Source organism: Amblyomma mixtum, chromosome 3 (assembly GCF_055824585.1).
Source record: "Amblyomma mixtum isolate Tamu chromosome 3, ASM5582458v1, whole genome shotgun sequence".
Lineage (NCBI taxonomy): Eukaryota > Metazoa > Arthropoda > Arachnida > Ixodida > Ixodidae > Amblyomma > Amblyomma mixtum.
The window spans coordinates 361552819-361624588 of record NC_143014.1 but is presented as its reverse complement, the minus strand read 5'-3'; the positions used below and the strand labels follow the sequence as shown (position 1 = coordinate 361624588).

At 47.4% G+C, this 71770-nt stretch overlaps 3 pseudogenes; 2 read left to right on the top strand and 1 right to left on the bottom strand.

Moving 5' to 3' along the window:
- Positions 1 to 24252: 24252 nt before the first annotated feature.
- LOC149356557 (aurora kinase A-A-like) lies at positions 24253 to 42037 on the bottom strand (annotated as a pseudogene).
- Positions 42038 to 48943: 6906 nt separating this feature from the next.
- On the top strand, positions 48944 to 52591 carry LOC149356556 (uncharacterized; annotated as a pseudogene).
- Positions 52592 to 52644: 53 nt separating this feature from the next.
- Positions 52645 to 53451, top strand: LOC149356555 (uncharacterized; annotated as a pseudogene).
- The last annotated feature ends 18319 nt before the right edge of the window (positions 53452 to 71770 follow it).

The following is a 71770-nucleotide window of genomic DNA, read 5'->3' as shown; positions in this document are numbered from 1 at the left end:
GATCCACATATACTAATGTCTAACCCATCATTTGAAAGAAAAAAACAAGCAGGCAAAAGTCATACTTGGGCAAGTCAGTATCAGTGATCCGTGGCATGAGGGGTAGCATAACCAAGACTATGGACAGTGAATGGATACGCATACCACAGCTGTTAACACGAGTTTCAAAGGATGAGGCTTCGAGTGGGAAAGGATGTCAACACCATTGCAGTTGCACCAACTGGAATCCCCTTTACTGGCTAGGTGAGATACACATTGCGCACAGGAGAGCAGTTCATGTGAAGACCTCCAAGTCTCCCTTGCAATCCTGGGACACAGGGCCAAAACATGCACGACGTTCTGTGGAAGCGTGACACCTTCAGAGATGTATACTTTGTTGTCTTTTCTGGATCTCTTAAACGGTCAGAGCGAGCAAAGTTTCTTGAGCGGGGAATGCCAGAGGATTTCAGTTGTTTGGACGGCCAGTAGAAGATTCTCTCGAAGTTGACACTTTGCAGCATTAGGTTACAGAGCACAGCGAAAAGGTTTTTCAGGCGGCGTGTGTAACAATGCCATTCAGACTTTAAATTTTCTATACCTTTCGGTAGTGGCCTGTGTGGGTTGTAGCTAATGAAAAGTTGTCAGACGCCCTGAGGTATGATACTGAAGAGATACAGAAGACAATAGAGTGTGCTGTGTGGTGACAGCAGTGAGGGACGCGGTCACGCACAGGTCTTAGGAAACATGAGAAAAAGACACCCGAAGAACTAGAAATATAAATGACACAAGGGTGGAAATCCGGGCGAGTCTTTATCAGTGATCCATGGCACGAGGGCTAGGGCAAACCAATACGACAAGAAAGAAAGAACGCATACGCACACCACAGGTGCTAACATGGACTTTTGAAGGACGAGGCTTACAGTGGGAAAGAACGTCGATGCCTGCAGAGGTGACATCAACGTTTTTATGCCACCTCTGATAGCATAATAGAGCACGTTCTATTGCCTTCCGTATCCGTTTCAGTATCCTACCTCAGGGCGTCCGACAATTTTCATCAGTTACAACCCTTACACAGGCCACTACCGAAAGGTATGCAAAATCGTAAATTCTAAATGACATCATTACGCACGCACGCCTCCTGAGAAATCTTTTAGCCGTACCCTGTAACAACTGAAATCCTCTGGCATTTCCAGCTCAAGGAACTTTGCTCCCTCTGGCCGTTTAAGTGGTCCAAAAAAGACAGCAAAGTATACATCTCTGAAGGTGTCACGCTTCCACAGAACGTCGTGCATGTTTTAGCCCTGTGTCCCGGGTTTGCAAGGGAGACTTGGAGGTCTTCGCATGAACTGCTCTCCTGCGTGCAACGTGTATCTAGCCTTGCCGGTAAAGAGAATTCCAGTCGGTGCAGCTGCGATGGCGTAGATGTCCTTTCCCAATCTAAGCTTCATCCTTCAAAACACCGTTAGCGCCTATGGTATGTGTTCCTGTTCTTTGCTCGTTGTCTTGGTTTGCACTTCCCCTTATGCAATGGGTCATCAAAAATTGGGTCGCCGTCTCATGCTCCAAAAATAATATTTGCACTATACCGAATATAAGACTCTACAGCTCGAGGGCTAAGAATGCTCAAGCATAAAACCAGTACACCGCAATAAGCTACTCTTTAGCACTTGCTTAAATCAAGTGAGATCTCTGAAAGATTCTAATAGACTGAGTGCATCATTACAGCCATGGCAGCTGTCGGGGAACTATAGTCAGGTCCAACTGAAGAACGCGGTGGAAAATTCTCCTGAAAGGAGTCCGTCCGGCCAAGAGCACTGACGATTTCTCATGACATAGCGATTAATCTCCTAGTGTGACACTCCAATGTCTGGCAGGTAGCTCTATAACATTTTATTTACTGCAACGTCTTGACAATCACTCGACACCATTAACTGGAGGACCGCCTTTGAAGAGTATCTGCCGCTGCATTCGTGAGCTGTATGCGACTATGGGCGCTATTTAAGACGGCGTTCAAAGTGCCAATTGTCGCAGTATGGCACGGTCAAACTACACAATTGTATAGTTAATAGGCATTGCAAGAAGCTGCAGTTACCTCTATCATTGATTCACTGATTGTTAGATGCAGTCTTATTTCCTGCAGACAGAACGAGTCGTTTTCCAGTACCCGTTCATTACTCTAGCTTCAGCAGTAGGATGTCTTGTGTTTTGCGTTTGCACATATCGTGCTTTACACTAGTAGTAATCTTCAAGACAACAGACCGAAATTCTCGAGACCCGTGTACAGTGCGATGTCAGTGCACGTTAAACAAACCCAGGTGGTCGAAATTTCTGGAGCCCTTCAGTACGGCGTCCCTCATAGCCTCAGTTGCTTTGCGACGTTAAAGGGACACTGAGGTCAGGACAATAGACACGACATTCGTCGTGTGCCAGCACTTCCGTTTACTCGGCTATCTCTTCATAAAAAAAGAAATTCTTACTAACCTGAAGAGTAAGGGAGCGCGCTTCACATCCACATTCGTCTGCCGGTGGCACCGTGGCTTTGCCACGCTGCAGTGGGAGTTTGCGCTCTCTATTGACACGTACAAAACAAGCTTACCGCCGCATAAATTTGCTCTGTTATCTTTGCTGGCATTACTAAAAGTACAGCCGACAGCACGCTTAACACGAACGCTCGAGTGCGCGCCCTGCACTGACATTACAGCTGCTGAGCGCTGGGCGCTCCGTTTCGGACCACGCTGCACGGTGTGTTTTGCGGTAGCTGGCGACAGCTGGTGCCCTGTTTCCACCCTAACATAGTCTCAGACCAAGTGGCGGTGGCCTGGAGGCGCTAATGTCAGTGGAAGACAGGCGCTCGAGCGTTCGTGTTGAGCGTGCTGCCGGCGGTACCGTCCGGTTCACGCTTCGAAGACCAGCAACGCTTGCTGCTTTCGCACACCACTCCACACACAATAGTCCTCCTCTACGGTCTGCATCATAGAGGAAGGAAAGAACGTAGCCTGCATGTAAACTTCCGCGCTATCTCGTGCACCCGCGCCGCCCGCGCTGCCCATGTGAACGCGGCGAACGCGGCTGCTGCTGATGATGATATGGCGCCCCTCTCTAACAGGACCTACTGTGCTCTGTAATAGGCAGTCACCTTTCGTCGAAACAAATTTTCATTTTTTCATAGTTCGCATCTCATAGCTAGGGTTTTTAGTTAAAAAAAAGTTAAAAAAGGGGGTGTGGGGGAAGCTGGTGCCTCAACTATCCTGAAGCAGGACCTGTCGCGTTGCTCTTCATTGGTAGCGATGTGCCCTCCCTAGGCGTTGCTTTACGCGTTGCGCTAGTTAAAAGAGTGCAGACACCTAATTTTGGTGGCATATTTTCTTCTATGCTTAATTATATATAATCAAATTATTCTCTCGTGCTGTTTCAGTTTCGGTTTCAACCACTTTGTGACGTCAAAGTTGCGTTTAGGTAACGAGAGGCATGCAAAAATTGCGATGTAATCGCTGCTGCTTGATTCGTTGTCATTCTAGCTGTTGGATCAGGCTGGATTTAGGCTAGCGGGGGTTCTTTAACAAAGCAGCGATTATACCGCAGATTATTTAAGCGTTGCGTGACCCAAACACTTCTTCGACGCTACAGACGGCATTCGGCTGTTGAAACCGAAACAGCATGAGAGAGAGATAAATTTGATTATAAATTATTTATCGATCGTAGGCGAATACCACATGGTACTCCATGTATACTAATGCATTGCGCATCACTGGAGAGAAAAAAGCACGCACCGAAAAGTTAGGTGTCTGTACTCCTTCAATGTTCTCCTGTACTTTCAAAGTTCTTTCCTTCCTCCATGCTTATGACCAAGCGGCCATGCATATTCACTTTATCGACCATGCGGGATGCAGTATAGTACGCTCACTCACCCCGACAGCACCGATATAGCAGTGGTATGAAGCGTGTAATTTGTGGACGGAGCCGCGCTCGATGGTGTCGTGAATGAAAGTGGGCGCTCGCGCAATATTAAAACTAATACCTGCGACCTGGCCGTCTTGCGCGGAAAACAGCGGGCGCACTGTTTCAGCACCCTACTCGCCGGACGGCGTTCTGCGTCAGGTATCTCGCAACTGGAGCCTCTGCATTCCGACGCATGGCTTCGTTTCTGAAATTGGTGACTCTTCGAATCGACCTATGACTAAAAGCGTTTCTACCGGCATACCGATACCGCGAGCCAGCGCGCCTACTGTTTCCAGCACTGAACGCGCGCGCGAGAGAGAGGACTTTATTCACACCGACATGGACCTTGGGTCAGGGGCTCAGCCAGGGGGCGCAACCAAGGCAGATGTTACTTTTGATTTTGCCGCGCACGCCCATTTCAGTGTTTTCCTTATCACAGTAACGACATCATCCAGCGCGGCTACATACCACAACTCCACGTTTCAGAGCACTGCTGTAGTGGCGAACAGCCACGTGCGATTATTTTCTTATTTCGTGGATTCCTTTTTCCACGCGGAAAAAAATATAGCATACATTAAAATGAGCCTATGAATAAGAAGCTTTTTGGAACGTGCTATGATTTGGCCCTGCAATTTTCATCCAAAACACAATAGCTGAAAAGTTTTCTTATTTAATAATTTACTCAATTGAACATCATACAAAGGTTCCTTCAACATAGAGTGCAAAACAACATGGTTGTGGTTGTCTCCACCTATTGTGCCTCGGTATATTGTTAATTTGGCTCTATTTAGCTAGTACAGCTGATATATTTTTGATCATGGACACCTGAGCCATAATTAACAAATGACATTTAGCTTTTCTGTGTGCCCGGTTCTCACCTTATTAGTTTACAGTCAGTCTGTACCTTGGTCTCGAATTTGTCGCAGCGTGAGATCTTCTGCCAGGCATTTCTTTCGCGAAAATGATGCATGTTGCATTTGCACTTTGTTGGTTGGAAATTTCAACCTGCCGTCTGACACAAGTTCTACATGACTGTTTCTGCAGAAAATGACCTGCAAGGGCTGCTCACTGTCACCATGACAAGGCTGAAGGAATCAATTGAGGCAGTCTTAACTGAAGTAAGTGTCTGATCTATTGATTTAGTTTCATGCTAATAATAAAGATATATGGCAACACAATGCGATGCAACAGTGATAGTGTAGTGGCAGCAGCGAGTTCACCGCCAACGTGCCACCTGTTCTGCGTCCACTGCAAACACTCTACTGGCCGTGGTTCTACAAAAGTTACCAGCAGTCGTCTCCGCCCTTTGTGTGTGCTCTGCAAACTAAGACTGACTAGCCAGCCTACCCTTATGGTGATTAGTAGTGCGCAGTGCCTTGCACTGTCAAGACTATGTGGCCATGACACTCTGTGCGGGAGCAATTGTTGCATGTTTCTGGCGTGAAATTTAGTAGCAGTGGATTTAAAAAATGTCACCAGGTTCAGTGCTAGTTGTGCTGCATTTCTAGAATAAGTGGCAAGAATGGAAGCTAAGCTAAGTAAGCTGTTCTCCCGGCTCTTGCATGACAGTTTTGACAACTTGACTAAGCATGAATATTCCAGCCCTAGTGCAATCACCAAATCATGCTATCTACCTGCGTTCTTTTGTCCTCATTAGTGCACCTCTCAAGAATGTCGCTCTTCATATGTACTTGCTGCTTGGTTTCCATCAATAGCTTTCACCCTGAGGCCTTTAGCGCTTAAGAAAAACCAGCCAAAAAGACGGGGACAAAGGAGAGACGAGGCACACACAACGACTGGACTATCAACTGTGCTTTATTGAAAAAACAGCCAGTCTCCAAGAAAACCCAACAGAGCATGCGCAACTCAACGGCACCGCAAAACCAGCACAAAAAACAACAACAGCGATCTCGTAAGATAGTCAAACTGCGGTGTCAACGGGACAAGTAACCTAATTCTTTCTGCATCAGCGTGATAGAAGCCGTGCTAACACAGTTATCTCCATGATTGCTAATGTGAAATGCTTCGAGGATTTCCCGCTCAACCTTACCCTTGCCTCTACCGAGAAAAGTGACATTGGCAAACAACGGGTAGCACCCGCAATCGCGGCAATGGCGAGCCAAGTTTGCTCCGTCAGCCGGAGTCAGAGAGTTATGGTGCTCTCGTAGCCTCTCTGACTCCGGCTGACGGAGCAAACTTGGCTCGCCATTGCCGCGATTGCGGGTGCTACCCGTTGTTTGCCAATGTCACTTTTCTCGGTAGAGGCAAGGGTAAGGTTGAGCGGGAAATCCTCGAAGCATTTCACATTAGCAATCATGGAGATAACTGTGTTAGCACGGCTTCTATCACGCTGATGCAGAAAGAATTAGGTTACTTGTCCCGTTGACACCGCAGTTTGACTATCTTACGAGATCGCTGTTGTTGTTTTTTGTGCTGGTTTTGCGGTGCCGTTGAGTTGCGCATGCTCTGTTGGGTTTTCTTGGAGACTGGCTGTTTTTTCAATAAAGCACAGTTGATAGTCCAGTCGTTGTGTGTGCCTCGTCTCTCCTTTGTCCCCGTCTTTTTGGCTGGTTTTTCTTAAGTATAATGTACCAACTAACCCAGATTTCAACTCTTCTGCCTTTAGCGCAGCATAATTATTTGCTTGCAGCTAATGCTACAAGCAAAACTTTTAACTACGTCTATCTGTATGAAATAGCCTAATTTCTTGCTGCGAATATTGCTTCAAGCCTAAAGGTGTGTAAATGATTATGTGTGGTTTTTATTCAATCTTCATTACAGAAGGAGCCTCCTTTGACTCCATGCCTCACCAGGACTGACGGCAGAATAAGCCTCTATGTTGATAAGCAACACCTTTTTGAGGTGTCATCCCTGCATGCAGGGATGGCATCTCTCTTCGCATCTTTTTGGGTATTCCACATTGAATACCCCCAAAAGGCGCATAGAACGTTAACCTTTATGCAGCACGCCTTAAAGCACACAAAGCCGCGCATCAAGTCATTGAACCTAATAAACATCTATAAGGGTCATGGAGGTGGCTCTCCATAAATGTATCAAGAGTTTGCTGCAAATCCTAATGTTGTAAATAATGTTTCAAATAATGTTGTAAATAGTTTTGTGAATAGTGTCGTGAATAGTGTTGTAAATAGTGTTGTAAACAGTGTTGTAAATAGTGTTGTAAATAGCATTGTAAATAGTATTGTAAATAGTATTGTAAACAGTTCTGTAAGTAATTTAAGATTATTTCATCTCAGTGCCTGCAATTTGATTTAAGCATTCACTCGAGTTCTGTGCCCCCTCAAGGAGAGAAATATGCTCATGTTGCATCATGAATGCCACTTTATAATAGGAAATTTACTCCAAAAAAACCTTGCAGAAACTCCTTCAAAGGAGCGGAAACACTCCTGAAAAGCTCTCTAAAAGGAGAATTTATTACTGCTATTTGGTGCCATTTTAACCCCTATCCTGAGAGAATTAAAAATGTACTCCTCTGGACACCAAACATACCTCTCCATATTTGAGAGTACAGCTGGTATTAAAAGGAGCATTAGTACTCCTTTATGATCTGAACATTTACTCAAAAAGAACACCTGTCCTAAGAGGATTAAAATTTCTACTCCTTTGAACACCACAGATACCTCTCTGCATGTGAGAATAAAGCAGATACTAAAAGGAGCATTAATACTCCTTGATGATCAAGAAATTTACTCCAAAAATAACCCCTCTTTTAAGAGGAGTAAAATTTGTACTCCTTTGAACACCAAAGATACCTCTCCGTACGTAACAGTAAAGCAGGTACTGAAAGGAGTAAATGATCACAACATTTACTCCCAAAAGAACCCCCCTCCTAAGAGGAGGAAAAATTTTACCCCTCAGTGAACACCACAAATACTTCTCCGTACGTAGGAGTATAGCAAATACTTCTTTTTTGAGGAGTAACTGAAACTCCTTTTCGGGCGTGCGCTACGCAATGGGCTATTTACTCATTTCTGGGTATTTTTCCGTTTGCAGTGCAGGTGCGTGTTTGCGGGAGGGAGGTGTAGGAGTGTAGCGGCGAGCGGCGCGGTTTTTTTTATACCTTTCTTTTACGAAGCGCTTGAACAACGTAGCGTCGGCGGGGTCTCTGTTCGTCTTACGCTCCTGGTGCTGGCATCGGATCACAACGGCGCATTTCATCCTAGCTGATCTTTTGCGGCCGATTTGTGTGTCGACATTTTACACTACTGACGTGTGTCACATAATCTGATTAAGTAAAAAGTAACCAATTGCGCCTTTTGGAATGCGAGTATGCTAGTGGCGCGGAAGTTTCGGTTGACAAGGATAAATTTGCTCTCAAGTGCAGGGACTAAAACATATGTAAGCTGCTGATGCACGTGCTAAACACATACACCTTCAAAATGTGCGCTGAGTAGTACAGCTACACCGCAACAGAATATCTTTTGATATGTGTGTCTTTTGCAGCACATTTAAAACAAACGACCGTAATAAAAATATCAGTCAATGACTTTCCAGCTCATCAAGTGAATTTCTTTGCATAAAATCTCTGAGCATTATGTGCACGTGCAACCACTGCAGAACACAGCATTATTCCAAGCCTTGTGTAACAAGGGACGTCTTGGGATAGTGCTGCTGCGCGCACATATGTGCTATTTGATTCATGCGTCTTCATCATATTGTAGCGTGCAACGCCAAAAAGAACACCCGCGCAGAGACGAAAAACCTGCGGCGGTCACCCAGTGGTTCGAGCGCGCGCGAGAGAGCCAACTAACTTCTTCCTCTTCTAGCGCATGCACTACTTCTGTCTCTTCTTCGAATGCATGTATCACTGCCCCCTCTTCTGCAGCATCGACACGATGCGGCTAGGAGAGAAAAGTCAGCGAAAGGGTAGAACACAGCTGCAGTGGACCGCAGTTCAGTCAGGTAGCCGGTCGTGGTAAGGCTTCATGCGAACAACGTGTACGACGTCAGTTCGGTGCGACCGGCGCGATGAACAAGCTGTCGGGGCGGGAGCAACTGCATAAGTCACATCACTGATGCGGCGCACTACTTCGTAAGGGCCGAAGTATCGGCGCAGCAGCTTTTCAGAGAGCCCGCGGCGACGAACAGGTATCCAAATCCACACAAGGTCGCCGGGAGCATAACTGACGAAACGGCGTCCACAGTTGTACTTAGTGGCGTCAGCCTCCTGTTGACGGTGGATGCGCAGGCGGGCCAGTTGACGCGCTTCCTCAGCACGCTGAACGAAGGTATCTACGTCGATGTCAGCGTCAGAGTCGCAGTAAGGGTCGACGGGCAACATAGCATCCAACGGAGTGGTCACCTGGCGACCGAAGACAAGCTGAAAGGGGGTCAGTCGGGTTGTTTCCTGCAGGGCGGTGTTGTACGCAAACGTTACGTACGGCAGAATGGCGTCCCAAGTTCGATGCTCGACGTCAACGTACATTGATAGCATGTCGGCTAGTGTGCGGTTGAGTCGCTCTACCAACCCGTTTGTCTGCGGGTGATACGCCGTAGCACGTCGGTGGCTCGTGTGCGTCAGAGTCATCACGGACTGGGTTAAGCGGGCCGTGAAAGCAGTTCCCCGGTCAGTAACAACAACGGCGGGTGTTCCATGACGCAAGACAATGTTGTGGACGAAGAACTGCGCCACTTCAGCAGCAGTGCCTTTGGCAAGAGACGTGGTCTCAGCGTACCGTGTGAGGTAGTCAGTCGCAACGACTATCCAACGCATTCCAGACGAAGACTTCGGAAATGGACCAAGGAGGTCCATGCCCACTTGATGGAAAGGGGTCTTCGGTGGATCGACGGGGTGAAGAAATCCGGCCGGTTTCAATGGAGGAGTCTTCCGACGTTGGCATTCACGGCATGTTTTGACGTAGGCCCGCACCGATGGGAGTAACCTGGGCCAATAATACTTTTGTCTAATCCGCGCGAGTGTACGGCTGACTCCAAGGTGGCCGGCGGATGGTGCATCATGACAGGCACTCAAGATCTCAGACCGCAGCTGTGATGGTACGACAAGTAGGAACACTTCTTCGCTGTTGGCAAAGTTGCGCTTGTAGAGAACACCAGACCGTAAAGTGAAGGTGTGAAGCCCTCGAAGAAAAACACGCGGAATGGGAGCTTCACTGCCTTCGAGGTAATCGATGAGCGGCGCCAACTCCGTGTCCGCCCTCTGAAGCTGCGCCATTTGGGTGGTACTAACAGAGCCCAGGAAAGGAAAATCATCGGTGGTTTCTTCGGTATTGATTAGGATAGGCGCGCGCGACAGACAATCCGCATCCTGATGCTTGCGGCCAGACTTGTAAACTACTGTTAAGTCGTATTCTTGCAAGCGTAAGCTCCATCTAGCCAAGCGTCCTGAGGGGTCTTTGAGGCTCGCCAGCCAGCATAAGGAGTGGTGGTCGCTTACCACACGGAAGGGTCGTCCGTAGAGGTACGGTCGGAACTTGCAGATGGCCCATATCACTGCAAGACATTCTTTCTCCGTCGTAGAATAATTGGTCTCGGAGCGCGTAAGTGTCCGACTAGCATAACTGATGACCCGTTCTGCACCGTCTTGCCACTGGATCAGTACTGCACCAAGGCCAACATTGCTGGCGTCACTGTGGATGTCCGTGGCAGCATGCTCGTCGAAATGGCCGAGTATCGGAGTGCTTTGCAGACGGCTGCGAAGCTCGACAAATGCAGCCTCTTCGTCGGTCCCCCACAGGAAGGGCGTGTCGTCACGGGTCAGTGCGTTCAGCGGTTCCGCGATTTTCGAGAAATCTTGAATAAAGCGCCTATAATAGGAGCACAGGCCTAAAAACCGGCGAACGGCCTTCTTGTCAGTTGGGCGTGGAAAACCTGAGACGGCAGCAGTCTTGTCAGGGTCCGGGCGAACACCTTGTGCGCTGACAACGTGACCAAGAAAGCGAAGTTCCTCAAAGCCAAAATGGCATTTCTCGGCTTTGATGGTGAGTTGCGCGGATTTGAGCGCTTGTAGCACAATGCGCAACCGCTCCAAGTGTTGGTCAAAGGTGGGCGAAAATATAACGACATCGTCCAGGTACACCAGGCAGGACTGCCATTTCAAGCCGGAGAGGACAGTGTCCATCATGCGTTGGAAAGTGGCCGGTGCTGAGCACAGACCAAATGGGAGCACTTTAAACTCATAGAGGCCGTCAGGCGTCACGAAAGCCGTCTTCTCCCGGTCTCTCTCGTCCACTTCGATTTGCCAGTACCCGCTTTTAAGATCCAATGACGAGAAGTATCTGGCGTTCCGCAATCGGTCGAGCGCGTCATCTATCCTGGGCAGCGGGTAAACGTCCTTTTTGGTCACGCTGTTAAGTTTCCTGTAGTCCACGCAGAAACGCAGAGTATTGTCCTTCTTTTTGACAAGAACCACAGGCGATGCCCACGGACTGGTGGACGGCTGAATGACATCGTCTGCAAGCATCTCGGCAACCTGATTCTGAATGGCTTCTCTCTCCACCGGGGAAACACGATATGGGCGCTGGCAGACGGGTCGCGTAGTTTCGTCAGTGATGATACGATGCTTGGCGAGTGGAGTTCGGCCGACCTTCGAGCACGTAGCGAAACAGTCCGCAAATTCTGCCAAGAGGGCCGACAGAAGATACCTCTGAACCGACGGCAAGGCAGGATTTATTCTGACTGACTGAAGAACGTGATGTGGGCCAGCATACTCCGGAGAGGGTCCTCCCACGGTGCACAAACCTGGAACCTCAGCAACGTCGTGGAGGAAGGCAATAGCCATGCCTTTGGCCAGGGGCTGATATTCGTTGGCAAAGTTAGTCAGGAGGACGTGGGTGCGGCGGTCACCCAGTGGTTCGAGCGCGCGCGAGAGAGCCAACTAACTTCTTCCTCTTCTAGCGCATGCACTACTTCTGTCTCTTCTTCGAATGCATGTATCAATATGCAGTGCACATCCAATGTCGCTTATTTTTCCCTTCCTTCCGAGCATGGTCACCTATTTTCTACGAGTGTGGCCGACATAATATTGAAAGTCTTTGTCTTTCAATGCAGTGGTTGTTTAATATCTTCAATTGTCAAAGTAATGCATTGAGCACAAATGCATATTGGTCAAAAACATTTATTAAGGCTCTCTCGACCAACATGAGGAGCGACTGAACACATATGGAGTGTAGTGCTACAATATCAGTATGTCACTATAAACACTGGTCCCCCACACTGAAAGTAGAACAAATTTTTCGGGTAAAATATGCAAGTATGAACGTTAATTAATGGCTGTGATCTGCAGATATTCTGTTCTGACAGCAAAGTGTTCACAAGAGTGGCCTGCAGACATTTCATAATTTGAAGGACAAAACTTGCTACCATCTGCAAACACAGGATGCCCTGCTGCTAACGCAGTTTAAAAATCTAGACCATGTATGTTTGATGCAGACAGGCCATAAATAAGCACTAAAGCTAAATATGCAGTGTACAGTCATCCTACTAAACCAATGATAGTGCAGAGTGAAAATATGCATAGAAAAAAAATTTCTCAAAAGGCGTGTACATGAATGCATTACTCTACATGAAAATAGGCGGTGGGGGCACGTCCTCGACTCTAACAGAAGAAATCTTGCTGCCACCTGCAAACACAGGATGACCTGCTACTAATGCAAGAGACAGAAACCAAGCCAATGTATACAGAGAAAGGGAACGAATTAGCACTGTGATAAAATATGTAAAAGTTTTCAGACATCAGCAAAGCACTAACGTGCACGTGCCTCGTTATATTCACCTTAATTGCTCGAAATTCGGCACTACACTGTTAAAGAAAGCCAAATGCTTCTTCACTGGCTGTGGTGATGCAGAGGCTACAGTATTCAGCTGCTTAGCATGAGTTGCAAGTGTTATCTCAGCTGTAGCATTCACATTTCATTGGAAACAAAAAGAAAAAAATGTCCATGTGCTGAGAGACAGTGTTAAAGACCCCAGATGGGCGACATCAATTGGTGACAGGTGTTCAGTGTGGCATTTCTTACAGCTACAACACAGCTTCAGGACATGAACTCCACAAAAAAGACTTTACACAACTGCGCATAGATCAAATGTGTTTCTTGAAAACGGATAGTGAACATGGGAGGCTGTAGCTTCAGGGTTCTTGCCAGCATTTAGACAAGAGGGCTTGTCTTCGCCCACACGAAGGCAAGTGTTCTTGTTGAAACACTGGCATTCCCAAGATCTTTCCTCCCTTGTTCACTTTGTGATGATCACAGTCATGCCATGCCAGCTGAAAAGAATGTATGAGTGTTCTTCAAGCATTCCCCAGCACAACACGCAAAGCACACATGCAAACATATGAAGAAAACAATATATATGTAATGTAAGAGCAGCATGTGCAAATTACATGAGATACCCATCTTCAGGTTTCAAAGAAGAAGCTGAATAATTTGCAGACAGATGAATTTATCTGTAAGAGTCAGGCTGGAGATTTATGCAAAATACAAGTACACAGTTCTTTAACTGGGTAAGCATCATCAAAATTTTCGATAAGCAATTGCTACCTAGTTTTTTACTATGGTGCATGTACTCCTCGAGCTGCCCGTATCAATATTGCTCAACCATTATCTAGCGCAAGCAAAGCAGGACATTATACGAGGTACGATGCACGTATTTGCATCGCGATGTTCCGTACTGCACTCTCAGCATGCAGATTTCTTACTAATAACCTTCTTAATTCTGCGCTTAATGACACACTCGGTGCATGCATGCTGCACTTCAGTTCGATGTCACGCTTGTCTCTCGCCAACAGCGTAAGTATTGCACCACTCGCAAGTCGGACTAGATGCGACGACACCAGGGGTGCACGGTGTCAGCCCACTTCCTTCGACGGAGCTTGCTTTTCAACAAAGTGCGCAAGTGAAAATCGCTGCGCAGCACGTTTCGCTTGGCGTAAGCATCATGATTCGATTAAGTGCTCACTTCAGAAACTGAAACGTCGTGCACGCGACTTGCAGCGTGAAGCAACACACCTGACTTATGACACTCCACTGCTAAGCCACGGCCGACTCGAAAACACTCTGACGACGCAGCGAGCGCAACTACGCACAACACATTCAGAAGTTTCTCTTCGAGCGACGCGGCGCTACCCGAGCTACCCGAGCCGCGCGCGACCGCCGCCCCGAAGCTCGGCGGAGAAAGAAGAGGAGAGGCGACCCAACTTCCGGTTGCGGGGCGGCTTCACAAAAAGTGACGTCAGGGCCTCTCCTTAGTTCTTTCCTTCCTCCATGGGTTTTTCCTTTGGTTTTGCGCCGTTGAAATACAACCTACAAATGAGCTTTTTTTATTACTAATACTTGAATTATGTTCACAACAAAAGCAATGTAAATTTTTTAATTAATTTTTTTTTATTAATTGCGAATACCAAAGCGCTTTCAGATGATTGTGCTGGCATGGCGTTTGTAGCAGCTGCGATCCTGTGATTCCATTACCCAGCGTGCCTATATAGTGCCTAGAATACTGGCAAGTGTGGCAAGGGCGGGCTTGGCGAGCGTCCCGATGTTGATGATTTCCGGCGGCGCCCGCTTGGTGCGCTGTTGTTCGGGTGGGCGCTGTTGTTCGGGTGGGTGCATCTGCGTTCAATACGCGCGCGCGGAGCAGCGCGAAGCAAACTATTCTTTTTTGTATTTGAACCGTTCTTTAAAAAAAAATGTTCCGTTATATAAGAACTATGCGAGCTCGCTGACAGTGCGCACATTTTCCCATACCAGATATAGATCAATTTGTTGACATATTCTTGCAGTTTGCCTTCGCCCGCAAAAAACTCGATACTGACCATGCAACGGATTTTTTTTATTTACTAAGCTCTCGAGGGCAAAATGATTTCAGAATGTCCAAAGCCCCTTACCACATAGCCTTCATTCGACCATACTTGAAGTGGAAATAAAGATTCACAATAAGGTTAACCAATAAACTGCACACTAAAAGAACGTTCGAGATGTTCCTTGCACTGGAAATCGAAACGCTGAAATAGAGAACTTTATGGCAGTGAAATTTAAAGCGCCGCGCCTTTAAATCGTTGTAGATATTTTTGCAAGCATTTTCGACCAGGCAGAATCATAATGCTCTGCTTCCGAAGGTGCTCGTAGAGCTTTGGGCTCCGCATCCTCATTAGCAAACATTCCACAATCCAGGCATCTTCATAAGGCATGCCTCTCACAGACTTTCGTCTTACGGCCAGGAAACAAGCTCTCACAGCTAACTGCTGCTTCTGCGGGAGTGACTATTTTTGCCTCGAGTGCTTCTTCGCTCAGTGCATTGTTTTGCTCCATCATTTGAATCATAACCTGCTGAGCATAAGCCACGCTTTTCTTTGTCTTTTTCAAAGCACGAGAAAAATTCTGGAATTTTTTTTTATCACTGCAAGGGTCTTTCGTCTTTTTTCTTCTGTACATGTTGTTCTGCGAGAGCTTCCGTAAATATTTGCAGTGCAAGCATGACCCTCCTCATCGGCGGTCAGCAAGCATTTCTATGCAAAGTACATACTTCTGTTAAGTGTGCTTGCCTGCAACAGTAATCATGCCCCCCGCCGCAGTGGCTCAGTGGTTACGGCGCTCGGCTGCTGACCCGAAAGACGCGGGTTCGATCCCCGCCGCGGCGGCTGAATTTCGATGAAGGCGAAATTCTAGAGGCCCGTGTGCTGTGCGGTGTCAGTGCACGTTAAAGAACAGCAGGTGGTCGAAATTTCGGGAGCCCTTCACTACGGCGCCCCTCATAGCCTTAGTTGCTTTGGGACGTTAAACCCCAATAAACCAAACCAAACCAGGAATCATGCCACATCCATTACAGAGGCCACGCAGAGCCATTTCTTTGATTATTTTCTCTGCCTCATGGCGGGCTGTAAGCACGCGCTTTTCCTTTTCTCTTCCTCGGAAGTAAATTGTGGTAATTACAGAACCGTGCTCACGCAAAGGTTTTCCAAAAGTCACCAGCTTCGGTCTTGCAACAGGCATAAGTTAAAGCGCCATTTGACGCAGCAGGCAACTTCATCCATGTTACCGGAATCAGAATTTCATCGAACGGGTGCCGAACATCACTTGGGCACGGACACTGCAGTATCGCTTCGCTATCACACACCGGTCCTGTAGCAATGTCTGTCTGCTCGGAATCGGAACGCTTCTCGAGTTCCTCTGATGCGCCTCCGCGAGCGACGCAATGAGAGTCAACCCGCGTATCATCACCGTCGACTGTAGAGCACAACTCGGGATCCACCAGCTCGACATTTCGCTTCCGTTGTTCAGGTGCCGGTCCTTGGTCGCAAATGTTTCGCGCCTTCCTTTGCACCGTCTTTTTAGGCACAAGACGAGGTGGATAATTTTCGAATGCTGTAGGGACAGCATCGGTCTTCAGGCGTGGCTTCACTCGGGCGAGTTCGTTCACGACGCCGTTTACCGTAATCTTAAATAATCTTTCGACGCATTCGTTCTCGAAATGTTATTCGCATACGACAGCCTTCGGTGTCAGCCTTCTGTTCGCCCTCTTGATCTTATTTTCCCATTCAGCAAGCCGCGCTGGGTCCGCCGGTGCGGTGAACAAAGACACCTTTTCTTCGTTAGACCGATAACCGCTTCGACACAACGGAACAAAACACCTCCTCTCTTTGCATTCCCGCTTAGCCTTTAACATTTCGGGATGTTTTTGCACACATTTAGCGTCTTCTAGCTTCACGATTAAAGAGATGATGCCTGTCAAACATTGATTTCACACGAGCAATCGCGCGAGGCTGCGGTATCGGCGCAACAGCAGACGACAGGAGTTCGGCGGCTTTTGCGCACCCACCCGACCGGCAGCGCCCCTTGCGGCCTCTCCGCGCAGTCATCGCGGCGGGGGCCCCGCCCTCCCGTACGAAACGCGCGCGCTGCGCACACTAGCCAGTGCATTTCTAAGCACTATACCTCGGATGTCCTAGCAGACGACGGAGCAGACGACGGCGCAGACGACGCTGTTGAGGGAATGCAGTTTCGTTTGCTGCCAGCTAAAATCACTTAATTTCGACAAAAAGGGCGAAGAAATGCACCGTATCTCAGGCTGGTGCATATCAAGGATATGTTGAACGCGAGCGGTCGGACTGAGAGCAGCTGCGATGTATTACTTTGCGCGACACGGGCATGCTCGACGGAGATATACATGAAACTGAGAGCTTAACTGTGACCTGTACAAGCGGATTACTTTGATATCAACTGCGTTACGAAACTATGTCGATACTTGAGTCCCACTTTAGCTGATATGCAACAGAAGCTCGCCCTCGCCGCATCCTGTTCAAGTGTACTTTAACAAGCAAGAAAGACCCCACACGGAAGCCAATAGAAGCAATTGTGTTTTCAAGTTCAGATTGTTCCGAGAAATACGAGCAACTTACTTTAGCACGTACTCGAATTGGAGTTCTCAGCCAGTGCGTGACGAACGGTCACGATGGCGTGGAGGACGAGCTTAAGGCGCAACGCAGCCGGTATCCCAAGCATATGCGCGCTGAAAGTTGTTCACCAGTACTGCAAACGTGCGCTCAGTCGCAGGCCAGCTGCTAGCTCCTCGATTTGCCCGCCTTACGAGTGCAAGTCGCAAGCTGCTGAGCCAATTGTGAGCGAGCCGAGCTTTCAGCAATGACGCTGCCCGCGAGCGCGCCGAGCGACGAACTTCGCCGCGCTTCCTGGCTGCCCTACTCGTCGCTACGCCTAGCAGGTTTCACATCGATGCCGGAGCTGAGTGCGCTTCGGAGCTGGTTAGCACTGAGGTGTTTCCCTCGGCGCCGTTTTACTGTGAACCCCACGTCGTAGGGGTATAAAGATATGCTCGGTTTCCGTGACCCCTTCAGGAGCGGAGCTAGCAGAGGCCAGGCGAGCTGCAATGGAGCAGCAGCAAAGCGGTTATGGGAGAAAATTTGTTTAACAGAGTACACTGTGGTGCCAGTTGGTCATACATAATCTGAACGAACAAACGTAGCGTTTAAAACAGGACACAGAAAGATGAGGACAGGACGGGGCTACAGCCTGTGTCCTGTTTTAAACGCTACGTTTGTTCGTTCAGAAAATTTGTATTGCTGTTACCGCTTCTACCAACAACTCGATATTGGCTTACGATACTACAAGCAATACAAGTGCATTTCTCGGACGCCGACATACAAGCTGGCAGGCCGGCCCCAATAAGCGCACCCTTACGCTTGTATCGCCGTGGCGCACATCAAAACCCCCCCGACAGACTCCTCTTCGCTCAGGTTGTCGTAGCACACTGTTAACAGCGAGGGACCAGAACACTTTAGAGGACAGAGCGCGAGGGCGCAGGAGACTGGGCCAAAGCGCGCGAATGACGTCATTCCGAAGAGTGGGCCCAGATGCAGCACTCACGGCAACATGCTAAGAAATCCGCTCTGTTTCGCTGTCCAGGTATTTCTTGGGTTGCTCAACGCTGCGCATGACGGTTCCTCGCCGGCTGCACGTGCGCACTACATCCCTGCGGACGGCGCAGCAACACCGGCTATGAGCAATATCACGACTTGTCCGGACGCCTGCGTCCTGATACCAACAGCGATTACAACAGCTCACGTGGTTCATTCGCCAGCTATAAAGGATCCATCAAACCAGTTCTTCACCAGTGGGCCCGGCTGCAGCACTGACGGCAACATGCTAAGAAATCCGCTCTGTTTCGCTGTCCAGGTATTTCTTGGGTTGCTCAACGCTGCGCATGACGGTTCCTCGCCGGCTGCACGTGCGCACTACATCCCTGCGGACGACGCAGCAACACCGGCTATGAGCAATATCACCACCTGCCCGGACGCCTGCGTCCTGATACCAACAGCGATTACAATAGTTCATGTGGTTCTTTCACCAGCTATAAAGGATCTATCAATCCAATTCTTCACCAGTAGGCCTGGCTGCGGCACTGACGGCAACATGCTAAGAAATCCGCTCTGTTTCGCTGTCCAGGTTAGTAACTACTTGCCAGCATATGGTTACCGAAGCGATAACCGTTCCCTAGTGCTGCTGCCTTGCCCACTGCGTGTTAAAAGGTTTTTTAATTGTGTTTTGCCGCCCACCAACGATCTCTTATCTTGTGGTGACATTGAATCCAATCCTGGGCCATCTGAAAAGGAAATGCTGTCTGAATTGTTGGAAGGCCAAAAGAAGATTGGTTCGACTGTTGAGGGCATACAGTGCACGCAGAAGGAAATGGAAAACAAACTTATGAAAATAACTGAGCGTATTGATTGCATCGATGAGCAGTTAAAGAGGCTGAATGCCCTTGGCATGAAAGTCGAGATTGTGGAATCTGCAGTGTCGAAGCTTGAATCACAGGTGTCAGCGCTTCGGGATCAGATTGATGACTTGGAAAACAGAGGGCGCAGAAACAACTTAGTCATTTATGGTCTAGATGAGCCTACTGTTGAATCAAACGAAGAACTGTTAAAAACAGTGCAAGAAGACATTACGAAATATTTCGGCAAGGAGGTAGCTGGCATTGAAAGATGTCATAGGATAGGGAAAAAAGAAGCAAGTAAGTCACGTCCTGTTGTTATTTTGAAAATTCTCGATTACCGAGAAAAAATATCATTTTTCAGAACAGGCCATAAGCTGAAAGCTCTAATATATCTCTGTCCGAGGACTTTTCTAAGGGGATTCGCGACATAAGGCAGAATTTGTGGAAAAGCTGTGCATAAGAGAGAGGAAATGGCGCAAAAGTAAAACTGGTTTATGATAAGTTGAGCATAACTGGCGACTTCTTCTGTTGGGACGAAACGAAAAATTCAAGATTTCAGCTAAGTAAGATAAAGTCTGACTGACACCAGAACCCTAACGCCCGGTCAATAAAGTTATTAAATATCAACTGCAAGAGCGTAATAAACAAGGTCGCGGAGTTAGAGGCCGTTATCCTTTCGCAGTGTTCTCAGAGCACAATGTCTCCAAGCTTCACGGTAAAGAATGCAAGTGAATGCTCGTAATTTTGTGAATAAAGATATTCTGCTTTTATATATCGAATATTCTAAGAGTGACTGCAGGAATATGGTTGCCCATCATGTGAGAAAAGTAGCAAGCCAACACTGCGTTCCTGTGGTGTTTTCCGCACCGAAGAAGCTTGCCCAACTTTGCTGACGCATTTCGTGCGCGGGAAAGAAGAGTGGCTGCAGAAAGAAATACTCAAAGAAGTTATCGACTGCTGTTCCGATGTCGTATACGAGATACTGTTGACCTACGGGAGGGCTTACATAGGCCAGACTGGGCGGTGTGTCAATGATCGGGCGGGGCAACATTTGCGGGCGTTATGGAGTGGAGGGACACATTTAGCAGAGTATTGTGCGAACTGCAGAGCGTGCGAGCCCCGGCTGATGGAGATAAAGATACTTTGCAGAGGTGGCGATAGGGCGGCACGTGAACTATTAGAAGCCTTTCATATCAGGAAGAGGGGGCATGGTGGTGTGAGTGACACGTCTGTTAATCTTATGCAGGCAGAGTACAGGTATCCTGAACACGTATTAAGGCGAAAGCCTTTAATGTCTCATCGTTGTAAGCAGCAGTTGTCGACAGAAATGGCACGCTTTTCAACTGGTAGATACGGTCGTGATGTCACAGTGCGCAAATTTCAAACGGGGCCAATTGTACTTTGGCTAGCAACCATGCAACCAATTGAAGGGATCGTATAGCGATACTTTAAGTAGGACTGAGCTTAGTTAATTGCTTAATTACCCTAATTAACTTTTCTAGTCAGGCCATATAAATAAATAAAACCGAGTAGGAGATTGGTCGAGCTCGGGAATCGAACCCCGGTCTTCGGCTCGCGAGACGAGACGAGCATGCTATGCACTCCGCCATGCCAGCGCGATGGTTTGGAATGAACAAAGACGCGTCTAGTGAATACGGTGTCTTCGCTCACTCCCATCCTCCTACCTTTCCTCCTGGCGAGGTTTAGGTGTCCACGGAGATATGAGAGACAGATACATCTCGTTTCCACAAAAACCAATTTACCGACGAGCGAGGCGTAGAACCGAATGGGCGATGGCGTTCTATGGACTGCCTGGCAGCGTTGCAAGACGTTGTCGCGTTCCACTCTTAGAGCCGAAGCTTAACATCTTAACCACACATCAGTGACCACACTTTAGGTGAAAAAAGTGCCCCCCCCCCCCTGAATTTTGACGGCTGTCCATCAAGATATGCGAGACAGTTACTGCCTAATTTCCTTTCCTCAAATACAATATTCATTTTCTTCATTACGGGCCCTCTTTGTCTTCTTTCACTCCCACTTCCTCCCTTCCTCTACGGTGCGGTTCAGGTGCCCACCAAGATGACAGATAATTACTGCGCCATTTCCTTTCCTCAAAAAGCGTTGCGTTCAAAGGGCAAGGCATCGCGCCGAACGGGTGGTGGCGTTCCTTGGACTCCCTGGCAGCGCTACAACACGCTGTCGCGTTCCACTCGTAAAGGCGAAACTTAAGCGTCATTAATTATCTGTGAATTAGTATTCAGCAGTGAAGTTCGCGGTTCTGTATTTTGTTTGCTGCATCCGGTCGCTTTATGGGAATGCCCATTACGTCCTTTTTCTTGGGCCCTCCGCACAACCGCACAGAAAGGGGTCAGTCAACCCGGCGGGAGAAGAGGGGGCGCCGAATGGCGGGGGATTACGGGAGACGTCAAACTCCCCTCATGGACGGAGTCGTTAGGTGGCATCCTGTGTGCACGTCTGTACGGCGAGGCTGACCCGCGTCACAGTGCGTGGCTTTTTGTGCCATGTCTGCAGCGGCATGCTTTGACATATTCTCACGCTAGCTGCAGGCATGAGGAGCGACGATGAGAAACAGATGACTTGAAATGGCTTTCCTGGAACTTGGGTCATCCGGACGTTGGGAAAGTGGGAAAGTGAATGTTCGCGAAGCTCGCAGCAGTGATAGTAGAAAGTGTACATATGTGTACGGTGTCGCGAGGGGCTACCTTCTTTCCCCAATCATTCATTGGTTGTATTTTCCTTCCCCGAATAAGTTATTGGGTGGATGTTTGTACAGTACCTGATTGGTTATTCTCCCACCGAGGGCGGGGACATTGGTTTTAAAACCAGCTGCTTCGGCAGGACCGAGGGCTGGTTTCGTCACGTAGAAGTACGAGCCAGTCAAGTGTAAATATGTTTTCTCCTTGCTTGTATCTTCCTTTGTGCTTTTCATTGTTATAAAAAGTTAACCTCTCCAGAAGTGTCCTCTTGCAATGTGATTGAGCAATTCGAATCTGCAAGACGTCAAGAATCCTACAACAATCATCTTCAACAGCAATTCCCCTCTACGAGATCAAGAGGGAATCTAACTCAGGCATTAATCAGTAATTAAGCATTAATTAGTGATCTGTCATCACTTAGTAATTAGTACTCAATTATATGTGACGCCATCAGTGCCACAGAAGCAGCGAAAGTGGTGCGGAAAACGCTTTCGCCTCTGCGCACTTTATACAGTCAAAGTGCCCCCTGAATTTTTATGAACTGACGATGTGTTTCTTTACTGCGCATGTCTCCTTTTATGTATATATTTGATCTCATGCCTGCGAATAAATCAGATGAATTTAGCGCCTCTCCTGTGTGTTTCCTCTTCTTGTGTGCGTGTTTTTGTGCGCTGAAATTCATTAAAAAAATATCCTCCTTTTATATATCGAATATTCTAAAAACGCGTTGTACGAATATGAGTAAAAATTTACCCAATAAATGCGCTATAAATGCTCTACTAATGTACTTACAATACGAATGCGCAAAAAACACGAAACCCCAACACCTAAAGCGATACAAGAGAGAGAGAGAGAGTCATTTTATTTTCTTTCCACTGAAAGTGGAAGACAAGGCAAAAGGCATGGAGCCTGACAAGGCCTCGTCTCCCGTCTCCCACAAGGGATTTGAGATGCCTCTTAAAAAGTGCACTACAAAATCAGCGTGGCCAGTGAGCACAATGAACGGTGCCACTACTGTGCCACTACTGTGCCACTACTGTGCCACTACTGTGCCACTAAGTGGTGGACACTACTGTGGTGTCCGCATTCTTCGTGATCAACGGGTGGGCCAGCACATCATCCAAGGAAATGCGCTCTGCCGGACGCCTCTGGACCAGCTGCGAAAATAAAAAATATATAGCAGCCGTTCGCATTTTTAAAAGTAAGCAGTACGTCCATGTCCCTACCTAAAGCACCTATTTTCCCGTACCAAGCCTTACGCACCGCACCCTAACCTAAAGACCCTTTTCTATATTATCCACCCTTACCTACTGTACTTACTCTCATTAACCTGCCTACACTACAGCACCCTGAACTGTCCAACCCTATCTTGCCCTACGTACCTTACCAACCATACCGTTCTGATGCGGTTTTGCAGGTCTTCTTGCAGTCACTGACCATCGCTCGAGGGTAGTTCAAGTCGCTTTTGCTTTCTCGTTTCAGCATCGTGAGTCGTGACGCGACAACAGGTGTGTCTAAGCCGCAAATTAGTTGCACTGAGGCTAGCCGAGGGGCGAAGGGCGAAGCTGCACTTACTATAGAAGCAGTTAATATATGATGACACGCGTATGATGAAAACGTCCCCTATGCTCCTTGATTTCAGTGACTGTCGGCTTCCGTCATTTATGTGATAAAGAGCCCTCTTTTGTCTTCCCTTGTCTGCTCTGTAGTTAACGAGGACCTCGATTTCCCTGCCGCCCTAACCATTCGATCACTTTCCTACGTGGCACTCGCGCTAGCGCAGGACGTTCTACGTCCGCCGCTATGGACGAGGATGGAGCTGATGAACACTGTCAAGGTTCGGTTACACTGCAAATAAATACTCTCGAAAGCAGAAGATTGCACTGCCGTCGCCTTCGCTTAGCCAATAGAGCACCGGACGCGAAATTCAAAGGTCGTGGCTTCGGATACCACTGGCGGTACGTAGTTTGTTCTTCTCCTTTCTAATCAATTATATTTGAAATATACCACATTAATCTCAAACTCACGACCGCCATAAGTTAAAAAAACATACCCTACCCTTCTTGGCTTGAGTGAGTGTTTACCGTGATGCATGTCATAACAGGCCCCTCTTTTCCATTTCCTTGTCTCCTCAACTCCTATAAAAGGACAATTTACATTTACCGAACCCTTTGTTCACCAAACTTTAGAGCACACACACAAAAGAAAACAGTATAGCTTTTGAATTTAGCCCTAAACCTCTGTTTAGTTCGTTCACGTTCATACAAAACAGCTGTATGCACGGTGTTCTGTATTTATCTGTCCGGGTTGAAAAAATTTCTCCTGCTGAAACTAGTGGCTTATTTGGTCTCAGGCGCAGACCACTGCGCAGCTCATAACAGTCTGCGTTTCCCGATAAATAATTTAACGCCGCAACTTACCCGTGGTGACAGGAGTCGGAGAAGAACTGCAGTCGTCTGCGCAGACAGTATTCGTCGAGGCGAGCGGAATCGCCGATTTCAGATGCTGCACCATCTGGCGAGCTGCGAGAAAACCAGTGACCCTGTTTGGAGCTGGGGCAAGTCTCACAGTACCCGATATGGTGCAGCCGCTCAAAATAGGTATTCCACTCGCCTGGACGAAAATTCTCTGCGCAGACGACTGCAGTTTTTCGCTGATTCGAGTACATGCAGGTACGTTTCTATGCGAAACTTTTTATCGGAAAACGCGGAATATGATAAGCTTCCCTGTGGTCTGCGCTTGAGCCGAAATAGTCCGCTAGTTGGTGGAGGGTAATTTTTACAACGCGGCCAGATAAATAGGGAGCACCCTGTACACAGCATACTAGGCAGATATTAGAAAAAAAAAGGACCAACTGTCAACGTGTATAGACTCTACAGACAATCGAGCATTCCAAGTGAAAGCCAGCCTGTGTGCCCACCTGAGAGAGTGCGCGTGCACGGACAAGCCGAAGTCGGCGATATTGATCTCTCCATTGAAGCCAAGGAGCAAGTTCTCTGGCTTGATGTGCCGGTGGATCACCGTGTTGCTGTGGCAGAACTTGAGCGCCTGGCACAGCTGGTAGGTGTACTGTATGGGGGAAGGTGAGCGCACTTTGTAAAAAAAAAAAGTAACGACATCGACAAGTTGTGCAAGGGATCGATAATATACGACGGACTGACCAATTCGGTAGTAAATATGGTAGCCATGTACCGAGCGATACTGTCATTAGTTGTACAAGTACGAAGTAGGAGTTATTCTAGTCATTTACATGCTCACTTTCATCGAGCTTCTATCAAGAAGTGCATTATGATTGAATAAAGCTTAAAACTGGATTCTTAGCTTTTTCTTTATAATATATAACTTTTAGACGGTGATTGCGCCCATCTCTCCAGACGTACAGTTCCTGCCTGAAATACAAGCGTAATGAGTAGCGCATGGCAAATTCCATTTCTTTGGCCTTCACCAATCTCTACTGAAACGGCAATGATTAACAAAAAAATAAAAATGCAGCGGAAAATTCAGGGATTTTTCAAATCACTACGAGGAATAAGAGCCGAAAATACAGAATTTTTTGGTCCAGCAGTTTTTAGTTGCTATACAGACTATCACGGTCGACGATTGTTGCCGTCAAAAACCCCCGCCCCAGAGCATGCTGCCGCGATCGGACACCGTGGGATGGAGGCTTCAGTGCCGCGACGCGTTCAATACGGGTGGCGGCGTTCATATTGCTCGTAATCATCATCATTAGCCTGACTGCGTCCACTGCAGGGCAAAGGCCTCTCCCATGTCTCTCCAATTAATCATGTCCTTTTACCGCTGCAGCCACCGTATCAATCCAGACTTCCTAATCTCCTCCGCCCACCTAACCTTCTGCCGCCTCCTGCTACGCTTGCGTTCTCTTGGAATCCACTCCGTTACCCATAAGGACTAGCGAGTATCTTGGCTTCGCATCACGTGCCCTGCCCAAGCCCATTTCTTCCTCTTGATTTCAACTAAGATGTCATTAACCCGCGTTTGTTCAGTCACCCACTCTGCCCGCTTCCGGTCTCTTAATTTTACACCTGCCCTTTTTCTTTCCATAGCTCGCTGCGTTGTCCTAAACTTAAGGTGAACCCTCTTTGTTAGCCTCCACGTTTCTGCCCCATAGGTGAGTACTGGTAAGATACAGCTGTTGTATTTGCCAATATCCCTCAAGACGAAATTATACAACAGCTGCATGACATTGCTCATACATGGCCAACAAGACAGGAAAACATGGCAGGGCAAGAGGCAGTTTTAGCAGACCGTGCATTGATCCCGATCTAGGCGCCCGGGTTCATATATCTTTCACCTCTCTCCTCGATTGAGATGCGGCGATGATTCCATCGCTTTCTGCATGAGCAGAACATCTTGTAACTATAACATGACCGCCACAGAGAGAGCAATATTGCTGTACGTATAACATGACGGTAACAGTTATCACACTGACTTCGTGCTGCGTCCACCTTTGGAGATCAACCTTGCGTCTCTTGACAGCTACAGCTGAAACTCCATTTGTAGCACCGTATCGCAGCACCGCCGCTAGCTGTTGGCTGCTTCGCATGGTTATCGGTTTTGTAAGGATGTGGACATCAGCAGAGAATATTAGTAACAGTTATTTTTCCATTCGAATGCGGTTCGAGCGTGAGAAAACACCAACCGCACACCCCTATAATCATTACTTTCACTGAAGGTGAGCTCCACTACAGAACATAGCAGTTGTAAGAATTAGCTGCATAAACGGTAAGCTGAGTGTCATCAGCCATCCTTCTCATCCTCGTTGTTTAAGTCGGCCTATTCATTTGCTCGTCCTAGTCGGCCGTGAAACCTTTTGCAAGCGTAAACATTATGGCTCCCCAAAAAACCACATTGCTCAATACCCAACCCGCCGCGGTGGTTCAGTGGTGCCGGAGTATCATGGTTCGAACCCGACCGCGGCGGCCACGTTTCGACCGAGGCGAAACGCAAAGTCGCCCGTGTGCTGCGCGATGCCAGTGCACGATAAAGATCCCCAGGCGGTCGAACTTATTCCGGAGATCTCCACCACGCCACCTCTTTCTTCCTTTCTTCTTGCACTCCCTCCTTTATTCCTTCCCCTAGAACGCTGTTCGGGTGACCACCGAGATAAGTGAGACAGTTACTGCGCCACTTCCTTTAATCAAAAATCAGTTTTCATTTCCATTCTTCAATAACCCTTCCTTCACCTCTTTTTCAACGGAAAACTAGTTTCTCCAATGGAATCATCTGCTATTATTAACCAGCCCTGGAGATCAGATAACTTTCTTGTGTCCAGAGGCACAGCGCTTTTGTAAGAGGATCAGAGGAGGGCCTGCGGCATGACTGAAAGCTACGGTGACGGCAGTGAGGGGGGGGGGTGAATCATGGGTGAGAAGAGGAGACAGCACTCACTGTGGCTGCTCGCTGGTCGGTGAATCGCTCTGCGTCACGAAGATGGCGATACAGCTGCCCCTGGGGCGCATACTCCAGGATGAGGTAGACGCGGGTACTGTCATGAAACCAGTTGTATGCAGGCACAGGATGTTTGAGTGCCTGCGAGGGAAGGCCCAAAGTGGCCGTTGGGCATGTGAACCACACTGGCACCGGTGGTAACTCGCAAAGCAAACGCTGTGTTAGTGCACACTGAAAGATAAAGGCAACACAAGGGAAGGGAAGAAAAGGAAAGTATTCTGAACATACGTTTGAACAACCCCATTTTATACTATTTATTTATTCAGGTACCTACAGCGCCCGTTGAGGGCATTTTTGTAGGGGGATACTGTTGCAAAGCATACATTGTCATGCAGATGACACTGTGTACAAAACAAACAAGCAAACAATAAAAAAATAAAACATACATCGCATTCCAATACTGAGTAAACTTATAACAAAATAATCATGAAAGCAAGAAAGACGCAAAAAAAAGTTAGTTCAACAAAAGTCGCGAAAGATCATTTTAAAAAGAAGATTGCGGGGCTAAGACAACTTCTTCCGGCAATTTATTCCAGTCATGCACTGTTCTGGGAAAAAAAGAGTTTTTAAAGACATTTATACGGCACTGGTATTCTTGAACCTTTAAAGAATGATCTAAATGGGAGGATATGTAGCTGGGAGCTTTCATGTATGAATCTTTAGACAAACCTGTTGAGCCTATAAAAATATTGTGAAATCGCCATCTTAGGTATTTGCGTCTGTCTTGCAGTCTGTCTTGCGTATTTGCGTTTGTCTTGCGTATTTGCATCATAAGTATTTACGTCTGTCTTGCAGTAAAGTCCAGCCCAAATTTTTGGAAATCTGAGAGGAGCTTTTGGTGAAATCATAGTTTGCGGACACAAACCTAGCTGCTCGTTTTTGAATTCGTTCGAGTTCGCTGATAAGTGTTTTTGTTGGAGGATCCCAAGTCGCACAACCATATTCTAAGATGGGACGCACGTTTGTCAAGTAGAGTGTCTCTTTCAAATCAGCAGGTGCCTGCTTGAAGTTGCGCTTTAAACTATTATCAAACTGTTCAACAATTTCGAGTAATGTTGAAGTGCGTGCGAGTTAAAGATTATTAACTAAATCAGCACTCATAACAGAGCAGACATAGAAAACGACAGAACAGATGGACGCTTAAAAACCATTACTCAATGAAAAGGCCTTGATAAATTACAAGGTTGTTTAATGCATGCATATTCTTTACATTCAAGCAAAAAAAGAGAGAAAAGAATGCAAATGCACTTATTTTGCCCGCCTAATAATATCCTTGTCGCAAGGGCACGCTTAAGCTCAGTTATGCAACCGCTTTTTCCTTCACAGTGGAGACCTTAACCGACGTTAAGCATTAGTCTAACTCTGCCGTGTGAACAGCAGCAGCATGCTTTGCAAAAACCGTGGTTAGCTGAACCAAGGTTAAGCGCGGCAGTTCGTCCCCGTGACTGCTTTGCTTTAGAATACAAAATATAAAAATAAGCAACGAAACGGATGTTGACGAGAATGAAGGCATTGGTTTCTCGAATCAACTTTTTCATCAAAACTGCTATACTTTCTGAACAGAAATGCACTTCATTACGGCATACATCCAGCCATGGAAATTTTGTGTGAAATTTACATAAGCATGGCTTCTGGTACTCTTCTTATTATAATGACGTCCCGCTGCAAAGCTTATTTTAAAATTGCTGGTGGGGCCTGTCTCCTTCAAAATTCAAACATTACGTCAGACTTATTACATTGCCACATCGACAATAACAAAATAACCGGGACATATCCCCCGTACAAAATCACAGCGTGGTATCTTCTACGAGAAACCATGCTACGTCCAGAACGCATCAATTGTTCTTTCATAAGGAGGCTGAAAAACCAATACAACAGCAGAATTAGTATTTAGAACGCCAACAAACTGAATGAAGCGTTGTCAAAAGAAGCCGTGTGCGGAACCTGGGCTGTGAAACGCCTTTCGCTTTAGAGCGTGTTGACTTTTCACTTTTTCACTTCCTGGCTGGCTGCTATCAGACGTGATAGTGGCACGTGTGCACTTCCAATGAGGGAAAAAAAGGCTCAGAAGACAGTGTCAGGAGAATATCCACCAGCTTCGTAGCTGCCTGGCGCAGCAAACAAGTGATATAATCGCAGAAGAAAAGAAACCTTGATATCACTGCGGCGACCTGCATTGGAGCGATGCGAAAGCAAAACGTCCACATACTATATCGACGTCCGTGGCTGTTTTAACGTCTAAGTGTATTTTTTTGCGTTTTTTCTCGTTTAATTATTAAACTAATTACACTTCATCATGCAAATTTTCCCACGGCAACATTTTATGACACACAATGTGTCACAATCACACTTTCACACATTTATCTTCAAAGGACGACGCAATCGTGCGGACAAAATTGCGGACACTTTTTGCTTACGTGACAGAGTCATATAAAGCTCTCGCATTAAAAAACTTCAAAGATAAATAAAGAACTGCAGTTAATGAGCACGCTCAGGCGATAACTACATCTACACAAAAAAAAAACAAACACAAACAGCGGGATAATCTTCAAGCAAGAATGTAGCACAAAGCAGTGTGCTACAAGGTGTACTCGCGACAATGCAGATCGCAAAGCAAGCAAGCTCACCTTAGGTGGGACTGGATCTCGATTTCCCTTTGCAACTGACGCTCCATACTGCAGCGCTGCAGCTCAGACTTGAACAGGACCTTCACGCACGACGTTGACGATGAGTTTGTTGGCAGCTTTTAAGGGAAGCTTTGGCCAAAAAGCACCGTGGCAAACGCTATCTTCATCTGCTCAAGGTGGGGTCAGAGACCCATTTTCCAAGAATTTCATCCAAGAGAAGCCGGACACCAGGGAAAGGGAAAGCTTGCACCAGCTGGAAACTGACGGTTATACCTGGCGGCACTAGGGACTGAATTCCGCACCTTCCCCTTACGGGGCGGATGCCCAAACCGCTAGGCCACTGCTGCCGTCTCATGCACAACGTTTACACATTATTTCTTTGTGTGATTAGCACGTGTCTTGCTAAACACCTTATCTGAAGGCCTTTTTAACAGAAAGCGCGATAACACCACAGTAGCAAAAAGAATGCCAGAAACCTCACAACTTAGATGGTGAGCAGTTCTGACTGTTTGGTTTGGTTTGGTTAATGGGGTACGTCCCAAAACGACTCGGGCTATGAGAGACGTCGTAGTGAAGGGCTTCGGAAATTTCGACCACCTCGTGTTCTTTAACGTACACTGACATCGCACAATACACGGGCCTATAGAATTTCGCCTCTATCGAAATTCGACCGCCGCGGACGGGATCGAACCGCGAGTTCTGATTGTGCTCAATAAATTTCAAGAATTTCGGTTGGCAGTGTTATTACAGCCCTGGAGCACTGCTCCCTTGGGTTGTGAATACAGAAACATTTATTAAGGCGAATGCCTTCAATGGCTAATTGTTGTCCGTCCGCGAAAACTGTCACATTATAGCTATCAATCATCCTAATGACGTCATCAGTGGTATATATGCCATAACCAAACATCATTGAAATCATCATAAAATAAAATTAACAAAATGAGGTAACAAAAATTAAAGTAAGAAGAATAACATAAAACTAATAATAAATAAACGTGCAAATAAAGTGAATTAGAAATAAATCTTAGAAATTATTATTATATTATAATTATTATTTTTGTAGTTATTAGAATAATTACAATTATTGTTTTTATTTTTATAAACATAAAAATAATACAAATAAAAGAAACACAAAAGTAAACATAAATAGGAAAACAATAAAAAAATAACTAAACAAAACAAAAAATCCCGAAATTAACCCTTTGAGGGTCGAATTATTTTGAAAAAAACTTTCCCAGGTGGTCAAATTACTTTATTGCGGATCTTGAATCTACAAAATGTATATAATCGAGAATAAATAGTAAAAAAAAATAGGAACAGTACTTTGGTGACAGCATCATTCACAACTGGAAATTGTTCAATAGAATAGAATAGCAACGGTGATAAGCAAGCTAAGAGCAGCACCAATAAAGATAGAAATCAACTTTCGCCGCCTCTGCAAAACAGTGCCCACAAAGAGAAAACACGTTTCGCGCGACTCCGTTGCGATCCCGCGGCGGAATCGAAACCGCGTAGGCGCGTTGCCACAGAGGGCGAGAATACCTCGCGAGCAACGGTGATAAGCAAGCTAAGAGCAGCGCCAATAAAGATAGAAATCAACTTCGGCAGCCCCTGCAAGATAGTGCTGACAAAAAGAAAACTCAAATTTCGCGCGACTCCGTTGCGATCACGCGGCGAAACCAAAACTACAAAAGGGGTGTTGCCGCAGTCTGTGCCGCCGCGCTAAAGCTATACATAAGTTCTGCTTATCTCCGTAAGAAGGCAGCACAAAATTCAAACACTTCTTGTAAGTCCTAAGAGGTGGCAGCACCCCCCAGTGTGCACGCATTGTTCTTTTGGCGCAAAATTTCAAACGGAAGATCGAAACCGTACCCGTAGGGAAAAGACCTTGCGGGACAAAAAAACCGCCGCCGTACATATACGGCAAAAACCTTCAAAGGGTTAATACATATTAATGACATCATCCAAATAGCGCAGTATGTCGTAACCGGAAATGAACTCCGCATACGCGTGATGTCACCTATGAAGTCATCCCACCGACCGTCACTCCGACTCCACCCTGGCAGCAGCCGGCGCATGCGCGTGACCTCGCCTATGACGTCATCACCACAGTAACAGGCGCAGCAACAGCGCCGCAAGTGGCTTTCGCCTCATCGCACTTTAGTAAGAGCAAAGTGTCCCACTCCACACAACTTCTGTCGCTGGCTGTCGTATGTGCAGCCTTACAATGAACTTGCGAACAATATAGCGCAACCATATGAAAATCTTCCAATCAGCCTAAGCTGTCAAAGAATGGTCACGCATGGCATCCGGAGGCAATCAAGTATGGTATCGGCAGGCGGTAGACAAGGAAGACTGGCAGAACTGCCTGAAACTTGAACGCTGTTTATTGTGCGATCTTGTTCCCGCAAATGAGTACAACTCAGCGACGGCCATATCAGCAAGTGTGCCAGCTGGTCGACGAAGAGCAGGATCACCGTCGACCTCACACAGCGTTCAGTTTAAAGGTGACGAGGAAGTTTAGAGATAAGGCGCGAAACGACACTACGACAACCTCCAACATCGTAGAAGCCATTGCGAACGGCTACAATATTTCCATAATTATCTGGTCGCCTATTGTGTCACAGAGTGATCAGAGCACGTGCCGTTGCATTCGAGCATTCACAAACATTACAGAGTTTCACGAAAATACAGCAGCGCCTTAAGCCTGTAGACGCAAAGGTTCTATGCACTCTGTCAGTTTTCACTTTCAAGGAGTTTGTTTATGTACGCAAAAAAGAGTGTTTAGAGCTCTTGAAACATATCTTGGCACAAAGCAAGAGCAAGGGTCGGAATAGGTGCTTAGCTTTGTTAAATTTTGATAAGCCGTGGGCCTCTGTGCATGAAAGCAGTATGCACACAATGACAGTGTTCCCGCTCTATATAAATCGCTTCAGAATGGCGGAGCCGCAAGGCTGGACAGTTGCCGAAAATCTGATTTCAGAGACGACGTACAGTTCGGCACGTTATTACAGATTAATACCTGGGCAAGAGCGCAACGAAAAGGAAATACAAAGAAAAGCAACAAATCCCAATCTAGAAATACAATATAAAATTTTCTGTCGTCACAGAGATTTTCTGCAATGTTCCTTCTCATGATCTTGTTGTAACAACAAAATGTTTTGCAGCAACGACAAAATTTTGTATCGTTACGGCAGTAAAGTACTGCAGAACCACAGACTAAAGAGAAGTACTATAAAAAAAACTACAGTAGTACTGAAAAAAAGCTACAAAACAAAAGAAAAATCTGTCGTTACGACAAAACAGCAGAATATCGTATTTCTGGCATGGTTCACCGTTTTTTTTTTTTTTTTTGTTTTTTTTTTTGTCGACGGGGTTAGGATAAGCACTGAGTTGGGTTCGCTTTATACAGACAGATAACAGATATCTCCCTGTGCAACTAAGATATCTTTATCGGACAAGGCGAAGCTTCAATGATGTGATAGCTGCGACCTCACACGTGTGCCCCAACGGTGGCTAAAAAAACGTTCGTGTTTAAACTGCGCCATCCATAAGCATTTGCGTGCAAAGACAAGCGGGTGGAACAGCCTCCCTTTTGGGCTCATTGGTGCACCATTAGGCGTGTGTTTAAAAAAAAAAAACCCACTTCTTGCTGTATTAAGCTGCTAGTGTTAGGCCATAGCGCCGAGGACAACTTCGTTTTCAAAGTTCTAAATACTGATATGGATATCACTCAAGGCGAAGCTACACCCCTCGAAGTAACGAGACTAAAAGTAATAATTAAAAAGTTATATATTCAGTAATAGTCAAGCAGTCTTTTAGTTAAAGCGCCTTAGGTGTGTTCTGGTGCGCTGCACCACTGAGAGTTTTAAGTCTGCTAACTCAAAAAAGCCCTTTTTTTTTAATTGAAGAACACCTTATGCGCATCACCCGGTATATAAAGGAGGAAATAGATCCGCCGCTGACAGCACATGCACACTGCTATCGGACAGCAAAATGTAGGTGATACGGCAGCAGTGACGTGCTGTAAGAAACGAATTCTCGCTCAAGGAATGCAGTGCTGTGACACAAACTCTACATTAAATGATCTCAATGCGCACTGTCTACCCACCTTGACAGCAACGAGATAGTGTGCCGTTTTTTCTCGGGCAAGGTAGACTTTGTCGAACCTGCCCTTCCCCAGTGGCCGGCCGATCTCAAAGTCACTCAGGCACCAGATTTTGACTGCTTCGTCGTGGCTACAATCAAGTACAAATTCTTATAACATGAACGACGCAGCACAAGTAATAGTTTCACCCAATAAACGAGTGGAAGGCCATATAGTGTCAAGGACAACGAGAGCACGAGTGCTATATCTCCTATCAGGTTTACTTAAAATAAAGCACATGGGGAGGAAAAAAATGACACCATCCTGGCTGGTGGCACCTAGCATCTTGATGCACATCTGTCGTTCTGAGCTGTTTTTTGAATAGATTCTTCAGTAAAAAAGATTGCAGTACAAGGAAACTGTTTGTTCCAAGATAATAGCCGCCAAAATCCTACGCTATGTTCCTTAAAGTTGAATTAATATGGATACATTTCTATACATTACACAATACGGCTTCCAGGTAAACGCGTCCGTAACTCTGCCAAACTATGATCGTGAGGTAAGTGTAGGCACTGATAAAAAGCGCACTAGCGAGCAGGCGGGTCCAGCATGGGCACAAGCGCAGAGGAAGTCAGCTGCCAAGTTAAGTTCTCCGGAATTCATGCAAAAGTGTAAGTGGGCAAGCATAGATGACGTCGCTGCTTTTATCGCTGCACGCGCAGCCTGAAGGCCTAGACGCAGAGGGCAAGAGAGGAGCAGGAGAGGTGAGGCAGTCAGCCGCCAAGGTGGGTTCTCCGCAATGCATAAGTGCACGTGGAGAGCCATGAAAATATGGCAATGTTTTACTACAAGCACGCGGAACCGAAGTGCCTGGAGGTAGGGGATGCTAAGAGCAGAAAGGGAAAGGCAGTCAGCAGCTAAAGTGGATTCTCCGCAGTGCATAAGTGCACGTGCGGAAGCATAACAAAAAATTATCCGCCATCACTGCCTCAGTGCTCGATTTCAGAGCGCCAGCTACGGGAGGTTCAGGAGTTCACATAGATATGCTCAGCAAACGTGGAGAAGACGAAATCCAAACACCCAGATATGTTTCCTTTCCGGAAATAACCCTTCTAAGTCACAAAGCTGCGCCATCTACCACATATTTTGCACTATACTATTGCGATTTACAGCCACGTTCGTAATATCCGCTATATTTTCTCGTTATAACAGTTAATGAACTTCATTAACGCGTGCACCACAACCCGATGAATTGTTTGACGCCATTCGGAACCCCCTGCGACAAACAATTCGGCCGTAATGGCCCTCTGAAGGTCCTCGGAGGCGGAGAAGGTCGTCCTTGCGAATCCCACACATAATTTGGGCTTCATCTCAATTAGAAATTTTGTCCTCCCGAACATACAAAGTTTGGTTTGGTTTATGGGGGGTTAACGTCCGAAAGCGACTCAGGCTATGAGAGCCGCCGCAGTGAAGGGCTCCGGAGATTTCGGCGCACTGGGGTTAACGGGCACTGATAACGCACAGTAGAAGGACTTCTAAAATTTTGCCTCCATCGAAATTTGACCGCCGTGGCTGAATCGAGCCCGCGTCTTTCGGGTCAGCAGCAGGGCAATTGTAATCGCTGTACGAAGATAAGTCCGTGGCCGTCAATATTCGGTTTGAGGTGTTTCTTTTTTTTTCGCCCGCGGCTTTCCAGGCAAAAGCGCATGCTGTATAAGGAGTTCTACGAAACGGGTACAGACGCGACTCTGCTGATGTCTTAACACGCTGTGGGCTGTGAGTGATTATTTTTAAAATATCAGGAGCGTCACAGAATCAGAGGCAATGGCGCACACAACACTAAAACAACGAAAACGCTGGCCAAAAGTAGCCCGAGCGCATACGATTCTTCGACGGATACTTCCGAACTGCTCGTGCAAGCCTGCTGTTCGTCCATGCTGTTGCTAGTCGGGCTCATAGGTTCCTTCGTGCCAAGACCGCTGCGAATTGTAACTCTGCAGGACAACGAATGAGGGGGCAGAAATGAAAAGTTGTGAAGTGCATAATGCATCCCTTCCCCTATCCTTTCTTCTATGGTCCCCCACTTCTTTCCCTCTAACTGTCCTCTCCCTGCCCTTTTATTCCCACTAGCCGTAACACAGGTGCTTCAGGTTTCGATGGCAGATGCAATTCCATGCAAATCTTAATACCAGGGGGAGGGGGGGGGGGCTCTTCGATGGTCGCTATACTGGCACATATATAACGGATAGAAAGTATGGGTACGAGTTAAGGCGCTACTCGCCGACTGTTATTATGTGACAGTGTGTGCACATAGTTACTGCTTCGGTCAATTTGACCTTCGGTGCAGACAGACGCGTCCTTGACAAACGTAAGAGCTAAAGGTCTTAAAAATGACATTGCTCAGAGCATGGCACGAAGGAAGGAAAAAAATTAGGAGAGGCCGTTAGGTCACATTATTTGAAGTTAGACGTGAGTGCTCTCTCTGGTTGGCGTCGTCTCCGCGCGCTGGCGCATGCGCAGCAGATAATGCGACAGACTGCGCCACTGCGGCCAACGTGACTATTGCTGCGCCGTCGGCCAAAAACTCCAAGTAGTCCTTGCGAAAACACGTGACTTCCGGCATATTTTTGGCGTACAGCTCGGATAGTGAGGGCAGGGGGGGGTGACATTTCCTATGCAATCCAGCGGCCGCGTATTACAGACGCTAGCACCAGTTCTTCCTTCAGTTCCCTTCATAGCGGTTGGCGGACGAAAAACGGCGTATCAATCCCCATGACAACGGATAACCGAAACACGGGGGTGAGGGGGGTGTTCGCATGGCGTATACCATGGAGGAAGAAGGAAAGCTCAGGAGCCCTCGCTATCCGAGCTGGACGGCAAAAAGCGTGCCGGAGGTCACGCGCTTTCGCAAGGACTACTGGGAGTTTTCGGCCGACGGCGCAGCAGATAGTAACGCTGGGCGCAGCGGCGTCGTCTGCTAGACTTTCTTATGCGCATCCGCAAGGGCGCTGAAACGGCAGCCAAGTAGCGGGGGAAGCAGTGGGGAGCGGCGCCAAAAAATGTGACGAAACCGCCTACCCTGAGTTTTTCCCTTCTCCGATGGCATCTACTTTACGCGTGGACAAGTCTAAAATCGGGCCCGCTAGGGCAGGTGGGCCGATGTTTCGCTGTCCACCTACTCTGCCGCGGCCACGCGCTTGAGGTTTTCGCACACCATTACTTTGCAGTTGTGGCAGGTTAAAAGTGGTTGCGCTGTTGGTCAGCAGTGGTAAGCGCAGCGCTGAGCCAATGTACGGAGAACAGAAAATATTTTTCATTGTTTTATTGACGCGCATGGCCTTCCCGTTATTTTAAGTCTAAAAGGGATGTATCTCAATACACATTACACGTCTATGTTACAGCATTCCCTAAAATACAGATAACATTTGTCCGCGCACCAGAGGTGTTAAGCTTCTCCCAAACGGCGCAGCTCATATTTTAATTACATCAGTTCGTGCATCATTCAGGCAATACATGTGCGATCATTCCGTGCATAGTGTTCATGCGATACATAGGAATCATTTTGTGCACAGTGAGTGCACACCATTTAATGCGCGCACTATGTATCTTAGCATCGTAGATTATTGAAAAAAAATTGTATAGCGTTCACGTAAACCCGTGAAGGCAAACCACTATCACGCAATGGCCTTTACAGTCCATGGCGATATATGGAACACCAATAGAATTCACTTAGCATACACTTGCACAATCAGTTCCCACGATGTGCCGAATCGAATCATAGCAGTGAATAAATCAGTTTATGATCCACGGCGCCAAAATGAGCAGTGGCTCCCGAGAAAGCAAGCACAGGTAGGGGTTCCCGTCATATCTCTGCGAGTCTCGCTGCAATATTCGCAGTGTCAGTTTCCACGGTCGCGAGCCCAAAGCCAAACACCACTGTAGCTGTGGCGGCACCGACATCACTAACACGGGAAGGAATGCGACGCCAAAGTGTCTGTGACCGGCGCTACAAAGCAGGCGACAGCGCCTAGATAACGTGACTGGCGGAGTTCGCGAAACACGCAGACGATGTGCGATGGTAACAACGGCCGCGGTGGTCAGAAATAGAAAAGGGATAGAGATAGCTCTTTTGAAATTGGTTTTGGAATGACGCAATATCTGTCTCACATATCTTGATGACCACCTCAACCGCGCCTAAGGAAAGAGGAAGTTGGGAGTGAAAGAAAAGAGAAAGAAAGAGGTGCCTAGTCTCTTCACAAACTTGTTGTCGTTAAACCTCGCTCTATTACAAACGCTAGCGCCATTTCCTTGTCCAGTTACGTTCATAGCTAATGGCGGACCAGTTACGGCTTCAGAGAAAGTTTTTCCAATTAGCCGGGAAGGAAGTTGCTCGCGCTTTCCTCCCCCTGGCAAGGGCCTCTCCTCAGCTTCCCTTCCCCACGAACCACGTGGAGCCTGTGGGCCTCGAAGGAGGCGACGGCAAGGGCAAAGCGCAGAGGCAATAGGAGGCCGCGGCGGTTTCATCGCAGCACACACGTGCAACAGGCTAAGGATTCGACAACGAGGACAGTGGGAAGGACGATTCCCCTCCGGATGCAGGAGTGCATGCGTTAGAAATTTCTTTCCCGCCAAGGAAATATATAAGCGAAATAACTAACGATGTTCTATTGCATATGTTGAAGAGCAACCTGTTTGATGGTTAAAGTGTCCACCGAGATATGTGAGACAAATCCTGCGCCATTTCCTTTCCTCAAAAACGAATTTACCAACCTGTGTGATCTGCTTGAAACCATGCAAAGACTTCAATGCTCCCATACCTGCCACAGTGGCTCATTCATTGGGACGCTCGGCCACTGAGCCGGAATACCCGGGTTCAAACCCGATCGCGGCGGCAACATTTGGATGGGGGCGAAACGCACAAGGCGCCCGTGTGCTGTGCGATATCAGTGCACGTTAAAGAACCCCAGGTGGTCGAAGTTAATCCGGAGCCCTCCACTGCGGCACCTCTTTCTTCATTTCTTCTTTCACTCCCTCCTTTATCCCTTCTCTTACGGGCGCGGTTCCGGTGCCCACCGTGATATTTGAAACAGTTACTGAGCCATTTGCTTTCCTCAAAAACCAATTTCGATGCTCCTGCTACGATTCCAAAGGTTTCAGTCATCGTGATTTCAGTGCATGGATGCATTCGATGGGGTGTCAGGAGCGGTAAATACACAAAAAAATTTCGAGGAAAAGAAAGGAAAGAAAAGGTGCCGCAGCTGGCTCACTCTCATTGGACCGCTCAACCACGCCGTCGGGGAAGGTATGTAGTGTAAGAGGGAAGAGAGAAGGAGGTGCCGTAGAGTATGACTCCGGATTAACAGAGAGAACCTAAGGACCGGTAACTGATATGCAGTGACATCGTACACAGAACATGAGACTTTTGCACTCTGCCTCCATCAAAATGCGGGCGCTGCACTGACATCGCACAGTACCCTGGCCTCTAGAATTTCGCCTTCATCGGTGCACACAACACGAAAGCAACGAAAACACTGGCTAAAAGTAGCCCGAGCGCTTACGATTCTTCGACGGATTCTTCCGAGCTGCTCGTGGTAGTCTGCTGTTCGTCCATGCCGCAGCGAGTCGCGCTCACGGGTTCCGTCGTGCCAAGAGCGCTGCGAATCGTGACGTTCCAGGGTGAGGAATAAGGAGGCAAAATAATCAAAAGATGTAATGCATGCGCTATCACAAAGGCATGAAGGGTGGATTGGAGGACAAGAGCTGCAGTCCCACCTTTCCGCTCTCAAACAAGAAGTTTAGTTTAGAAAGACCCCAGTAGCCCACTGGCGGACTTCAGGGGGGGGGGGGGGGGGGACAGGGGGGGGGGGGCGCATCTTCCAGCGAGGACTTTTTTTGGGGATATTTATACAAATTGTATTTTTCTTTGCCCAAGTCCACGAAATACACAGCGCTAATAATCACGCCCCCACCCCACCCCCCTTCCATTTTTTTTCTTCGAAGATAAGTCAAGCAATGTATTTTGTCAATAAACTGCCCCTCCAAATGTGACCTAGAAATGAAAATGAAAATTAAATGGCGTAGTTACTATCTCACTTCTTTGTGGACACCTCAACCGCGCCGTAAGGGAACGGAGGAAAATGGGAGTGAAATAAGAAAAAATCCTCCACCGACACTGCCTCAGTGTTGGACTTAAAAGCGGTAGTTACGGGAGCTTCAAGTGTTTACGTCGGTGTGCTCAGCAAAGGTGGAGAAGACCAAATCCAAACATCCACGGATGTTTCCTTTCAAGAAACCTCCCTTCTAAGACACAAGCAACGCCATCTACCTCATGGATTATTTACTACTATTGCAATATAAGCCACCTTCCTTATGTCCGGTATATTTCCTTGTAATATCAGCTAATAAATTTCAAAGACATATGCTTCACAACACGAAAAATTGTTTGACACCATCCGGAACCCCCTGTGACAACCGGTTCAGCCGTAATGGCCGTCTGAAGGTACTCGGAATGCAAAGTTTGGGGGCCGGAAAGGTTGTAGTTGCCAATCCCGCACATATTTTGAGCTGCATCTCAATTACTGATATTATGCTCAGGAACCTGCCAAGTCATTTGACATCGCTTGAAACATTCTGCGCCAAAAGCGCGGCCCCCAAACTTTTTGCAAATGTTCGCTATACTGGCACATGTATAACGGATCCAAACTATAGGTACAAATTAGAGGTGCACAGAGGAGGAATCTGAACTCGTATTTCTACAGCTGGAACTTGATCTACACGTTCAGAGCGTTCTTGGAAACTTCGAATTATCGCCCTGACGGCCGATTTCTCTAATTTAAACCGGATTAATGTCGGGCTATCGCCTTTTGTTAATTCCCTTAACGCTGTAAAGATCCTGCGCAGGCTGTCATCAGCGATCAGAAATTGACATCCTGTCCAGCGAATCGGTCTCTGTGCCAATCCAGCCCAGTAGTTGATACGCATGGTATAAATATCCTTAAAGAAGTGGCTATGTTGCCAGCAGCCGGCAGAATACCCGGAAATGAGGATGCCAGCCGAGTCGTCTTATTGGCTCGCTGGCGTCAAGGGACGTGCGCAGCTAATGTAAGGAGCACGAATACATTGTTACGTTCCTCAAGGCCAAAGCCTTTAACAGCTCACATTCGCGGCCATGACTGCCCGTCCGTCCATTACATATTGAAGTGAAAGTCATAGCTAGTCGTTACTAGTCCAAGTCATGACTAACCAGTCAATAACCAGTCATCGACTAATTAGTCATGGCTAGTTAGTCGTTAACCAACCATATCTAGTTGATCAATCGTGACTAGTTAGTCATCAACAAATTAGTCATGACTAACGAATCACTAACCAGTCATTAATAGTTAATCATTAACCAGGCATGACTAGTTACTCATCAGATGCATAAACAGTAGCAGCCAAAGTTGCGTAGAAAGGCTTTCGCCTCGCGCATTTCAGATCGTCAAAGTGCATGGAGCCCTTAAAGAAGGCACCATCTCCTTTGTTCGTTCACGTTCTTCTCATCCCTCCCTTCACGGCGCGGTTGGGGTATCCGGCAAGAAGTAAGGCAGTACGCATTTCCCTTTCCTGAAGAATGGTTGCAGTTCAGCTCAGCTAAGCGTGGTTTAGCGAAAAATTTCCTTTCAACGGGAGCGGTGAATTTCTATCTTTTGCGTCCCCAAAAGCCGTGCAAATCCACTGTCACAGAACCGATGGAACGTAGCACTGTATTCGTGCTTCTTAACTTTGCTGCGCATGTCTCGTGACACCAGCGAGCCAACAAGACGACGCGGCCGGCATTCTCTTCGGCTATTCCGCCGGCTGCCGGCAACATAGCCATTTCCGTCTACTGACATCACGCAGCACACTGGCTTCTAGAATTTCGCCTCCATCGCCACACACAACACGAAAGCAACGAAAACATTGGCTAAAAGTATCCTGGGCGCTTACGATTCTTCCACGCATTCTTCCGAGCTCCTCGTGGCAGCCTGCTGCTTGTCCATGCCGTTGCGAGTCCCTGTCACGAGTTCCTTCGTGCCAAGAGTGCTGCGAAATGCAACGTGTCAGGTTGAGGAATAACGAGGCAAAATAATGAAAAGATGCATTGCACGCCCTATCGCACAAGGCACCCAGGGCGGATTTAAGGGAAAGAGCTGCAGTCAAAGGTAAAAAATCGCTCAATGATTACGATAAACGGTGCTGCGAAATTTGAGCGCATTTGTCGATGTATTTGAACGATACTCGATAGCATAAGGAAAATGCAATGCCAAACGGCGGCGGCGGCGTTTGGCCTCGGATAAAGTTTATTGACAAACAATGAAGAAGGGGAAAACCCCACCCTCTCTCCTCCCCTGTCACATGGGACGAGGCAACTCTAAGGGGGCTGCCCTTACAGGACAAAGGCCAGCCCTTGGAGGGCTATCCGCTTCCGGGCGTCGGTAATTATCCGGCGCTGATCAGCAGCAACGGAGTTGGCCAGGAGAGCCTTCCTGTATCATTCCGCCGTGGTTGGGTATGAAAGCTGTTGGATGGTAAGGCACGTTAGGAGGACGTGAAGAAAGTCTCCCGGTTTCCCGCAGAAGTTACAGGAGGAGAGGAACTGATCGGGGCAGCGGGAATGAGGGAGAATAGGGTAGGGAGCAGTACGGGCCTGGAGTCGGCATCAGTGGGAGGCCTGGGGTAGATTTACGGAGGGTGCCGGCGTTGCGTAAACGCGCCGGGTATCTCGGTAGTGGGTAAGGATATCTCTGAAGGTAAGCAGACGCTCATGGGATGGCGGAGGAGGGTCCAACTCCGGCCCGTAAAGTGAGACCTCGGGCGAGTGAGTGGACCTCCTCGTTACCCGAGAGACCTGCGTGTGCGTGCCTCAACCAGCGCTCTCGTCCGAACTCGACACTCCTCTTCCTTCCTCTTCGCACTCTCTTCGCTACCGCCGTACTTTAATCCGCTGCTGTGCTTCTCGTTCGCGCTCCCGCTTGCGCTGACACAGCTAAACGCAGGAAGAAGTAGCGCTCTAAATGATTCCCAGATATCCTACGCGCTAGCCTTGACCATGCCACCTGATCTTGTATTTACCAGAGCCCCGAGCCCAGCCCCTGCCGTTACGACATGACGAACAACAGTTCAGGCTGCAGAAAACCCCTCGTAAAACGCGAACCCAAAGACAGAGGAAAGAGTCCTACGTGCAGACAGTGGACGCTCGCTGAGCAGTAGCAGGGAGCAGCTACCAATGGTCTGGCTGTAAAATGCACCACTAAAGAGGCGAAAGCGTGCCCGCCGGTTTAGTCATGCGGGAATTTGGGCCACAGGCTGACGCCACTGCCAGCCATTGCGTCCTGCCGCCGACTTACGTGCCAGTTCCAGCCAGCTGCCACCAGTGCGCCTGGACCGAGCCGTCGAGCGAGGTTCGGTTCACCGCGAGCACCGCGACGTTCGTTGCGAGCACTGGCTCGTGCACGAGGCGAAATCACGGGAGCGCTGTATTTGACGAAGACAAAGAACAAAGCACACGGTGACAACAACACAAAATACGCTCTTTTTTAAGTTGGTCAAGTGCACAACCACACAAGCAAGCCGTTCATATACCATGGCAGCTTGATGTCTGGCCCCAGTGAAAGTGCTTTCCTTCGCGTCTTTTGTTCTGGTGTCTTGCTAGTGTTCATATGGTTGGTTGGTTGGCTTCAAATGAAGATGCCACATACCAACTACGGGGGGTGTTCACGACACAGGCGCTGAATTGCTGGAAACAGCAGCGTTAAAGGGGGAAATATGAGTAGTAATTGGATATAGGCTGACGCACTAAGCGACGCAACGACAGGGGACCTGTTAACTAAGAGATCGAAGACGGGACAAAAGCTTTATGTGCAAATTTGAATATAACGCATGTAATGTTTGAAGTTCGTACTGACTGAGAGCGGAGAGGACAAAGAAAAAAACCTCTAGAATGGGAGTCTGTGTGTTTCCAGAAGGAAGTTTTACATAGCAGAGCCCACACACTCGTTGCTTCTTCCAAGCAAAGAAGCGCCAATGGGAAGAACAAAAGCAGTGGACACAGGCAGACCCAACTTGTGGAACGGAATTTCTAGTAGACGCCTCCTCAAAGAAGAGAGGCGGCGGCAGAACAGCAGGTAGTGAACCATTGTCTCAGGTTCGGCAGAAAATGGACAGAGTGGGGAAGCCGCCAGACGAGATATGTGAAGGTAGAAATTTAGCAGAGGAACCCAGCAACCCAAAAGAGCGCCAGTCTTTACTACTCCAAGGATTCAGCAGGTGCCTATATCCGGGAGATGATGTAAGAGCCGAGGACGCAAATTCCTGAAATATTGTGTAGCTGCGGAAACCTGTGCGCAGGTGTGTATGCAGAATTTGGCAGGGCAGCACCAATTGGGCCGCAGGGAGAGGCCCTTGCTAAGGAATCTGCAACCTCATTAAATGAAATCCCTTGTGCCCCGGTACCCAAAGCAACTGTACTGTATATAGATGGAGCGCGATCAGGAACTTGAAAAGACGCGTAATCCCCGAGACTCAAGAGTATAAATTGATGTACCAGATGCGGTAACGAAAAAGCTAAGGCGCATTGCAGGAAAGCCGCAGAGCATTTTAGGACTCCTAGTAGGCGACAGTCACCGCACCATACGTTCTTTCGCTGCTGGACGGCACGCAGCCTCTCGCCCACTTTCCTCCCGCAAGGCCTGCCTGGCGGCTTGCACGGCTTCAGAAGCCGACGCCCTAAGCCACATCCTTTGCAACAGAACGGCTGGTGCTGTCGTTAACTGGCGTACCATAGCGCCCGCAAACTTCTCTTTGAGATTAGCCTTTCTTTTTTCTTATGATATCCCGGAGACCAAAGGCATTGGAGCACTAGTCTATCGAGTACGTCAATTTTTGTCCTTCTTCCTGATAGCCCTATTCTCTGCGATATCGAATGGCATTGAGTAATTTCATCTACAGTATTGTGAATGCCCATGTTTAGTAATATTTCTAAACATTACTGCACAAGGGGCCACTTTAAGGATATGGCAATTTAAAACTTATATAAATGTAGTCAAATTCAGCGATATGTTTCCAAATTCGTACGAACCGCATTGTGCCTTCTGCGGTGAAGTGGCTGACTTATACCGTATGGTATGGGCATGCCACAAAAACCCAACTACACAAAGAATCAATAACCCTGCAACTGAGGACTGATAGGCGGCGCTGTCCAGCTCATTCGGAAGGCCAGCATTCGTTGGTGCACCGGGCAAGCACAGCGGCCAAAGCCAATGGGCTTCTGGAATGAAGGCCCACCCAACCATTTTAAGCTTTAACCGTTTTTCTCTCTCGCTCTCTTGAGCGACTAGCTACGACACAAAAGCCGCTTGCCCAGATCCTTGTTAATGCGTCACATAAAAACACCGCCGATATGCGAGACGAAAATAGGCTGATTGCATGAAGGAGGTAGAGTGATCTTGTTACGTCATCACAACATGCCCTGATTTGTCGAAAGAGGTCACGTCACCTCGTGACGTCATGACAACATATCCGGCGGGTTTTTCTTAGCAACCTGGTTTTTAGAGAGCAGTCGTGATGAATAACAATAAAATTCGATGTATATAACTTCAGCACCGGACCCCAATGGCGGATATGCGCTACTGCAGCTAGCAGTTCCAATATGACGCCTGATCGACCGACAATTCCAAAGAAACAAGGGGAAAACCTCAAATATCATGCCATCGAATTCCACTTTCATACCAAAAATTATTATATTGCGATCGCGGGAGCTAAGTAGAATAATACACTTTGAAGATAAGTAAAGCAGAACACTAGCTTTATTCATTTCTAGGTAAGGAATTGTTGCTCAAGGCAAACATCAGACACAACTCGGAACAGCCGCAGGTTTGTGAGGCAGATGACTTTCTAGCATGGTATCTGTGATAGACACGTCATTGTGCTGCCATATCCAAGTAGGCTTTCCTGTGTGAAAGCTCGTCTCATTTGGCATTGCAGCTCTAATATATTACCCACAATCATCAACGTTGTTCGCAGGTAGTGAGTTATGAAATTATAAATCTTTCTTCCGCTGTGCCGTACACGAGTGTTGCACATATATATGATTTGCAAAATAGCACCCAGCTCTCGCTAGCAGAAATAAAAATTCACCTGGTGTAGCAGCATGCCCGTTTAAAAAACTAAGGCGGTTGAAGCGTCCCGATAGTTTATGCACCTTCATCACCCTCCTAATACCTTCGAAAAACAATGGTTACGGTTTGGTTCATTGGGGTTTAACGTCCCGAAGCAACTCAGGCTATGAGGGACGCCGCAGTGAAGCAGTCCGGGAATTTCGACTACCTGGGGTTCTTTAACGTGCACTGACATCGCACAGCACACGAGCCTCTAGAATTTCGCCTTCATCGAAATTCAGCCGCCGCGACCGGGATCGAACCCGCGTCTTTGGGGTCAGCAGCCGAGCGGCGTTACGAATCATTAGGTAGCTCGTATAAGGGTAAAGTACCACCCGAACTTGGGGAGTCAGAAATCCTTCGCATCACCATCCCCTTTTCCGCACTCGATGAGCCCCGTCGGCAAAACCTCATGCCGGATTCAGGCGGAAGCGGATTAGAGATAGCATGACGCAGAACACACAGAAATACGAAGTGAAAAAAAAAATCAGTTCATTAACATTGCTACAGGCTAAACAATATTAAGGCGAGTTCTGCACCAAGACTTCGACCAGGTCCCCGCTTCAGTCAAGCAGCGAGAAGCACAAAATGCCGGCTACAATGGAAAAAGAATAACAAAAAAGGTGGATTAGGAATAAATAAGAAGCACAGGTAACCGGACATGCAACTTTGCAGGATATACCGCAGTGTGAGCATACGTTTCCCTCAGAACAACTTCCCCACGACTGAAATAGATGAATCCACATGGAGCATGCTTTCACCGAGGGTATTCTTACGCTTTCAGGCTAAGGATAAAGAGCACTTCGCTGCAGCTGTCTTGCTTAAAGCCGACATCACAAAGGAAAATAATAATAAAGCAGCGCATGAATGCGTAGCCAAGGCATCGACAGAAAATGTGTGCAATCATTAAGCACGCTATGCAACTATAGCGCACTTACCATGCAAATGCAGCTTATTCCCAGGATTCTCAGCTCTCGTCGCTGCTTCCGAAGATTCCAGAAGTGCGTCATAGCTCAACAGATGTGTCTGGGAGATTCAGGGCTCGTATCTTCAAGTTGCAGTGACGGCAGTCAAGCGGTCAGGAAGACAGCAACACGACTTGCAAACGTAGCTCTTTATTTGGGCTGACTTGCGCCAGTGAAAGTACTTAACAGCACGGCAGGGCGTGGAAAGAGAAGTTTATTTTTTTTTTCGAAAGGAACAAAAATACGAAACAAAACAGTTGAACTCAAGTCTGATCATTAAAGCACATGCGCAGTGCCGCTGCACTGAGCACGTCAGTGGGGCAGTAATGAGGCCGACACTCGACCGCCGCGCAGGACGATGAAGTATGTCGACCATTTGCGCAAAAACTCAGCCTCGCTCATTGACAGTGCGTCCACTCATGCTTGCACAAAGAGGCGTGTGCAGAGGCGCTGCAACGATGGAAACATGGTTCTTTGCGGACGCCCATTTAAGGAAGCCGCTCCACGCTGCCGCCACAAAACGAACATGCCGACACACAAGAGCATATTTGGAAACAGTTCGCGTGAACTAGTGCGCGCTTCCAGGCGGGCCACAAACATCCGTGACACTAGTACCCAAAAGGTGCGCGCCACTACACAGTCGAACATTGCTTGCCGCAATTTTTCTAAGAGACCGCATTGCGGGCATCGGGCGGAGGGCGCCACGCCCCACGCCGCAAGGCGGTCTCTTGTGGGCAGGACCCGCCAGCCTCGCAACCAGCCGAAGTCCCTGATATCTGCAGGAAGTGCAGGTGAGGTCAGTTGGCGCCAGCGCGCCCGTCTTGTTTTCTGGAGTTGTTCGCGGGTGAGCTCTGCTACCGCTAGTGCCTCACACATCCTGGAGGGCGGGGTTTCATCAACATCCAGATCGGGCACGCTGGCAGACAACGACCCCAGGGCGTAAGCAGGAAACGTGTTTGTCAGTTGTCGAACTATGAATGCCCGCCGCTCTCTGCATAGTTCAATTTAAAGCCGGCAAGGAAGCTGCGAGGTAACCGGTCAAAATCAACTACAGCAATCAGGAAAAACGTAGATGCACTTCGTCATGGCTGTGATCAATCGAGATATGTCCGGTCGCTTCACGCGTCAAGAACAAAAATGATAACGCCCCGTTCCTGCTGCCTTCAGCGCGAACGAACGAACACTGCAATGATACGTGGCAGTATGATCCGATCGCGCTGCAAGCGGAGGAGCTGCCTTTCAAGGCAAACTGCACAGGCAGAAGCGTTGACAGCGAAGCGCTGGAAGGTTGGTTGGTTTATGGGGTTTAACGTCCCAAAGCGGCTAAGGTTATGAGAGATGCCATGGTGGAGGGCTCCGGAAATTTCGACCACCTGGGGTTCTTTAACGTGCACTGACATCGCACAGCACACGGGCCTCGAATTTCTCCTCCAAAGAAATTCAACCGCCGCGGCCGGGATCGAACCCGCGTCTTTCGGGTCAGCAGCCGAGCACCATAACCACTGAGGCACCGCGGCGGCTCAAGCGCTGGAAGAGCGCAGGCAGCTGGTCGGAGTCGTTCTCCAGGCTGTCCAGAAAACTCCAAGACGTCTCGCTGCTTCACTGCTGCAACTCATTAGCAAAAACAGCGCCTTCCACGTCACCAGTGCTTGACGGGAACTTCTCGGTATCATCGCGCCCGCCTTTGTCATGATGCCTACAACCGTCAGAGAATTGTAGGCTCCGACGGCAGCGAGACACAGATTCTTCAACGGAGATTTTCTTTGGTCGCGACGGCAGACAGAGAATGGATCCGGACCCGGAGCTGATCACTGATGCGTCGGAAGAGTACGTGCAAGGAACTCTGGAAGACACCCAAGAACTGGACGGATTTGATTGCTCCTGGGAATCGTGCCGGCTTTTCGGGAGTGGCGTAGACGCCAGTGGTGTGTCCTGGAGCATCAGGTCGTCGACGCCGCTTACCCACTCGCTGTAATATCCGGGGTCCTCCATGCTGTCACCTGCGAATCAAGGAACCAGAATTGAGGCTTACAGAGATGCGCACCGTGGAAAATCTTTCACTGCTACTGTGAGTCAGTTAAGAATATGTACCGATTATACGTACTGAAGCACAGAACGAAAGCCTCTTAGTCAGGAGCGTAGTCCAACGAAGACGTACGATAAATTCTCAGTCGGTAGCCACTCCAAAGCGTTTGCAGGCGACTGGGGACTTCTCTGCAAGACGCGGCCTTTTATAGACCGTTTACAGAGAGCAGTTTGCTTAGTTGGTGCTCGCGGCGCCACCGCCGTCTCGACATAAGTGGCCTACAGGATCTCAGACGACAGCAGCTGGTGCCTACGGGCTGCTAACTTCGCCGCTGTATCCGCATCGCTTTGCGGCCAAAATCTGGAAAAGTAGAGGCAAAACATGTTCCGTGTTCGGTTGCAAGAACTGCGACGAAGATTTGAAGGCTGGGAACATATCTGCTTGCGAAACACACGGGCCTCAACATCACGAAGATTGTCCGCGATGCACAGATTTCCGCAAGGAGAGAAGAACAAGTTGATTCGACAGCATTAGATCGCTAACCTGCAGAGGAAAGACTTCTACCCCGGCTAATCGGCTAGGGTGAGTACACAGGATAAAAGTGAAACTCCAGTTGCTCGGGTCGTTGGTTGACGGTACCTGTAACGCCGGCAGCCGTCAGTGATCGCACCCTCAAGCCGCTGTTGAAACGAATTTCTGTACACGGTCTGACGGGAGGTTTTGGTTTGCTAGTATCGTTTCAGTCACCTTGCATTCAATGTTAATCTGAGAGTAGGGTAGTATGACTTAGAGCCTGCTCTTTTAATGGTAAATATAATGTAATCTAGGACCGAGCTAAACGGGCTGATGTGCATGTCCGCATTTAGTCGGTGCCTTTCGAGTCGGCTGTGCGTTCGCCCTTGAAGCGTAAACCAGTTTCACTGTAAATACCTTATCTCTACCTTCTCGTTTCTAAATATTTACGGGAACATGCCTTGCTGGCCGCATTTCATTTTCGCCACAACGGGGAGATGCGAGTGTTTGCGCACGTGAGATAGGATCCGACCAGAAGCTTTCCAGGCATTGTTTTGGTATTTTTTTTTTGTTAATGAATTTTGGCATCGCACAGCCGATGAATGCTGTTGAGCTATTCTTGAGTGGGTGCAGACGCCGGTTGAAAAAATTTCTTGTGTGCCCCGGTTTATAGAAAACAAAACTTCTCAAATATGCATTGTGAAAATATTATGGTGAAATATTTTTGAAGAGCACAAAGCAGAAGTGCAGTGCCTGGACAGTTGCATGAAATCGACATATTACATGTTTAGTTAGAATGAACATATTACATATTTCCTTCAGTGTGAGGTGTTTGACGTAGTCCGCTTGCACTGGTTGTCAGAACATAATGTGGCCTTCATACACATGTCTTGCAGGTATGCTCAGTTCATTTCATTGATGGGCGTCCCACTAAAGACAATCCATACCCAACATTGCACCTTGGAACACCCGTCTGGCTTTTGGAGTTTGTTCTGAACTGCAGTTTATTTATTCTTTTGTATTTTCATACTGTGCAATTCTTTACACTGTTCACAACAAGGGAACAGGGCACGACGGGGGCTCGACGTCACAACTTTGGAGCCAGAGGCGTGTTCAACAGCTCAATCTTTGTCATGCAAGGACAGGGGCACGCAGCATTCATCAGGCGAGCAAGATAAAGAGAGTGCTGCAGCTTATGATCACCTGCCCATCAACATTGCAACAGAGCATCTGTCACATAGGTACAGTAAAGTTGTGTGAATTATCCTTTATGGGTTCTCATTTACGTGCTTTTATGCTAGTCTGTGTTGTGTGCAAAACATGCCCGTTTGCTTTCACTAATTATCTGCACAGTTTAATCCTGTGGTATGCTACGGATAATGCTCCTTTAGCTGAGAGTGTGCTGCACTTAGCAGTGCTTTCTTCATTCCAAATGAATTTTGCATCCTTCATGTCGCAAATAAGGTGGTTTTGTGCCGCACAGTGAATGAAGTAAACAAATATGCAGCGATCTCGTCAGCGGGGTAGCACGCCGTCTACAATTTTTGTGCAAATATAGTTTGCCACCATTAGTGACATCAATTTTTTTACAATTTCAAGCGTAATATGCACCTTCGAAATAGAAATTAGACCCACAATCGTTCATAAGTTGCATAATTTTATTGTTGCTGTTTCCATTATAACACCTCTACTAGTATTTTGCACTTGAGAACTGCCTTTGTCGATGCTTGAATATACATTTTTGGTAGTAGTGTTTCATTTGAATGGAGAAAAAAGAATAGCGTGTGAAAGGGTTAAGGATTTCAAAAGCAGAATCTGTTTACGAATAAAGTTGCTGCTATCATGAAATGCTCACTGTGAGCTTCCTTACTAGTTTTGCCAGCTTTGGCATCGTCATGTTCAATTAGCATTAAAATTTCTTGCAACCGCTCACATACGACCAGCCTAGTTACAATTCACGGCTTCGACCCAGATTGTGCATCTCATGCTGCCATGTGCGCAGGAGTTATGCCTATTTCTGCAGGAGTACACAATCTGGATTTCAATAAAGCAATTACCATCTTTTCATTCTTTTTCCCATCAGATTCCGCTTGCCACATGCAGCTATGTATGTTTGTAACTTGCCTTTTTTCACAGTGCTTGGGATTTCCTGCTGTGCAATTCGAAATAGAAAGCAATGCACATAAGAGCAGCCTTGATTTCAGTCAGTATGTACGTACATTGCTCAGTCATTCCAGTGCACAGGTTCATCGTCTGCTGTAAGCTGCATTACTGCATTTTTGCTGCATTAGCAGTGTTTAACGGGCTACTGAGAAGAACTCTGTATATTGTCGGCCAATGATGGTGACCCCTGTATGTAGTTTTTTTCCCATTCATAAAAGCTCAGTGTTCGTTTATCATAATCTCTTTGCGATTAGAACACAGTACTTTATCGATAGAGGCCAGTTTCAATTTTTCCTCAGTGTCCCTTTAAAGCTTTCAGTATTTCTGCAAGTTGCTACAGGAGTACGATGCAGTCCACATTTATACAGTCAGAACACTCAAGTTATTTCCCTGTAGTGTAACTCTTGCATAGCGTGGCCATTTTATCCTGTGTGCCTGTTAGCTCATACCACCGTGCTAAATATTGTCTCACTTTCCTCCACATCCTTCGTTGTGCAGGAAAGAAGGAGCTCAGAATCTTGTTGATGGCTGCTTGGCCTGTGGCTGCAGGTGCAAGATTGCCGAAACATATGAAAAAGCAACTCAAGTGGAGGAGCCAGCGGCTGTTCATGACCATGTGTATGCAACCCCTCGCAAGCAGGCCCCAGTCACTTGCTTCCCAGACTATTTTCAGTGCATACTCAACTCTTGCACCAAGTCACTTCCTATTCTTTACAGGTCTGTCAAAAGTAGCATTTGACGAACTGGTTCACACTCTTTCCACTATTGTGAAGAGCCGTTTCCCTATGCCCTTTGAGGACCAAATCCTACTTACACTGATGCGACTGAGTCTTGGCCTCTTGCTTAATGACCTCGCCTTACGTGTTGGTGCATCCACGGCAGCCATTAGCAGGATTTTCTGCTTCATTGTAACAGAACTTGCAAAGTTTACCCGAGAGTACTAGGTGTTCTGGCTGCCAAGAGCAATAATATGGAGCACAGTGCCCAATGTTTTTGAGGAGAATTACTCCGTAACTTGCACTGTGGACTATTTCGAAATTTTCATTGACAGACCTGGGCAGCTGCACTGAAGAAATATAACTTAGTTCCTGCAAATCGCACAATACGGCCAAAATTCTCCTTCATTGCACCAAGTGGGTTTATTAAGTTTATGTCAAACCGTACAGTGGCCGTGCAAGCGATCGTTTCATCACTTTGGACAGTGGTATTTTAGGCCGCCTGAAGTCCTCGCTGACCGTGGCATTAACATAGGTGACCTGCTGCCACAAAGCGTCGAAGTTTCACTCACAAGCTTTTCCAAAGGCCGGCCGCAGATCTGTCGTTCAGAGGTAGTAGCTTCGCGTCGGCTGGCAAGACTTCAGATTTATGTTGAGCGATCAATTAGGCGTCTCAAATGCTTCAGGACTTTGAAGCAATTCCCTGCTAGTATATTCGCACAGAAACCCCTAGCAAATGATGTACTTCGTGCCATCGCTGGGCTCTCCAACCTACAACCAAATCTGATTAGAGATCATGGTGATGCATCAGAGCCTGGTGCTCAGGCACCGTCGCATCCAGGCAAGCATCTGGAAGTGGTAAACACACCTGAATGATGCATCGAGATTTATGTGGGGTAGCGACATCTTCTAGTCATCTCTTGCTTTTGTGCACCTCCTATGTTCTCTGTTCACTGAGTAACGTCACTAATGTTCTCTGCAAGAGAAAGGCTCCTCAAACCTACATTCAGCTAAATCTTCTGGGCCAGCTGTAGCCACCTTACCCCTGCAAACTTGCCAATCAGTTTCAACTAGGATATCATTAAATTACATTTATTCCCTCGGCCAACCTACTCGAATCATATATATATCCATAGCTCGCATTGCTCTCAATTTAATTTCAAGCATTTTTATTAGCTTCAGAGTTTCTGCCCCATAGGTGAACACTTCCAAGATACAATGAATTAACTCCTCTAGCATGCTGGTGTACTGGCAGGCTGCTGTTGATGACCTAAAAATATCTGTCAATATACAGGGTGTCCCAGCTAAATGTAACCACGCTTTTAAAAAAGACGTAATGCCCTAGCCCAATGAGACCAACTGAGGGTTGTTGCCAGTCGCTTGTCCTAGTCTGCATTATTTTTTTATTATCCAAACGTAATTAATTAGCAGAGATAATTAGCTAACTTTTTAATTATTGCCTTCAGGAAGAAAGTGTCAATGCAAGAATTGTACATCCCATAGAAAAATAACCGTTTGCCGTGTTTGCAGCCAAGTATCATTGATACAGCTTCTTTTATTTGCCTTATAAGAAAGCCCGCGAAATACAAAAAGAAGCACGTGATAGGGAAGTAGTTTCAGCGCTCCCAGACGACTGGTCAAGCAACGACTTTTGCTTATCTGCAACGCTGCTCCGAACGGGGTTCGGCGTTTTGCGATGGTTGCGACATATACGCCAGGAACTATCGCATGCTCGCTATGGCGACCGCTCCTTCAGCGCGTGACGGTGCAAGTTCGGCGGCACGGCCACATGCCTATCACTCGAGGCGAGGTTTTGCGTGAAAAAGCACTCCATGCGGGCCGCGCTTCACTTCCTTGAAAAGCAGCGCTCGCTTACTTTCCATGACGCATAAGGAGTTCCTGGCGCATATCTCGCCACCACCTCAAAACGATGAGCCCTGTTCAGGACCACGTTGCAAACAAAAGCGGATGTCGTTGCTTGGCCGGTCGTTTGGGAGTGCTGAAACTGCTTCCCTGTCACGTGGTTCTTTTTGTATTTCGCGGGCTTTCTTTTAAGGCAAATAAAAGAAGCTGTATAGGTGGTACTTGGTTGCAAACACTGCAAACGGTTATTCTTCTGTGGGATCTACAACTCCTGCACTGAGACTTTCTTCCTGAAGACAATAATTAAAAAGTTAGCTAATTAGTCTCTGCTAAATAATTACTTTTGTATAATGAAAAACTACCGCAGACTGGAACACGCGACTGGCAACAAGCCTCAGTTGGTCTCACTGGGCTGGGGAACATCCTCTTTTTTACAAGCTTGGTTACATTTAACTGGGACACCCTGTATATATGCTATTCAGGTATTTTCCTAGCTATTTCGCTAATGGATCTGAGCTATCTTTGCCACTACAAACAACTCACGTTCGAGCCTTCTTTCATGCCATCCGATTACCGAAGTGTTTGCCAGAAATTTCAAGTCCGCTAGCTTACGTCCAGGAAGAGCAAACTCTAAAGCACTCTTTCTCCTTGAGGAACTGAAGTTGGAATCATTTGTAGAGCACGTTTGAGCTACCAAGATTGATGCTCTGAGCCTATTTCATTGTCTTGCTGGTGGTACAAATATTTTCTTCCAGCTTGACACCTTCCCTGTTGAAATTTTGCTTTCCCTCTGAAGGGCTATGTAGTCCATTCATTCCCTTTAGAAATTTTCTAATGCGTTTACATGTGCTTTTTCTGGACCATGGTTGCGCAATGCCTCATGATGCTTCAACTAAAGCAAGTGCTTTCTCAGACTCAGAGTAGGCTGTGTAAAGGGGGGGTGGCTACATTGTGTTACCCAATTTATGGAAATCTTCACAGCTGTTAACCTGAATCAACTTGTCTTTCAGGTAAAATACATTAAAATGAGCACAACCAGTATTTGTATTTTTTGTCTCTGTCAGTGGTCGTGTAAGATGTTAGTTGAAGAAACAAGCATTATTGGCAAGGCATCAAGCCCAGACATCCATAGCTGTATGTGCAGAATGGTACAGGTGGAATCGGTCAGTGAATTTTATGAGTGGAGCAGCTCAGTGTTTGAGGTTTGGTTTTTGGCTTACTTAGGGGCACTTGCGTTGCAGCTGTGGTGTAAAGTGTAGGTCTGGCGCTTGTGTGGATTTCGGATTTTTAAAATGCAACGCAAAGTTTTGTTGGGGAGTTTCTGCATTGGCTTGCCTGATAGAAACCTTTGTTAAAACCATATAGGAGATGTCTTACTTTGTCGTTCTTTGAATATTTATTCCCTGTACTCCCTGCATTTACTTTTCGGATGATGAGAAATGTTCAGTATCAGGTGAGGGTACGAGCCTGTTGGTTTTTGCTTTGTACCTGCATTTGTTTTATATGTTCAGAGACGCATTTGACGATTCTGATGTTGCATGCACAAATAAACCGGGTCAAATGGTCTTAATGACAAGACGATTAGTTGAATCTTGTTAGTTTATTGGAGTGAGAACCTGTTTATTGCTTGCTGTCAACAATTGCTGGCAGCAGGTTTGATAAATAGAAACCCTCAAGGTGTGCCACTTGCTTGCTTAAGACCTGCTTGTCATAGGGCACCTCGATAACATACAGGTCTGTTCTGCAAGTAGTAGGACTCATTTTTTTAATCAAATTTATTCATGAGAGTAGCAAAAACGATTAGAATTTTTCAAAGTAGCACCCCTCCACACCTACACGCTGCTGCTAATGAGTTTTCCAGTTTTCGTATGTCTCCAGGAACGCCTTGACCCGAATGCTGTTTAGCTCCCTCGACACGGCCATTTGAACCGCCTCTACTAATCCGTGATGTTTCCCCTTGAACATCAATTTAATTTTCGGGGATAGAAAAAAGTCTGCCGAGGCCAAGTCGGGGCTGTAGGGGGGCTGAGGCAGCGTCCCGCCTTGTGCTGGGCAAAAAATCTGGGTCCTCATTCACGTGATGAAGGAGATCCTGGCTGGTCGCTTTCCGGTTGGCCTTTTGCTCCTCTGACAACACTCGCGCACACTTTCCTAATGGCGAAGTTTTCTGTCACGATCTCAAAAACTTGGGTCTGAGGAATGCTCAAGTCATCAGCAATCATTCTGATACTCATCCTACAATCGCTGTGGAGTAAATGTTTCACTCGCTACACATTTTCGTTAGTCTTGCTGGTCGAAGGGCGTCCAGAGCGGTCGTAGTATTGCACTCTTTCCTTACCTTCTCGGAGCAGCTTGCGCCACTGAAAAAATACCTGGTCTACCCATGGCAGCGTCACCGTAGGCCTCCTTAATCATGTCGTGAGTCTCTTTGTCCGTTTTACCAAGATTTACACAAAATTTGATCGCGTATCGCTGATCCGATAAACGCTCCATGATTTTGCATGACGAGACGTTTCGACAGGGGCTCACAGTGCAAGCGACCTGCGCTCTTCAACGGCCGAGAGCCGACTGGCGATTTTCCCCAGCATTCCCAATATCCCCCTCCAGCGATCCTGCATGCGTAGACCGCCTCTCGTCCGCCCGTTCGCCCAGGAAAAAAAGCAATGAATAGAAGGTTACATTACATTTTACAACCAGACAGTAATACTTTCATTTTTTGCAGGGAAATCCGGCCTGTGATTTGCCACGTTGCATAATGCGGTAATAGAAAGTTCATACTGCAAATACGCAAAAGAGCCGCTGTACAACATAAAAGCGTGGTGTCACAATCAATCTAGTGTCAGCATCACATGCAAAACAGGATTTAGCAATAGTTCTTGTACTATAAAACTTGCCATAGCTTTTGTGAATCCAAGGTGTGAAAACTTCAGCATGCCACGCAGAGCAACTGACTCACCACACCAAAGGCTGCAGTCAATGAAATATTTGGCTCCTTACCGTGTGCTGGCATTACCATAGAAGCTTGGATGTATGTGCTTTGATACCCACTTCTCAGGGGCTGCTTTGATTGGAATGGTACGGGCCTCACTGGAAGTTATCGTTAGGAATCGTGCTTTGTGCCATGCGGCACTTCCCTGAGGGTGCTTTGCCAGTGTTGCAGCTTGCTCAAAAGACAGCAGCACATTGGTCATGAAGAAACTTTGGCATGCCTGACACAGCAGCTTGCAGTCGTGCTGCCCATGATCCTGCTGGAGAACTGTGCAGTACGGGAAGGGTCCGTTAATTTAACTACTTTTAGTGCATACTCGAAACAGGCTTATGGTGGCTAAAACCTTAAAATCACGCAGTCAGTATGCAATGTAGGACCATGTATAGGTGCACTTTAAAATCAAAAGAAGTTGCAAAAAATCAAATCTGCTGCAGCATGACCAATAGCTGTTTCTCGGTGCACCTGGAACTTTGGAATTGCGCACAGATGCTAAGAATAACCTCATGAGATCACCGCACTAAAAACCGTCGCAACCTGATATGAACTCCTGCAGTTCATGCGCTATCATATTCAACAACGCGTGGTGAACAGCTCAGACTGTATAAATGAGTATGAAGGTCTTGTTGATGCTATACCAGATGTCCCAATGTCGAGATGCACGCTCTGCTGTAAAGCACATTACTGGGTAAACATTAAAGCCAGTATTTTGGGATGATTCAACCGTAAGCGGATGTCCCTTGCATGTGCAGTTTTGAAGATAGCAAAAGGAAATCTTTACGCATAATGTCTTTATAGAAACTGACTGCATTTAAACAAACAAAATGTACACTTATGCAACAATGAAATCCAGAAGGCAATCTTACTTGCACTTAATGATAGCCTCTATGCCTACTCGACTCACTTTTTCGAGTCAGTCATGCGCAACATCAGGAAATAATTTTTTTACATGCACGGCCGTCTTCACCACCACCTGTTGGTAATTTCCTGCGTGGCTTCAGAACACCTTGTAGCATGGTGTTCTGCAGCTTGGTGATGTCGAGAGGGCATTTTTCAAAGTGAAGGAGCATCTACTTTTCCGATAAAAACTGCCGCGCCTTTGTTGCTGTTTTTTTTTTATCTGAAGAAACTGCCTCCATTGTTGCCGGGGTCACATTTTTCGCTGTTGCCGCATTCCATGCACATGCATTGCCAGCTGGTGACTGTCCGGTGAGCCCCTTGGGTGTTGCCTCGACAACCTTCATAAGCAGGGAACAAATACGGCTGCACCGCTCACTCAGCCCCGCTTTGCATGTGCAGCTGGCTGTGGAAGGTTGTCCAAAATTTACTTGTGTTCGGTACGTCCTGCTTGCTGTTTGCGATGACCTGATGTCTGCCTGGATGCAGCTCACACCATTTTTCTGCTGGTGCAGTGCCACGCGAACATGGCCACTGTGAAGCAGGTTGCTGCCCTCAGCAAATCCTCGGTAGTTGAGGGCAGCATTGACATCTGTGTCGGGCAATTCAATCTTGTAGTTGTAGACAGCTGAAATAAAGAATGATATCAGTACACTATGTCGTCATATGTGCTATTTCTGTAGTTGGTTAGCTTTGTGGTAATAGAAAATTTGTCCCCATGCTGAAAGTTGGTTGCCAAGAAATCTATTTAAGTTCTGCATAATACACTTATGCTCTGAGCAAAGGTAGCTGCGAAACCAAAATAAAAGGAACTGCTTATTAAATCCGTCCTCAGCTCCAACCTTTTTAATCTAGCAATACGGGTGCAGAAACATGCAATGAAGAATATTGTTGCTTGTGCTGGTAATTTTACTTCGCATTTTACTAGCCACTGCCAGTTATGGCTTACTGTCCACGCTGAAAACATCGGTCATCGTACGCAAGGCCTACCGCATTACATAGGGAGATGCCACGCAACAGCTATAGGTTAAATGCAAAAGAGCTTTTCATAAACGCTAACTTGTTCCCAAACGAGCGCACGTTAGATCTCGCGCTCCTTGCAAGAGGCTTTAAAAAGCTTAAATTCGAAAATCCTTTCCGCAAGCAAGCAAAAGTTCGAATTGATGCAAAGTCAAACAGTAGGAGCTAATACCAGCCGTTCATCCATCGTAAACACATGCCGCGGGCCGCAGCGTGATTGACGCGGCCGATCAGACACAAAAAATTTGTTCTCAATATCTGTCAGCGACTGGCACGGAGGTGTTGGGAATTTTTTGTAGAATGAGGCAGTTACGAGCCAGCTGCAAAGAAAGTACATGTTTGTAGAGTGCAACTAACTTAAGCTGCAACGAAATCTAGGAGGTTCTCACTTCAAACGCATGCACGAAAACAGTCATAAGCACACTAGGACAGAAATGCCAGCAGTAATTTTTAAGTTAGAAAAGCGAGAAAGGACATACAGAGAGCACACCGCCGCCACCAAACAACGCTATGTGGCGTGAAGGCCCACACGAAAACAAGAGAAAAGAGGCCTAAAATGCACAAATAATAGCGCACATACACGGCCGCTGAAGCTTGGCCAAAGCTTGGTGTCATCCACCCATCGTGTATCCATTTTGCGAGCAAAATAAATATTATCTCTGCAGAACGTCCTTGCAGTTGAAGCTTCCTCGCAGGCAGGCAGCGGAGTCAGAAGGCCAGCGATGGAAGAGTGGTCACGTGGCCTAATATGGCGGCGCCCATAGTTCCGCGCTGTAAAGCGTCTTTACCTCTCTGTCTCTTCCCCATTCCCTGCTTACCCTCGCCCTCCTTCTGCACTCAGACTTGTGGAACGCAAGGGAGCTCCACACGAGGGGGCACCACTACCGTCGGCCCATCAAGGCACCAAGAGCAGAACGAACTCGCAACGTCAAATTGATAACTTGTTTATTTTATTTTATGATTTGTTCTTTGCAGACTTGTTTCCAGAATTTAGGTCATTGCTCTAGCGGTCAGGTCATTAGAACCAGCAGCAACAGGATTTTCAGGGATACGGAAACTGTTTCCACGTTTTTAATTTAGTGTTGGTAACAGGTATAAAAATTCTTTGTCAAAACATCGCGAATTTTTTCCTAGTCGCACTAAGCGTTTACTATAGCACGACCGCTCGATTTTCTGTAGCAGCTACCCGCCGAATGCGCCCCGCCACCAGTGATGGCGAAAGGTCCAGTTTGTGCCACCGCGGCGGCCACGGCGCTGGCTATCGGTGACGAAGTCGTAGCGCTTGTCACGGTAACGGCTGCATATCTAGTCCAATTATCGGCTGTGATTTCGCAATATACCCTGCCATACCATACATCGTTTGTTCTAGTCCACGAAATGTCTACTGTAAAACGTGGCAAATCGATGCCAGTGATTAACATTGTTGGTGTGGTACAATGAAAGTACATTTCTACGCGGAACCCGCTGGCTTGTGTGGGTCGCCCTGTGTCCAGCGATTTTGCAAATAAAAAGCATTTTGCAACAATCTGGATTAGAAAGCAAGTCGATCATGTCATACTTTTGTAAGTGGAAAAAATGAAAAATGAACACGAATACGCTCACGGTTGGTATTCGCATGGGCAGCTAATTTTTACAGCACAAGAAGCACGGGGGTGCGCTTACAGGAGACCTTATCGCAGGGACATTCTTTCGTCCTTGATGACAACCTACAACAGCACAGTTCAAGTCCGGCTCAAGAGCTGAAATGCGGGCCGGTTGGTACAATGTAAATTGAAAACGTTTAAAAGTACAATGTACCAACTCCAGTCGTTGTGGCGCGAACTCTCCTTCTCTTATCCCTTGTCTTTTGTGACTGGTTATTCTTAGTTTACAAGTCCGGCTCTTCGCAAGAGTGGAGCCCGGGAGCATGGAATATCACCACAAATTAGATGAAATTCTTTTAAGTTACCGTTTACCCAAAATACGTGGCCATTAAAGAATTAGACATAGGCAAGATGCAAAAAGATGGTAACTACAGTTGGATACAACTAAAGAACGAAACGTGCCCCTTAAAAGAGACCCCCAGAAAACGGCACTAACCGATCTACATGAAATCGCAGTTAATCCGAATTAGCCGTGGTTAATCCCCTATCAACTCCCACCCCCTCGGATGTCACGCTGTAAGTTCATGGGTATTAATTACAAAATATGAAAACCGGTAGATGCGATCGGCTGAACATACTCCGAGGGGCATATGCTGCATCATTCACGAGTTATCATTTGTACGGGGCTTTGTTTTCGTGAGGATATTTCCGGCGAAAACGTTTTTTTTTAGAAGAGCTCCCCCCGCTTCTCCCGGTTCGATCCTGGAACGCATGCGGTAGATTCTGTTGAATTCTTCTTTCATTTCTGTAGCTTCATTTCGTTTGCCTTTACTTTCCGTAATGTTTTTTTAAAACGAACGACGAGATGAAAACGCTTCTGAGCTTCTGTGCTTTTACGGGGATAATGCTCTCTTCTGTGCATGTGGTCTAGAGGAGTTTACCAAGAAAATGTGCCTTCAGTTTCGAGAATGATGTGGACTCCAAAATCATCTTCTTAAAAAGGGCGCCAACCATCAGTATGCTTTCTTTTTGTGTACTGCTGAGTTCAAGCGAAGATGGGTGCATCATGGGTGTGGCACCGTGTATGTTGAGTCACGTATAGGCCTTGCTGCGCTAGGAAGGTTGGTGACTGCCGCACTCCGCGAAATTGAGCGCTCCGAAAAAATGCCGGTGATGAACTAAAAATGCAGCCGTGGGTAGAAAGTATTAGGATACTCGGAGTACTTTGGAAGGGGTAGGCGCTTAGATGCTAGCCTGTTCGTGCTTAGCCAATGCACAGAAACAGCTTAAGCGGAGAACAGACCTCCCAACATAAGCGGTGCATACGACAAAGTGAACAGGGAGCTACTGTGGAACATATTATAAAATGAAGGTATCGGTCATGAGGTAACTGATTTTCAAGAGGAAATATACGGAGATAATGCAGTTGAAATTACATGGGAAGGGGTAAAAAGTACGACAACTGTCGAGGTACACAAAGGATTAAGGCAAGCTTGTAATCTATCACCGCTGCTGTTCATGTTTTTTATTGTAAACATGGAAAGAAGGCTACAAGGAAGTAATCCACGTTATAATCTTTCGTGCATTTTAGGCGGAAAGGTCGCTGAGCAACGGCTCCCGGGTTTAAAGTATGTGGACAATATAGTACTGTGAGCAGACAGCCAGCAATATTTGCAAATTCTAGTTAATTGTTGTGGAGGCGAAGCAGACGCTCTATGATTCAGTTTCAGCGTAGCTAAGGGAGGTGTGATGATTTTCAACAATGCAATACATAAGGTGCTTACAATACAAGGCAATGAAATACCCAGAGTGGTCGAGCGGTGTGTGTAAGCGAAGGGCAGCTGCACACAGAAAGCACGAACAGTCTCTGAGACGCCGGGACAATGAAACATGAAAAGACGCCGGGACAATGAAACATGCGGCATTATGAGAGTACAACAATTATGAAGTACTGAGAGGTATTTGGAAAGGAATAATGGTGCCGGGGCACACTTTTGGCAATCCAGTTCTGTGCTTAAGGGAGAAGATCACTCGAGATTAGAAGTAAATCAGAGAGCTGTTGGAAGATTAGCACTAGGTGCCCACGGTAAAACCACAAACGAGGCAGTACAGGGGGATATGGGTTGAGCATCGCTCGAGCACGGTAAGCTCAACGAAAAATACTATGCGAAGAATGCCTGAGGAAATTGAATGATAACAGATGGGCAGTTGAGGTACTTAAATTCTTATAGAGAAACAGCGTTCAGTCACAATGGCTGAAAAAAACTAGCAAAATAAGTTAACCATACATCATATAAAAAAAATTTAAAGTACAAGCAAAACCTCCATAACAGGGCATTTCTCCCAGCAAGCAATGTTTTTCTAGGACCCACTTATAGCATTTGATAAACACATGTAAAGGCAGTGGTGTTTCATTCGGAAAATTGTACCTTTTTAAAAGAATTGTAGGAGTAAAATAAGCAAAAAACTTGTCGGCGATTTCACATTGCTGAGCATCAAATATTGTTCGAAAACGCAGTGTTTTTTTCTGGTGTATACCGCACCGCGTACCAGATACGAAAGCGCAATTGAGAGAGAGAGAGAGAGAGAGAGAAAGAAAAGGACGGAAAGGCAGGGAGGTTAACCAGGCGATGCCCAGTTGGCTACCCTACACTTGGGGAGGGGAACAAAGGGGAAAAAAGTAAAAAGAGCGGCAAAGAAATGAGTCTGTCAAGTGTCCATCGACCACTATGTCACAGGGGCAGAGGGCGCGCACAGAAAACTTAGATTATAGGCGGGAATGCAACCCCGAGTCCCTTAGGAAATTCAGGAGCGCTTTCACCGCTTTCCGTTGTCTGGAAGGTTGCGTCCAAGGGCCCAGAACGTTAGACTCTGTTAAAGGACGCGAGTCCAAGCGGAGCAGAGAAGTAACTAGGCAACCGCGCTCTCGCTCAAAACGAGGGCAGTCACAGAGGAGGTGGCTGATCGTCTCGTCACAACCACACTGGCCACACGCAGGAGAGTTAGCCATTGAGATGAGATGGGAATAGGCGTTTGTGAACGCCACTCCCAGCCACAGGCGGCACAACAGCGTAGTATCACTGCGGGGGAGGCCGAATGGTATATGATGTTGGAGCAAGAGGTTGAAGTGATGCGAGCGGGGTGTCCAACCTCCAGGGGCAGACCACGATGTTACAGTCAGGTTTCGGGCGAGCAGTTGAAGGTGCCTTGCTGCGTCAGCTCTTGTCAGTGGTATGCGGACAGTGTTGGTTGTCTCGTGAGCCGATCGAGCAGCATCGTCAGCTAAGGCGTTACCAACAGTGCCGCTATGGCCTGGTACCCACTGGAAGATGATTTCATGGTCTTGTTCGATTGCCTGGTGATGCAGATATCGTATCTCCGCTATAAGTTGCTCATGGTCGCTATGTCTCAAGGCAGATTGAAGACATTGAGGGCAGCTTTTGAATCACAGAAAACAGCCCATTTTTGAGGTGATTGTTGTGAGATATACTGTACCGCCGCAAGAAGTGCGGCCAACTCTGCTCCAGTAGAGGTAGTCCGATGCGAAATTTGTTGGTGAATTTGAGTCTGTCGCGCAGGAACGACCACAGCGCAAGCAGAACTAGTAGAGGTTACTGATCCATCCGTATAGACGTGAGTACGGTCCCAGTATTCGAAGTTGAGCATGGAGAGTGTCAGTTGCATAATGGCTGGCGTCGATAAATTTGACTTCTTCGCTATCCCCGGAATAGCAAGGCGCACACATGGGAGCCGCGTACACCACAGAGGAGAGGGAGGTAGTGCTGCCGGGGTCAACTGTTGTGGGATCGACGACTTTTGCGTCGTTATCACCTTCGCAAATGCAGAATGTGGTCTCTGCAGTGGCTAGGGCGCAAGGTGATGCTGTGGAATCCTTGAGATATGACGTATGTGCATTCGCAAGCAGTCTAGGACAATATAAGTAGAGATCGGGTGGTCTTTGGCGAGTGCAATGCTACCCAGTGTTGATGCGCTCCGAGGGAGACCTAGGCATGTGCGAAGGGCCTGACCCTGCACTGACTGGAGGGCACGCATGTTAGTTTTGCACGTGTTTGAGAGTACAGGTGTACTGTACCGCAAGCATCCCACAAATAGAGCTCTGTACAACTCCAGCATTGACTGGACCGACGAGCCCCATGATTTTCCTCCCAGAAATCGAAGTAAATGAGCGATAGATGTTAGCTTTTTTTTCAGTAGAGTGCAATGCGGGCTCCATGATAAATTGCGGTCGATCAGGATTCCTAGGAAACGATTAGATTTGCTGTAAGAAATGACTTGACCGTCGATGCGTACCGGATATGGAGTCATACATTTACGTGTAAATGCCACTAGCGCGCACTTTTCCGGCGAAACGCTGAGACCTTTCGTCTGGAGATAGGAAGAAGTGATTGATGCTGCCCGCTGAAGTCTTGCCCGCACCTGGGGACGCGTCACAGAGGAGGCCCAAATGGAGATATCATCGGCGTACATACACACCTGGACGGTGTTGGGGAGGTTCTCAGGGAGGGCGATGAGAGTCAGATTAAACAATGTAGGGCTAAGGACACCGCCCTGGGGCACGCCACGGTAGGTGTAATGCGCAGGCGTCGGGCCATCATCACATTGGATAAAAAGTGATCTTTTGGACAGATAGCTCTCTATCCATGCAAACATCCAACCACCGATGCCCACAGTTTCCAGCGCATCAAGGATGGCCTCACGGGTCACGTTGTCGTAGGCACCTTTTACATCCAGAAAGAGTGCCACTGACAAACGTTTCAAGTGCTTCTCTTGTTGAACCGTGGATACGAGGTCAACGACGTTGTCAATAGAAGAGCGACCCCGCCTGAAGCCGGCCATAGCGTCGGGGTATATTTTGTAGTGTTCGAGGTACCACTCAAGGCGCGACAAAATCATTTTCTCCATGACCTTTCCTACGCAACTGGCCAAAGCTATTGGCCTATACGATGAGAGCTCGAGTGGAGATTTCCCTGGTTTTAGTAGGGGTATCAATCGACTCGATTTCCATTCTTGAGGAACAGCACCGTCGAGCCAAGAGTCGTTGTAACGTTTGAGGAGCTCTTCTCGCGCGTCGTGGCCAAGGTGGGACAGCGCAGCATATGTGATTCCATCTGGCCCTGGTGAAGACGAACGCCGACATCCTGCAAGAGCAGCGTCGAGTTCCTCGCGAGAGAAAGGACATCCATGGCTGAGACCCGTGAGGCAGGAGGAACACGCCGGGAACTCGAAGCAGTTGGTACACCAGCAATTTTCCTGCAGTAGTCCGTTGCTACCTCAGACTGCTGTCGATCTTGATAGACAGCCAACGCATAGAATGGTTGTCTTTGTTGCGGAAGCGTACGGAGGCCCCGCACAGTACGCCATATGAGGGACATGGGCTTACGGGGATCCAAGTGCTGACAAAAGGACCTCCAGCGCTGGTTCGCCAGCTGATCCAATCTTCGTTTGATTTTTTTCTGCGTACGTCTCGCCTCCCGTAGATCATTTAAGCACTTGGTTCGTCTGTATCGCTTTTCTGCTCGCCGCCGAAGAGCACGCAGACGTTCTAGTTCAATATCGAAATCACTGCGTATTCTTGAGGACGTGATGTGACTTCTCGCAACGTTCATAGCATTAGCTATAGTGTGCTCCAGCCTGCCAGTGAGGGCTTCTTTGCTCGTCTCCTCCGTATGTTTTCGAAATACTGCCCAGTCGATTCGCGCTAGTTGGGCTGGGGTGGACGAACCAAGGCCGTTTATTTTGAGGTAGGTAGGAATGTGGTCACTTCCATGGGTCTCCACATCACAAAACCAGCGAACACTCCGGTGCAACGACCTTGAAACTAATGTCAGGTCCAGGCAGCTGCTGTAGTGACAGCCGCGCAGGTATGTAGGACTGCCGTCAATCATAACATACAGATCATTGTCGGAAGCAAATAACGCCAGATGCCTTCCTTTGGCGTTAATCCTGGTGCTTCCCCATAGCAAATGGCGGGCGTTAAAATCGCCAGTAATGATCCAAGGAGCACGGGTTTCTTCCATGATGGCCTTCAGCCTTTCGCAGTCTAATTGAGAGGAGGGTGATACATATGCTGCAATCAGTGTGAATTCTAGCGTTTTTGTCTTGATTAAGAAACACGCGTATTGATTGTCATTGTGAGGTGGAACTGGGCAGCAAACATACGTCATGTCAGTGCGGAGGTATACCAAGACTTGGCTGCGCTCCCCGCATGTAGGGGCGAAAAAAGATTCGTACCCGGAGAGCCTGATTGCTTCTGATAATTTGGGCTCGCAGATTACCAATATCGGGAAGTAGTTAGTGAATACGTAAGGACGAAGACTTGACATTCGCGACCTCAGACCTCTTGCGTTCCATTGGAAGATCGTGGCGCCTCTGACTTCCTCACGAAAGGTGGGGAGGTGGCCAGCCATTATGGATTAAAGTCCTTGAAGTGCTGAACCCAGGGAGTCCAGCACTAGTAAAACGCTTCGAGCAGTTGGGGATTGCATAGCCTGTAGGAGAGGCCGAATTGCGTTGACCACGGTCTTTAAAATCACAAGGGTTTGGCGGTCTTGCTCCGGGAGCCCGTCTGCAGCGGCCGACGTGCTCAGCGATGGGAGCTTACGTGGAGGGGCCTCAGGAGGACATAATGGCGGAAGCGCTGGCCAAGGATCGGAACCTGATGACATCTGACCACCCTTGTCCACAGAGGGCGGACGGAGCACACTGGGGCGAGGAGGAACAGGAGGTGGAGGAGGGTGAGCAGGAGGCGCCAACAGCGCGTCGTTGCGGCTGTCATTGGCAGTAGCCTGTCTGGATTTCCTCTTGCGTCGGGCGCGTCTCTTGCGAACGATCGCGGCGGCTTCGCGGTGCGTCGAGTTGTCTCGGACCATTTGTCTTAGGACAGCACGCTCTCCTTTAGCCGCGGGCAGTCTCTAGATGAGGCGTCATGGGGACCGTTGCAGTTTGAACACCTGAGAATTTGTGCTGCGCATGTCTCAGAATCATGAGGCTCGGCACACCGGGAACACACACTCGCGTTGCCGCAGACTCCGCTAACATGGCCCAGTTTCATACAATTGGTGCATTGTAGGGGCTTTGGTATGAATGGCCGTACTGCGTGACGAAAAAGGCCTACCTTCACATGTGACGGAAGGCTGTCGCCTTTGAAGACAATCTTGACACAGCGAGATTTCCCAAGATGTGAGACTCGGAGAATCACGGTGCCTTCGTTTCCTGGCTTCACAAGTATGGGCAGATCTTCTTGCGTGATCGTCTCATCGACGTCATAGATGACGGCAGAAGAAACGTCCTCGCCGAGCGGGATAACTGTACGGACCGACATGCCTCCGAGTTCAGTGATGGCCCGCAGTGATTCGAGTGCTGGCGCATGATGGACGTCAACAGCAACAACGTTTTTGCGCGAGTTCACGCGAACGTCTTTAATTTCGTTCGGCACAAGGGCCTCAAGTTGCACTGAGACAGCTTGCCTGTTAAGCCGCCTCATGTTGTGGGATCGATGCGCAGGCAGGATGAGAATAGTATGCTTCGATGCTTGGCCAGTTGTCTTCACCGTGGACTGGCTCGATGAGGAGCTGGCTCTTAATAGTCTTCTTTTGGTCCTGCGGCTCAGGTATGTCTCAAATTCACCTTCGGTACTGTCCTCGCTGAAATACTCTATGGTATCCTCGCTGTCGGGGTCACTGGGAAGGCTGCAACGCTTCCTCGAAGAACTCGAGGAAGGAGCCGGCAGTCTGGTCCGATGCCCAGGAGGATCCACATCCATCGCCATATGACGGGGGCGGCGTCCCCGCAATACACACACAAAATACACTAAAAAACACTGGAGACGGATAGAAAGCGATTCCACAAGGATGCACAGACCCAAGGAGCTAGTTATAGGAGTTTTCGTTTTTTCATTGTTAATGTCAATTTACCGAATGCACGCCACCAGTCTACGCTCCGCAGCTGCGTTTCTCCAGCAATCTTGTCAATGCCAACGTGTATTGCTCTATACACCATGCTTCTGCCACACCTTTCTCCACGCCAACGCATGCAATGCACATCTCTGTCACTACCGCCACCTAGCTAAAAGCGCGAATATTAGTTTGATATTAATATTAGTTGCTGAAGAAGACGATGCGTTGCAGTTCAACACAAGGCGTGACCGGCATAGTGTCCTCGTACAGGGGCCAATGAAGCTGATGTTTCATTAACACTTCTTTTTGGGCAAGTTGGTTCATATTTGAAAATTTTAAAAGGGCGCAAACACAAACGACCACAAAGTACAAGAGACGAGACACAAGCGCCGACTGTCAACTGATTTTTATTGGAGCAAGGGAACACCTTATATACACAGCAGCATACACAAGATAAGAAGTTGCAGAACGCACGTGCGAGCAAGAGACACTGCGGAAAAAAGATCATGGCGTGCACAATGATAGAGGGCTGTTGAAAGGCGTAGTTTCACATTTTAAAAGAAATAACCTTATGCTTGTACAGCCAGATAAAGAGACGGGTTTTGTTGTTTTGCCAAAGCGTATGTACAGCCAGAAAGCGCTAGCTGCAATTAACAAGAATTTTCTATCTGTCAAGAAAAGCGAGGTCAGGATTAAGACTAAGTTCGTGAACTTCTGTAAAGATTTGAATCTTGATTCCCTTGCCAAAAGCATTACTAAGAGCAGAGGTAGCAACCTAAATGTATTTTTCACAGCAAAGACTCATAAGCCGGAAATACCTTTCCGCACTATTGTTAGTGAAGAAGGGTCGTGGCAGAGAAATGTTAGCCAATTTTTGCAAAGGCACCTAAAGATGCTTGTTTTAGATGACCCCTTTCTTATTAAAAAGTCTGCAGATGTGGCTCTTTTCCTTGAGAACACAGACGATATTGGATTTGGTTTCTCTGTAGATGTAGAAGATTTGTTCTATTCCGTGCCTCAAGGTGAGCTAATGCTGGCTGTAAAAGACTGTATTGAAGCCAACGGCGACGTGTGTTTCCAGAATGCAACAGGTTTGACTGTGGAGAGTTTTACTGATCTTTTGCAGTTTTACTTGAGGTCAACTTTTATTGTTTTTGACAACCTGCCTTATTTGCAGCGCGATGGCATTTGTATTGGGTCCTGCGTGGCTCCCATCCTTTGTGACATTTTTTTAGCTAAGGTCGAAAAAGTTTTAGATAAGTATTTTAATGGGGGAAGGATTTTAAAGATTTTTAGATATGTTGATGACTTTTTAGTGCTTTTAAGAAAACAGACTACCTTCACCTACCCCTCTACAGTAGGTGAAGTTTTAATAGCTTTCAAAAAATATGCACTTGGGCTAAATTTTACCCATGAACTACCTGACTCATCTGTTTTACAGTTTTTAGATCTCGAACTAACATTCTGTGAAACACACGTTTGCTGGTCTTACTACCCTCGAGCGAAAAAAGATCTGCTGCCATATAGCTCGGCGCATTCCAAGACTGTGAAGAGAGGGATAGCTTTGCAGTGCATGGAATCTGCTCTCAGGAGGTCGTGCCCGCATCGAATGCAAAATAGCTTCCTTAATCAGATAAGCCGACTTTTAGCGGCAGGGTTCCCCTCTTCGATTTTGATTGCTGTTTGTGAGACCCTCCTCCAGAAGTTGAAGCATGGAACAGGAATGACCGGTTGTAATCGGGAAAAGGCCGAAAAACCTTTGGTTGTGCCGTACCTACACAAGACCACTCACAACCTAAAAAAAGTGGCCAACAGGCACGGTGTGCCGGTTGTGTTTTCGGCACCCAGTAAGCTGGGAGGGCTATGCCCCCGCATCTGTGGCCCGAAAAAGAGTGGGTGCCAAATTAATCACAAGCATCGGTTTGCGACATGTTCCACGGGAGTGGTCTACGCTATTCCCTTGACGTGCGGGAAGGTGTATGTCGGCCAAACCGGCCGTTGCATCAATGATCGATTAGGGGACCATTCAAGAAATGTTAAGAATTTTAAAGACAAGTACGCACATTTAGTTGCGCATATTAGTAATTGCAGTGGTTGCGTGGCCCGATTTCATGAGACGAAGATTCTCGGCAAAAGCACTGATAAGACGGCACGTCTCAGCTTGGAAGCCTTTCATATCATGAAATATGGCAGCAGTTGCATTAGTAAGCCTTCGATATCTCTCTTAAACGCTGAGGTCTGTTTTTTAGATGCGACTAATCTGTTCACCCCTTGAGCGCCTTGCTTGGTTTTTCGTATCTTTTTTCCGCAGTGTCTCTTGCTCGCACGTGCGTTCTGCAACTTCTTATCTTGTGTATGCTGCTGTGTATATAAGGTGTTCCCTTGCTCCAATAAAAATCAGTTGACAGTCGGCGCTTGTGTCTCGTCTCTTGTACTTTGTGGTCGTTTGTGTTTGCGCCCTTTTAAAATTTTCGAAGCTGACGTGTTTGCGCCGGCGCGAGTTCTAGTTCCAGTCGCGGCAATATTTATTTTAATAATGTATTGTAGCGATAGCTGCACTATTCTAGTCAGCGGCGCATTTCGGGCGGTCGTCGCAGGCCAGTACTGCGCATGCGCCGTAACCATGGCAACCGGTTGCCATGGTTGTTAGGCGCCGATTATGTAGTGCTCGGCGCCTAACGCACCTTTTGCTATGTATATTCTGGCCTAGCTGAGCGAAGCGACAGATAATTTTTTATAGTTTGGCCAATGTCACCCTTCAGGGCAAGCTTCACCCAAAGTGGTCAGGCGGTTTCACTTCGTGAACTATTGCTTTCGCACTAAAAGGCATCTTCTCATTGTACAGGAGCACAAAACTACCAACACAAAAAGGACACAGAAAGGGAAGACGGCACACAGACGTGCCTTGCGTTTCTGTGTCCTCTGTGTAG